The 67,124-nt window shown below is 59.8% G+C and overlaps 6 protein-coding genes across 10 annotated transcripts in view; 1 reads left to right on the forward strand and 5 right to left on the reverse strand.

Annotated features, from left to right (window-relative positions):
* The window catches only part of FSD1 (fibronectin type III and SPRY domain containing 1), a gene marked incomplete at both ends in the record, with an annotated part of 10,110 nt that extends 6,759 nt beyond the window's left edge, over window positions 1-3,351 (reverse strand). For 2 of the 4 annotated variants that reach the window (XM_080712873.1, XM_080712871.1), the window contains 6 exons: window positions 678-799; window positions 913-935; window positions 1,517-1,618; window positions 2,112-2,243; window positions 2,362-2,457; window positions 3,337-3,351. In XM_080712873.1, coding sequence (XP_080568999.1) covers window positions 678-799; window positions 913-935; window positions 1,517-1,618; window positions 2,112-2,243; window positions 2,362-2,457; window positions 3,337-3,351 — 490 coding nt within the window. Of the gene's footprint in view, window positions 1-677; window positions 800-912; window positions 936-1,487; window positions 1,619-2,111; window positions 2,244-2,361; window positions 2,458-3,336 lie in introns of all 4 variants that reach the window. The other 2 variants (XM_080712872.1, XM_080712870.1) reach the window with 2 other exon arrangements.
* A 4,976-nt stretch (window positions 3,352-8,327) lies between these two features.
* Window positions 8,328-14,444, reverse strand: SHD (Src homology 2 domain containing transforming protein D; the record flags this gene model as incomplete). Of its 2 annotated transcripts, none has more annotated exons than XM_080712886.1 (6): window positions 8,328-8,514; window positions 9,184-9,303; window positions 11,251-11,368; window positions 12,267-12,434; window positions 12,507-12,627; window positions 14,220-14,444. In XM_080712886.1, 6 exons carry the CDS (start codon window positions 14,442-14,444, stop codon window positions 8,328-8,330), a joined length of 939 nt encoding a protein of 312 aa, XP_080569012.1. The 2 variants fall into 2 exon arrangements, with proteins under 2 accessions (XP_080569012.1, XP_080569011.1); XM_080712885.1 differs by having other exon boundaries at window positions 14,163-14,444.
* Window positions 14,445-20,396: 5,952 nt separating this feature from the next.
* On the reverse strand, window positions 20,397-28,720 carry YJU2 (YJU2 splicing factor homolog; the record flags this gene model as incomplete). The annotated part of the gene is made up of 8 exons (XM_080713046.1): window positions 20,397-20,509; window positions 21,163-21,283; window positions 22,476-22,575; window positions 24,096-24,277; window positions 24,507-24,641; window positions 25,379-25,523; window positions 26,987-27,087; window positions 28,697-28,720. The coding sequence occupies 8 exons, from the start codon at window positions 28,718-28,720 to the stop codon at window positions 20,397-20,399; spliced, it is 921 nt and encodes a 306-aa protein (XP_080569172.1).
* Window positions 28,721-31,085: 2,365 nt separating this feature from the next.
* On the reverse strand, window positions 31,086-34,502 carry EBI3 (Epstein-Barr virus induced 3; the record flags this gene model as incomplete). Its single annotated transcript, XM_080713047.1, has 6 exons — window positions 31,086-31,223; window positions 31,973-32,130; window positions 32,786-32,961; window positions 33,230-33,353; window positions 33,629-33,769; window positions 34,445-34,502. 6 exons carry the CDS (start codon window positions 34,500-34,502, stop codon window positions 31,086-31,088), a joined length of 795 nt encoding a protein of 264 aa, XP_080569173.1.
* A 5,683-nt stretch (window positions 34,503-40,185) lies between these two features.
* Window positions 40,186-49,344, reverse strand: THOP1 (thimet oligopeptidase 1; the record flags this gene model as incomplete). The annotated part of the gene is made up of 12 exons (XM_080713048.1): window positions 40,186-40,341; window positions 40,454-40,590; window positions 40,859-40,987; window positions 41,061-41,247; window positions 41,730-41,931; window positions 42,068-42,434; window positions 42,542-42,677; window positions 43,145-43,305; window positions 44,409-44,511; window positions 46,664-46,771; window positions 47,316-47,464; window positions 49,110-49,344. The coding sequence occupies 12 exons, from the start codon at window positions 49,342-49,344 to the stop codon at window positions 40,186-40,188; spliced, it is 2,070 nt and encodes a 689-aa protein (XP_080569174.1).
* Window positions 49,345-65,047: 15,703 nt separating this feature from the next.
* SGTA (small glutamine rich tetratricopeptide repeat co-chaperone alpha) overlaps window positions 65,048-67,124 on the forward strand; it is a gene marked incomplete at both ends in the record, with an annotated part of 7,249 nt that continues 5,172 nt past the window's right edge. Inside the window, 4 exons of the mRNA XM_080712887.1 lie at window positions 65,048-65,147; window positions 65,807-65,913; window positions 65,998-66,082; window positions 67,113-67,124. The exon at window positions 67,113-67,124 is cut by the window's right edge and continues 88 nt beyond it. Coding sequence (XP_080569013.1) covers window positions 65,048-65,147; window positions 65,807-65,913; window positions 65,998-66,082; window positions 67,113-67,124 — 304 coding nt within the window. The remainder of the gene's footprint in view (window positions 65,148-65,806; window positions 65,914-65,997; window positions 66,083-67,112) is intronic.

Consider the following 67,124-nt stretch of genomic DNA (forward strand, 5'->3'; position numbering starts at 1 on the left):
CGGCTCTAGGGAGACCTTCTTAAGGGTGTCCAGCTTAATGGGGGTACAGCTCCCTAAGGCAGGCTTTCCTCAAGGCTGGACCTCCTGCCCCCACCCACATGTGGGCGTGGCTACACGAGGCCACACCCATGCTCTGGCCCAGAGCACTGATACCTACATTAAGTGGGAGGAGCTTGCTGAATGTCCCACCCACACATGGGTGACTCACTCTCAGAGCTCCACCCCCACATGGGCGTGGCTCGCCCAGGATCCACCCATTCAGGAGTCAGCTGCCAGAGCTCCACCTATGTGGGCGTGGCCCAGCAACGCTCCACCCACACATGGGCCAGAGCGGTCAGAGCTCCACCCATGTGGGCGTGGCGAACCAGCGCCCCATCCACACATGGGCCAGAGGATCGGAGCTCCGCCCTGTGGGCGTGGCCCGGTCAATGCCCCACCCACACCTGGTTGAAGCTCCACCCGTGTGGGCGTGGCCCCATCAGCACTCCACCCACACATGGGCCAGCGCTCTGCCGGAGCTCCGCCCATGGGGCGTGGCTCTGCCAGGGTCCCACCCACACCGAGGCCATCCCTGTCTGAGCCCCACCCTATATGGGCAGCCAAACAGAGATCCCCCGCCGGGCCTGACATTTTGAGGCGGGTCCTCCCGGGCTTTGACGGGCGTTCCCGGGGCTCACCGGGCAGGAACTTGAGCGCCTGCAGCATCTTGCGCTCCTGGGCGAAGTCCACCATGAGGTGGCTCATGTTGTCGCTGACCTTGGCCTTCAGTGACAGCCGGAAGGCGGGAGCCATGGTCACGCTGCGGAGGAGGGGCAGCAGTCTGCAGGCAGGGCCTGGGGTGTGGCGGGCCTCCCCGCGTCCGCCACGCGCCTGGGCGTCCCCACCTTTACACCAGGGCACGCGGCATCTTACCTATCTTTGATTTGCTTGGCAGCCTGGAGAGAGAGAGCACAGAATCCAAAGACTTGTCTTAACCAAACCCGAACGCCATTACACAGAGGGGAAGACTGAGGCACGGCGGGCCAGGAGGAGGAAACAGCGCAATTCGGCCCACAGGGGACACGTGGCCCCATGTGTCCCTGACCTCCCGCCCAGGTGGACTGGGCACAGTCCACAAGTGTCCAGCTTAATGGGTACTTCAGATAAATAGTAAATGATTTTCTTTTGTTTTGTTTTGTTTGCGGGTCTGGGGATGGAACCCAGGGGCGTTGGACCTCCGAGCTCCACCCCCAGCCCTATTTTTTTTAATTCTTTATTTGGAAACAGGGTCTCACTGAGTTGCAGAGGGCCTCACTAAGTAGCTCCGTGAACAGCGATCCTCCTGTCTCAGCCTCCCGAGTGCTGGGATTGCCAGCGTGCGCCACCACGCCCGGCTTGGCCTAGTCTAATTTTTTTTTTTAGTATAAGTATGTCCCGTGCAATCTTTGAGACATACTTAGCTGGGCCACGCTTACACTAACAGGCTTCCCGGCGGCCAGGCCGCGCACAGTCTCCTGGCGGCCTCGCAGGCACCCACCTGAGGGAAGTCGCCGCGCTCTGTGGCCTGCAGCGTCTGGTTGGCCGTTTCCAGAAGCTCCTCGGAGCTCTCCAGTGCGCGGGTGCAGGCGGCCAGCTGGTTCTGTGGGTGCCGTGCAATCGTGAGCCCGGCGCCAGGCACCAGACGGGGACAAAACTCACCCCAAGCCCTCCCCGGGGCTCCCCGCCATCTGCGAGATCCAGGGTCCCCGTGGCCTTGTCCAGTTCCTGGTGGGGGCCTCCAGAGCTCAGCCAGGTTGGCTAATCACTAGCACCCAGGGAATCTCTCTCTCGGGTACTCTGGCCACACCTGAGCCCCTGGGCTCCACACTCCCTGGGGATATGACTCTGCGGTGTCAGGAAGTTCTCCGGGAGGTTTGGCTGTAGCTTGAGGGATCCCAACCTGGGGGGGGGGGCAGCCCACGGGAGCCATGGGAGGCGTTTGAGCAGTAGTGATACCAGCAGGACCCCTCAGGAAGCGGCTGAGAGACTGGAGACCCCAGGTAAAGCCAGGAGGGGGAATAATGAGCCAGCGCCCGCATGTGGCCTGGGGGGGCCCATGGCAGGGGCCGGGCCCTGCTGCACCAGGCTCGCACCTGCAGCTCGTAGGTGCGGCTGGCGCGGTCCTGTTTTATCTTCATAAGCATCCCTTCCTTCAGCTCCTCCAGGACGGAGAGAAGGGACTGGAACTCCGTTTCCAGGTCCTCCTGCACCTTGGCCGAGTTCGCCTGGGTTGGAACGGCCGGGATCGGCCACAGCGCGTGTTGAAATGGGGAGGCCGAGGCCCCGGCCGGGCCTCCGCCGCTGCGGCGCGGCGGTCCCCCGCACGCCCCTGGCCCGGCTCACCTCCACGTTCAGCAGCATTTGCTTGAGAGAGTAGATAAAGCTCTGAATCTCCTCATTCTTCACCGCCAGAGTGGTGATGATTTTCCGCAGCGCCTCCTGAGCCCACCCCAGCCCCCAGCACGCTCATCAGGTAAGCTCCTCCACCTGGGCGCTCCCTGCCCCGCTCCCGGGGGCCCCGCCGCCAGATGCGGGGATCAGACTGAACCCAGAGTGCTGAGCCTGAGTCGGGAAGCGAGCCTAGCCTGGGCCGAGACACTCAGAGAGAAAAAAGGGGCTAGCCTGGGGAAAGGGCTGTCCCTGGAAAGGAAAACCCTAGGGGCGGTGGGATAGCCTGGGACAAGCGCTAGTGTAGAAACAGGTGAGTCAGGAAGGGGACACCTGGGCAAAGAAACTCCTGGAGGAAAAAGGACCTAGCCTGGATTTGAAAGGGCTATCCCTGGAAAGAAAAACTCGAGGGGAGATGGGATAGCCTGGGAAGCCGGGAGCCCGGGAGGGTGGGGCCTACCTGGGGAAAAGGATTACTAAGAGAAAGATTACCTGCACCGAGCAGGAATACGGGAGGGCGCCCCGGGGGCCAGGCGAGCGGGGAGGGGGAGGCCGGGAGGGCGCCCCCGGGGGCGGATCCGGCTCGGGCGGCTGCATGGGGGTGCGGGGTCGGGGGGTCGGCGTCCGCCAAGGGCAGGGCGGGCGCTGGGACACCTGGTCCGCAGCCGGGATGCGAGGCGTGGGGGAGGGGCTCGGGCTCGGTCCGGATTCGGGGCCAGGTGGGGGCCCTGCAGTGAACGCCGGTGGCCCCGGGCCAAAATGATGGGGCGCCGCGTCTCAGGTGGGGGCAGGGGGTCCCAGAGGGGGCCGCGGCGGGGGAGGGGCCGCGGCCGGCGAGCAGCTGGGGGGGAGGGGGTTGGGCGCTGCGGCATCACCTGGACCCGCCCGCGCCCACCGGCGGCCACCCCGCCTGGCCCCAGCCCGTCCTACCCTCTGGTCTTCCATGGCTGCAGCCCAGGTCGCCCCGGCCCGGCCCGCGGGCCCCGCTCGCTCCTCGATGCCCCGAGCTGCCCTCGCCGGTGCCCGGAGCCAATGGCCCGCCGAGCCCTCGCCGCCGCCGCCGCGCCCCCGGCCAGCGCTCCATCACTGCCCGCACTGCGCATGCGCGCGCGCCGCCGCAGCCTGGGAAATGTAGTCCCGCGCTGGGGGCCTCCGGAGGCCGGTCCTCCGGGCCGGGCTGGGCGCGGCGTCCGCGCTGGGGGGCCCCAGCCCCGCCCTGTGACCTCGAGAGTCCTGCGGGGCCTCAGTTTCCCCATTTGTCCACTCCCGCACTTTCCTTGCTGCTGGCACTGGCAGCTAAACCCTCCACCTGCCGGGCACGCTTGTCATCCCAGCATCCGGGAGGCTGAGACAGGAGGATCGCACAGGTTCGAAGCCAGCCCCAGCTACTTAGCGAGGCCCTCTGCAACTCAGTGAGACCCTGTCTCAAAGTAAAGAATAAAAAATAGGCCTGGGGGTGTAGAATGCCCCGGTTTCCATCTCCAGCACTGCAAAATAAATAATAAATAAATAAATAAATAAACTCTCCGCCTGGAGCTGGCCTGTTCACATGCCTGGCTTTTTTTTTTTTTTTTTTTTTTTTTTTTGGTATTGGCAATTGAACCCAGGGCCATTGGACTTCCAAGCTACACCCTCAGCCCTATTTTATTTTTCTTTATTTATTTTTGTGGTACTGGGGATGGAACCCGAGGGCCTTCTACTTCCATGCTACACCGCCAGACCTATTTTATATTTTATTTGGAAACAGGGTCTCACTAAGTTGCTGAGAGCCTCACTAAGTAGTTGAGGCTGGCTTCGAACCTGTGTGATCCTCCTGTCTCAGCCTCCCAAGCGCGGGGATTACAAGTGTGCGCCACCATGCCCGGCTCTTATTTATATTTTGAAACAGAGCCTCTCTGGGTTGATAAGAGTCTCACTACTTGCTGAGGCTGTCCTCAAACCTGGGATCCTCCTGTCTCAGCCTCCCAAGTACTGGGATTTCTCCCAGCTAGGTGCCTTGCATTTTACTGAAAAGCCAAAGCCTTTACGTAAGCAGATGTCTGGATAACGTCTCCAAGGCCTCTTGCCCTTCCCGCCCATCCTACAAAGCCCCAGGCTCTGTCTCCTCCAGAAACCGCTCCACCAGCTCAGAAGCCACGAGGCTCAGGATGCCCGGGTCCCGGTGGCTTGATCTATCCAGGGCCCTCAGTCTCCCCCCGCCAACCGAGGCCCGGGGAGGGGCAGCCTCTGAAAGTCTGAAGAGGAGAACCAGAGTGGGCGACGTAGAAGCGGGAAACTGCGTGTGTGTGTGTGTGTGTGTGCGCGCGCGCGCTGCCACCACAGGGCCTTCCTTGTGGTTGAGAACCCAATTCTGTGAAAGACACAGGTCTTCCCAGCTCTGAGTGAGAAAAGAGGTCAACAGAGGCCGTGACACCCCCAGACCTCAGCTGGGCTACCTCCTTGAGGGGCATTCCTGAATGCAGTGCAGGAAAACAGGGGGCCAAGGGCTTCAGCGCCCATGGACCCTTTTTTTTTTTAATTGGTGCATTATAGCCGGGCGTGGTGGGCACGCTTGTCATCCCAGCATTTGAGAGGCTGAGACAGGAGGATCACAGGTTCAAAGCCAGTTTTGGCTACTTAGTGAGGCCCTTTGCAACTCAGTGAGACCCTGTTTCCAAATAAAGAATAAAAAAATAGGGCTGGGGGTGTCGCTCGAAGGTAGCATACCCCTTGGTTCCATCCCAGTACCGCCAAAAAAAAAAAAAAAATCAATCAACTAGTGGCCCCCCTTGTACTCCCAGGGGTGGCGACCTTGGGAAGGTGGCCTAGGTCCCAGGCCTCCTGACAGGAGGGACGGAGCGCCAGTCACCAGCTTCCAGGCTGAGCCAGGTCCCGCCCATCTCTCTGGTCCCCCAGCTCTGCAGGGAGCCTGGAGCCTAAGGGTGCAGCAGCGCCCGGGTCCCTGCGGGTGTCGCCGGGCAGCGAGGTGGCCCTGGCTTGCCGGGTGAGCGGCTCCAGGCCTGGGAACAGCTCCGCGCCGAGTGGGCCAAAGATGGTGACGTCTTGTGCCAGGTGCTGGACACCAGCAGCCCCAGCTTGGGGCGCTGTGGCGCAGGGGGGCCGGCTTTCCTGGCGGGTGCCCGGGGACCTCACCCTGGGGCTGGGCCACGCGAGCGTCTGGGACGGCGGGAACTACACGTGCCGTCCCGTGGAGATTCCAGAGTTGGAGAAGGCAGAGGGCAACGGGACGCAGCTCCTGGCAAACGCAGGTGGGACGTCACGCACGGGCAGAGGAAGATGCTGGACCCGGAGCCTCCTCCTGATGGAACCCGGGCCAGTGTTCATCACCAAGCTACGTCCAGCGCTGTGTGTGTGTGTGTGTGTGTGTGTGTGTGTGTGTGGTGCTGGGGATGGAACCCAGGGGCATTCTACCCCCAAGCTACACCCCCAGCCCTCTTTTCTAATCTTTGAAACAATTTCACTGAGTTGCAAAGGGCCTCGCTAAGTAGCTGAGGTTGGACGTAAACTGAGACGCTCCTGGCTCAGCCTCCCGAATGCGCGCTGGGATCGGAAGCGTGCGTCCCCGCGCCCCGCTCCCTCGGGCTTCCTCATACTGGGGATGGAACCCGGGCTTTGCACGTGGGGGGCCAGCGTTCTATCACTGAGCTACGTCCCAGCCCTATTTATGTTTTAAATAAAAAGAAACATAGGGAGACCCTGTTTTTAAATAAAGAATAGGGCCGGGTGCGGGGGACGCACGTTTGTAATCCCAGCATTTGGGAGGCTGGGACAGGAGGATGACGGTTCGCGGCCAGCCTCAGCTACTTAGCGAGGCCCAGCTGCACCTTGTAGGATAGACACCCGGCTCCGGGTACCAAGCAGAGCCTGTTCGCCCGGCTGGCGAGGCGCCCGCCTGCGCGGGTGTGTGGCGGCTGTGGCAGGTCCCCGCCCTGCACTGTCATAGGGCCCAATTAGCAATTAGCAGAGGCGGCCAGCCGCGTGCCAGGCTTGGCTTTGACAGCTGCGGAGTGGAGGGAGCGGTGGGCGCCCGTCCAGCTCCACACAGCTGGTCCCTGCTTCCCAGCAGGGGGTGGGCAGCCTTGAGGGGCCACCTGCTGGGTGGAGGAGTGGGCGCTGCACCTCTGGAGCCCAGCTATTATTATTATCATTATTATTATTATTATTATTGGCTTGCTGTGTAACCTTGGAGGAGGCTGGGCTGGAAGGAGGTCACCCTCCGGAGACAGACACATGTTTTCTCCCTGCAGGTGGCCCCAGGCTAGATGCAAACCGCACCCCCAGCTTCCCAGGTGAGCCCCGCAATGACGGGTCCCTCCGGCAGCCCACCCCGGTGCTGGGTGCGCCTCCCCTTAGACCGCCTCCTCTCCCCCGAGGGCTCCTCCTGGCGCTGCTGGTGGCTGGGGTCGCAGGCCTGGCCGTGGCTGTGGCCGGCGCAGTGCTGGCCGCCGGGATCGGCAGCCGCTGTGGCCGCGGGCGGGAGGACTCAGGGGAGGACTCAGGGGAGGAGCACGCCTGGGGCTTGGCAATGACCTCTCCTCCCAACATAGGAAATCCGTGGGACCCCAGAGAAGAGCGGAGACTGGCCTGGAGAGGGGAAGACGCTGGACGCCCCCAGGGAGGACCAGAAAGGCCACAGGATCTACTCGACCGCCCTCCCCCTGCCCGCGCCCCGCCCGGCCCCCAACCTGGCCCCAGGCCCGCTCACCCCATCTCCACTCTCGGGGTCTTCCCTGGCCCCGGACCCTCTGGATAGTCCAGGCTGAGGGGCGTCCCGGAATCAGAAGAGGAATCGGGGACCGCAGGCCACGTGATCCAGGAGCTGGGGCCCAGGGGAGGGGCTGCAAGGCCTCTGTACCTCCCAGGGGCATCGTACCTCCGAGCTACCTCCCCCAGCCCTATTTTTATTTTATTTTTTATGGGTGGAACCCAGGGGCATTCGACCTCCAAGCTACACCCCCAGCCCTAATTTTTATTCTTTATTTGGAAACAGGGCCTCACTGAGTTGCAGAGACCCTCACTAAGCAGCCGAGGCTGTCCGTGAGCCGCGATCCTCCCGTCTCAGCCTCCCGAGTGCTGGGGTGACGAGCGTGCGCCCCACGCCCACGCCTGACTCCCCTTTTTTTACTTTTTAAATTTGGGAACAGGATCTTGCTGAGTTGCTGAGGCTGGCCTTACACCTGCAAGCCTCCTATCTCAGGCCGCAGACCTGTCATCCCAGTCCTTGGGAGGCTAAGACCCCTTAGGATGGGCGGGTTTCCCTCTTGGGCCCCAAGACCCTCCATAAAGGCTCTTGAAAGCAGAATCCGAATGGGTGATTTGAGGGTGCTAATGGCAGTGGAGAGGGCATCTGGGGGGTCCCCGCACCCCAGGAGGGGAGAGGGGCTCTTCACACCTCCTCTTTTACTTGTAGGGACTTGTCCCCAGATGGGGGCAGGCTCAGTGCTGGGCGCCCCCTCCCTCCATAGCTTGCATCCCCCTCCTCCCCACCCAGACCAGAAGGACTAGGAGGACGACCAGGAGCTCCTGGCTTCTAGGAGCTCAGGGGTCTTCATCCGGGTCACCTTGAAGCCACGGGGCTGGGGCTGGCTCCCCTCCCCCACGCCTGCTGTTTCCATGGGTACAGATGTCCTTCCTGCGATCAGCCCACACCGAGGCCCAGATTGGGGGGGGTGGGGGCAGCCTAGGCCGGCGAGAGCCCCACCCCACCGCCCCATCTTTCTATCCCGGGACTTTTAAGGGGCCTCCAGATACACCCCGGGATCCCCCGCCCAGCAGCCCAGAAAGAACCCCGGAGTCGGACAATAGCTGTTTTATTGGCCAGCCTGGGGCCCAGAGGGGGGAATGGGAGTGGCCGGCCGCCCATGCTCCCCACCAGGACCAGAGGGGCCGGCTCGGTCCAGGGCGGGCAGGCGCCCTAGGGCTCAGGGGCCCTGCGGGAGCACTGGGTAGAGCAGGGCCAGGTGCTCGGCGCCCTGCACGGGCAGCGGGCGCGCGCTGTAGTGCAGGACCAGCTCGGGCACGCTGGCGAAGGGGCCGCCGTGCTGCCCCAGCACCACCTGGGCCTCGCGGGTCCGGCCGAACTTCAGGTGCAGGAAGCCCTGGCTGCTCCTGGGGACGGGAGCAGGCCGCTCTGAGGGCCCAGGCCCCCGCCCATCGCACCCACCAGCCGCGGGGCCGCGCAGGGCTGAGCTGCACCCCCGGCCCTTCTTTTTTTTCCGGTGGTGCTGGGGTTCCTGGAAACCCTTTCACCTCCGGGCTGCACTCTCAGACCTATTTTATACTTTTTTATTTGGAAACAGGGTCTCCTAAGCCAGCGCGCGCGGCTGGCTTCGAACCTGCGCCATCCTCCTGCCTCCGCCTCCCAAGCGCGGGGATTGCAAGCGTGCGCCACCACCCCCGGCTCAGCCCTTCTTTTTTATTTTTTATCGGTGTATTATATTCATTCGGCCCTTCTTAACTATCATTATTTTTTAAAATTTGAAGCAGGAGCCGGGCAGGGTGGCGCACGCTTGTCATCCCAGCATCTGGGGGGCTGAGACCGGAGGGTCGTGGCTCGCGGCCGGCCTCGGCTGCTCCGTAGCAGCCTTTACTCATAGACGCCTTTGGAATCTCAGGGTAGCCGCCGAGCAGCAGGGCGCCCTGAGTTCGTGGTCTGAAACAGACGTAAAGGGGTGGACTTCAGCCCTCGGGCCAGGGGGCCGGTTTCCACAGAGCTGACTCCAGAGAGCGGTGCTGGGGTGGGGCCGGGACCCCCAGGGGCGTCGAGGCCGGTCTCACCTGAGCGACAGGGAGCAGTCCTGGGGGCTGGTCTCACTGAGCCGCACGAGGTAGCTGCCTTCTTTGCACAGTGACAGGAGGCTCTCCGCGTCCGCCCGGCTCAGGGGCCCGTGAAACCACCTGTGGGTGGGGGAGGCGGATGTCTCACGCAAGGTCACGCTCCCCCCACCACATCCCCCAAGGGTGGGCCAGCCCACAGCAGGTGCAAGGTCTCGTGACTTCCGGGAAACCAGGGTCTCAGTACCGGGGATGGAACCCAGGGGCGTTCTACCTCCGAGCTACACTCACAGCCTATTTTTTTAGTCTTTATTTATTTATTTATTATTATTTTTTTTTTTTTTTTTTTGGTGGTACTGGGGGTGGAACCCAGAGGCTTTCTACCTCCGGGCTATACTCCCAGACCTATTTTCTCTTTTATTTGGAAACAGGGTCTCACTAAGTTGCTGAGGCTGGCTTCGAACCTGCGCAATCCTCCTGTCTCAGCCTCCCAAGCGCGGGGATGACAAGCGTGCCCACCACGCCCGGCCTTAGTCTTTATTTTGAAACAGGGTCTCACTGAGTTGCAGAGGGCCTCACTAAGTAGCAGCCGAGGCTGGCCACAAGCCGCGATCCTCTTGTCTCAGCCTCCCGAATGCTGGGATGACAAGGATGTGCCGCCACGCCCGCCCGGCTTTTTTTTTTTTTAACAGGATCCTGCTACGTTGCTCAAGTCTTTCTAAATTGCGGAGGCTGGCCTCAAACCTGTAATCTTCCTTTTTCAGTCTCCCAAGTACTAGAATCACAGGCCTGCAATACCACATCCAGGACCCAGCTGGCTGGGGCCTTTAAATGTGAAACCAGACCTGGCATGGTGGGCACGCTTGTAACCCCAGCATTTGGGAGACAGAGACGGGAGGATTGTGATCGCGGTTTGCAGACAGCCTCAGCCCGGCTAAAGCCTCAGCCTCAGCCTCACTAAACTTAGTGAGGCCCTGTGCAGCTCAGTGAGGCCCTGTTTCAAAAAATAAAAAGACTAAAAAATAGGACTTGGAGCCGGGCGTGGTGGCGCATGCCTGTAATCCCCATGCTTGGGAGGTGGAGACAGGAGGATAGTGCAGGTCTGAAGCCAGCCTCGCTGGCTTAAGAGACGCTGTTTCCAAATTTAAAAAAAAAAAAAAAATGCCGGGCATGGTGGGCACGCTTGTAATCCCAGCATTTGGGAGGGTGAGATCAGAGGATCGCGGTTCACGCCGCCTCAGCTACTTAGTGAGGCCCTTAGCAACTCAGTGAGACCCTGTTTCAAAATAAAGAATAAAAAATAGGGCAGGGGGTGTAGTTCGGAGGATGAATGCCCCTGGGATCCATCCCCAGACCCGAAAAAAAAAAAGTACGTAAAAAAATAGGTCTGGGAGTGTAGCTCGGAGGTAGCTGGAGTGTAGCTCCAGGAACCCCAGTACCACACACACACACACACACACACACACACACACACACACACAAAAAGGACTGGTGTGTAGCTCGAAGATACAATGCCCCTGAGAGCTCCATCCCCAATACCTCAAATACATACATTCATACATACATACATACATACAAACATACATACATACTTGGGAGGCTGAGACAGGAGGAGGATCGCAGGTTCGCGGCCAGCCTCAGCAACTTAGCGAGCCCCCCTGCAACTTCGTGGTACCCTGTTTCAAAATTAAAAAGTAAATCAGAGCTGGGAGGTAGAACGCCCACTACATCCCCCACAGGACCCACGCAAGTAAAAGGCAGAAATTCTCCTTTTCCTGCCAGCCACGCGTTGTCTGGGAGTTGAGAGCCGGAGGTCAGAGAAGTTAAATCGCGGGCCTCGGGCCGCACAGTCTGAAACCTGAACCCAGAACCTGATGCCCGGGGCACCCGGACCTTATCTGATTCTGGCTGGGTCTGCAGCGATCGCTGGTGCCCAGTGATGAACTGAAAAGAATGCATGAAGTGAATGAATGAATTGACCCAAGCCGCCCCGCTCCCGAGGTCGGGGGCTCGGGCCAGTGCAGATGGCCGCAGGCTGCCGGGCTCTGCCACCCCGGACTCCCCACTCACGGCTGCTTCTCCAGCGGCAGGGCCGGGTCCACGCGCTCCGCGGGCTGGGGGCTCCTGGGGGGGGGTCTCCGGAGCTCCTTGGCTGAGCCCGGGGTCCATTCTGGACTGTCAAACTGCACTGGAAGGGAGGGTCAGGGAAGAGAGGGTCAAGTCCAGCCCACCTGGCGGGGGTGGCGCAGAGGTGAGCCAATGGAATTTGAGGAGGAGGCGGCGCCAGTTTCTAGCAGCCTATCAGAGCAGAGCGGGAGGGGCTAATTCTAAAGTGGGGCGGGATTGGCACAAGAGCAACCAGTTGGCCTTCAGAAAAGAGGGGTGTGGCCATTCGTAAAGCTGGTGGCATCGAGGGGGCGGGGCAGCGGTAGAAACGACCAATCACAAAACGGGGTGTGGCTACAGGGTGGATTGGCTATTTCCAACTTGGGACCCCCCAGCTCCCAATTCTGCTCTGGGGTACACACGTGAAAGCCCAGTACTTGGGAGGCTGAGACAGGAGGATCGCGGGTTCAAGGACAGCCTCAGCAAGTCTCAACGCCGTGAGACCCTTATCAATCTAGTGAGACCCTGTTTCCAGACAAGAAATAAAATCGTCTGGGGGGTGTAGCTTGAAGGTAGAATGCCTCTGAGTTCAAACTCCAGTAGCGCACACACACAAATATATTTATATCTTTTTTTCTTTTTTTCTTTTTTTGTGGTATTGGGGATGGAACCCTTCTACCTCCAGGCTACACTCCCAGTCCTATTTTATATTTTATTTTATTTTTGTTGTTGTTGTTTTGTGGTACTGGGGTGGAACCCAGAGGCTTTCTACCTCCAGGCTAGGTATACTCCCAGACCTATTTTCTATTTTATTTGGAAGCAGGGTCTCACTGAGTTACTGAGAGCCTCACTCAGCAGCTGAGGCTGGCTTCGAACCTGCGCGATCCTCCCGTCTCAGCCTCCCCCAAGGCCAGGTGCCGGCCCCGGGTCGTAAACTGAACCCCCGAGGGAGGGCCGGCCCTGGGTGCACTGACAGGCACCTGCGAACGCTCTGGAGATGTCCCGCTTCTTCCACTCCCAGGGCTGGTCGTACTCGTCGGCCGGCCGCTCGTCCTCCGGGGGCCTGCGGCTCGGCCCCTGCTCGGCCCCCAGCTCCGGGTCCTGCTCGTAGGGAGTGTCGTACAGCTGGACCGCCCTGCTCGGCAGCTCTGGGGGCGAGGGCACCGGTCAGCCCCGGCTCACGGGGTCCTGTCGCCCGCCCCCAGCGCCTGCCCACTCACCGCTGACCACGCGCTGGGCATCATAGGGCTCCATGTAGCCATCGTCTGGGGGTGAGGAGGGCCCCAAACCGGGGTGCGGCTGGGCGTCAAAGGGGTCCGAATACTCAGGGTCCACTTCGGGCTGGGAAAAGAGTGGAGGGAGAGGTCCAGGGGAGAGGTCCAGGGGGGAGTCCTGCTGGGGTGTTGCACCGGCCCGGCCCGCCTTTAATCTTCAATTCATTAATTTTGCAGTACTGGGGATTGAGATCAGGGGCATTCTACCTCCGAGCTACACCCTCAGCCCTATTTTTAATTCTTTATTTTATTTTTCTATGTTTTTTTTTTTTTTTTTTTTTTTTGCGGTACTGGGGATGAAACCCAGGGGCATCCTACCTCCAAGGTACACCCCCCAGACGCTATTTTTTATTCTTTATATATTTATATTTTTATGGTACTAGGGAGGAACCCAGGGGCATTCTACCTCTGAGCTATACCCCAGCCCTTTTTTTAAATTTTATTTATTTATTTATTTATTTATTTATTTATTTGGTGGTACTGGAGTTCCTGGAAGCCCTTCTACCTCCGGGCTACACTCCCAGACCTATTTTTATATTTTTTATTTAGAAACAGGGTCTCCTAAGCCAGCGTGCGCGCGCGGCTGGCTTTGAACCTGTGCGATCCTCCTGTCTCTGCCTCCCAAGCGCGGGGATTACAAGCGTGCGCCACCACGCCCGGCTAATTCTTTATTTTATATATTTATTTTTTACGGTACTGGAGAGGAACCCAGGGGGGATTCTACCTCTGAGCTACACCCCCCTGCCCTATTTTCTCTTCTTTATTTTGAAACAGGGTCTCACTGAGTTGCAAAGGGCCTCACTAAGGAGCTGAGGCTGGCCAAAAATCACGATCCTCTGGTCTCAGCCTCCCAGTGCTGGGGTCCAAGTTGAGCCACCACGCCGGCCTTGGGCTCCCATTCTAATTAATCTGCTGCTGCCCTGTTCCCTCGGGGTGGGGGTGGGGGCTAATCCCCTTCTGCGAGGCTCAGTTCCCACTTCTGTAAGCTGGAGATCCTCGCAGGGAGAAGGGCAGAGCCCAGGAGCGAGAAGGAGTAAACACTGTCCCCGGGGCTCCTTCCTCAGCTGGTGTATGAAGACCGGGCCAGCTGCCAAGTTGAAAGGGAGCTGAGAGGAGGGACCAGGGACAGCAGGCCCAAGGACAGCCCGCCCCAGGCCCTGAAAAGGAGACAGGATAGAGCCGGGCATGTAGTGCACACCTGGGATCCCAGCATTCGGGAGGCTGAGACTGGAGGATCATGGCTTCGCTACTTAGTGAGGTCCTCCGCAACTCAATGAGACCCTGTTTCAAATAAAGAATAAAAAATAGGGCAGGGGGTGTAGCTCGGAGGTCGAATGCCCCTGGGTTCCATCCCCAGACCCGCAAAAAAAAAGTAAAAAATAAATAAAATAAAAAATGAAAATGAAATAGGGCTCAGGAGTGTAGCTTTTTGGTAGATGCCCCTGGGTTCCAACCCTAGCGCGGCAAAAATAAAAATAAAGACAGATTACAAAGTCCGCCAGGCAGGTGGAGGACGGTTCGGCCCCCTGCCACCCTGGGGTCGTGCATAACCCGGTGCCCCTCTGGGCGCAGACCCTGACCCTCCCAGCCCCACCGGCGCACCTCCTCCCCGGGGCTGCCCAGCAGGGCTCTGGCCCCGGCCCTGCCGGCCGCCTCCACTTTGATCAGCCGGTGCTTGGGAGGGTCGTACTTGGCGTCGTCTCCGGGGCCCTCGGGCTCCGGCTCCAGGCGGCTGTCCGCGTCCTCATAGGGGTCCTCGAAGTCCAGGTCCTTCTGCAGCCGGTAGGCTGTGAGGATGTCGCTCTCGCTGTAGTCTGGGGTGGGCGGCTGGGGCGGGGGTCTCCGGCCGCCGAAGCTCAGGTAATCCCGAAGCCACTTGGCCATTTGGGCGGGGGTCGCCCCGAACCTGCCTCACATGCCCTGTGCTGGGTCCTGTTCTCGGGGAGGAGGGAGAGGAGGAGAGGAGGAGGAGGAAGGGGAGGAGGAGGAGGAGAGGAGGAGGAGGAAGGGGAGGAGGAGGAGAGGAGGAGGAGGAAGGGGAGGAGGAGGAGGAGAGGAGGAGGAGGAAGGGGAGGACGAGGATGGGGAGGAGGAGGAGGAGGATCAGGTGTGCGCTTTGGCTGGGTTCAGCGTGGATACGCGGGAAGGAGGAATCCAGAGAGGGAGACAGAGGTGGAGAAAGAGGAGACCAGGTGCGCGCTTTGGCTGGATAAGCGGGAAGGAGGAATCCAGAGAGGGAGAAAGGAGGAGCAGGAGGAGGAGGGGGAGGAGCAGGAGGAGGAGGAGGAGCAGGAGGAGGAGGAGCAGGAGGAGGAGGAGCAGGAGGAGGAGGGGGATCAGGTGTGCGCTCTGGCCGGGTTCAGCGTGGATACCGGGAAGGAGGAATCCAGAGAGGGAGACAGAGGTGGAGAAAGAGGCGGGTCGGGAAGGGCGTCTGGGGAGGGGGCGCCGAGCGCAGGTGGCGCGTCCGGCCGGGCGCAGACTCTGCGGCAGCCCGCCGCGGGGCGGGCGGGGGTCGGGCCGGGCCCCCCTGGGGTCGCGCCGGGTCCGGGGGGGGGCGCCACCCGCAAAGTTGCCGCGCGGGGGGTCGGGACCCCGGCGGGGCGCCCCCTTTGTTGCGCTGGCTGCGCCCCGGGGGCCCTGACCCGCGGCGCCCCCTCCCCAAGCCGCCGCCCGGCCGCCCGGCCGCACAAAGGGAAATCAAAGCCGGCTCGCGCGGTGGGCCGGGGAGGGGGCGCGGCGGGGCCGGGGAGGGGCGGGCGGCCAGTCCCCGCCGTCCGGGCCGCGTCCGGGCCCCGCCCCCGGGGAGGGCCGGGGAGGGGGGTGCGCGGAAGAGAGGCCGAGACCCCGGCGGCTTACTGGGGGGCTGCAGGAGGGGGGCGCCGGCAGCGAGGGGAGAGGGTATCTGGCCTGTCTGGCGGCCTTAGCATCTGTCCCTTTGTGGGGTCCCCTGCGGCCGCTTTGGCAGCTGCAGCCTGGGGGAGGGCGGGGGGGGGCTGGGGGGCGAGAGGAGGCAGGACTCCGATTCCGGAGAGAGACCCAGAGAGAGAGGGGTCTGTTCTCCCTTCGCCCACTCAGGTCTTACTCAGCCTACCCCCCTTTTATTTTTTTGGTACTAGGCATTGAACCCAGGATGTTCTACCTCCTAGGATACCCCAGCCCTTTTTATTAGGTTGCCATCTTTACTCTGAAGCAGGTGTCCCTGAGTTGCCAAGGCCTCGCTGAATTGCTGAGGCTGGCTCCCGACCTGCCATTCTCCTGCCTCGGCCTCCCAGGTGCTGGGATTGCAGGTGCAGGTGCGCCCCTGCTGCTCCGTGGCCCTTAAAGACTGGAACAAGAGGATGAGCGCCGTGGTGGCGCAGGCTCGCAATTTGGGAGGCTGAGACGGGAGGATAAAGGTTCAGCTACTTAGCGAGGCCCTCTGCAACTCAGTGAGACCCTGTTTCAAAATTACTAAAAACTAGGGCTGGGGGAGTAGCTCAGAGGTAAAATGCCTCTGGATTCCATCCTCCGGTAGTGAAAAGAAAAACAGAACCCCAATTCCCTTCTCCCGCCGCCGCCCCCCAGGAGAGGGACGACCGGGCGTGAACGGCCGCCCCCGTCCCGCAGAGCAGGGGCCCGGGCAGGTCCGTAGCGCTGCTGCCTGAGTTGATTTTCACAATTCACAAGCGAAGTTTCTCAAAGGAAAACCCAGAGGGCTTCAGGAAGAATCGCCAGAAGGGATGGAGAGATTGCCCAGGTTCCTCATTTGACAGATGGGGAAACCGAGGCGCGGGGCCGGGGCGGCTGTGATGGCGGCGGGTCTTGCCCCGGGCCGTGTGCCCCATGCAGACCTGTTGTGCTCCATCCTGAAGCCGCAGCCCCCCGGGATCCCTGACGGGGCCGGTGACGGCGGCTTCGGTGACGGCGGCTTCCCCCGGGGACGCCGAGCGCGGCGGGTAATTGTCCTGTTCTCTGCCAGCCGCTAAGACAGTTGCAGGCTCGCGACGAGCCGTTGACAGATCTCATCAAACCCGGTCCTCGCTGTGGGATAAACAGGCGGCGTTGGAGGTATAAATATTTGAAAGGGGCCTTCTAATTACAGTCCGTGTCGGGGATAGCAATTAGGGGCCCGCGGGCAGAATCAAACGGCGTTTGACTTCCCGGCGCTGTGAGCCGCTCTCTCCCGAGGACGCCCCCCCAGGAAGGGAGCGGGGTGGGGGTGTCGAGGCCGGTGCGGAGCTGGAGCCAGGCCACCAGGTGACCTTGGACGATGCTAGGGAGCGGGGCGTAGATGAACACAGGCCTGGGGTGGTCTGGCGGCCCGGGCAACTGGGCTCTAGCCAGCACCAGAGATGGGGGCTGGAGAGACAGGGAGAAATGAAATCCATTCCTGGGCTCTCAGGTGAGCAGAGGAGACAGGCCCTTGACCTTCAGGCTGTCAGCGTGATGGAGGAGGCTGAGCCTGCCTGCAGAGGCCCTCGTCTGAGGGGGAGACATGGCCGACCCTAGGCCCCGCCTGCGGGAGGTGCGGCGGGGCCCCAGGCAGGAGGGCAGCGCCTCAGATCTGGTCCCAGGTCCCCTGTCACTCACCAGGAAGCCTTGGCCGCCACCCCAGGGAGCTGACGGAGGAGATTCCCAGTGAGATCCGACAGCTCCTCGGAGGCCGGGCGGCAGCTGGGCGGGCAGCTGTCGCTCTGCAGCCCGGCGGGGAGGGCGAGGCGGCCGCTCCCAGGAGGTGAGGTCCCGGTGCTCGGGGAGCCTTCAAGGGCTTGCCGGCCCGGCTGCCGCTGGAGAGCGCACGCGCCCCTGCCGGGAAGCGAAGGGTGACGGGATCTTGGGCTCAGTTTCCACCTGAGTGGGCGACACTCTGTCCGCTTGTAGACACCTGCAGGTGCCAGGTGTCTCGGCCGCCCGCACAGCGCGGCCCTGTGGCCTGGCTGGAGACCCTCGGTGACCCCGGTCCCACGTTCACAGCCCCGGGCTTGAGCTGGGCTGAGCTGTGGCCGGCTCCTAACCAGAAGAATGCGGTGGTGTCCCATGGACGGACTGTCCTGTCTCCCTCCGAGCGACACCCCAGCCCTATTTTTTTTTATTTTTTATTTTTTGGTGGTACTGGGGTTCCTGGGACCCCTTCTACCTCCGGGCTACACTCCCAGACCTAGTTTTATATTTTCATTTTGGAAACAGGGTCTCCTAAGCCAGCGCGCGCAGCTGGCTTCGAACCTGCGCGATCCTCCTGTCTCCGCCTCCCAAGCTCGGGGATTACAAGCCCGGCCCTATTTTTTTTTTTTTTTAATTCTTTATTTGGAAACAGGGTCTCACTGAGTTGCACAGGGCCTAAGTAGCCAAGGCTGGCCGCGAACCATGATCCTCCTGTCTCAGCCTCCCGAATGCTGGGATGACATGTGTGCCACCATGCCCAAACGGGGTCTAAGTTGCTGAGACTGGCCTCAAACCCGTGATCCTCCCGTCTCGGCCTCTGGAGTACTGGGACTGCAGGTGTGTGCGACCGTGCCCGGGGACAGCGGTCCTCTCTCGCGGGCTGTGGCAAAGCTGTGCGCAACGTCTCTGTCGGGGGCACAAAGGGCACCGGCCGGAGCCTAGAGGAATGGAATTCTCTCTGCGCAAAGGCCTGAGCCCAGAGCTGGCCTTCGAAGGCGCCAGACACTCACCGCAAACGTTCCCATCCTCTCTCTCTGGGGCTGGGGCTGGAAGCTGGGGCCTTGGGCACGCCAGGTGGGCGCGGACCACTGAACCACCCGGCAACAACCTCATCACTATTTTGCGGTACAGGGATGTAACCCAGGGGCATCCTACCTCCGAGCTGCACCACCAGACCTATTCTTTATTTTGAAACAGGGTCTCACTGAGTTGTAAAGGGCCTAAGAAGTAGCTGAGGCTGGCCTCAAACTGCGGTCCTCCCGTCTCAGCCTCCCAAAGGCTGGGATGACAAGCGTGCGCCACCACGCCCGGCTACCTGTCATTATTATTATTATTTTATTATTATTTTTATTTTTTGGTGGTACTGGGGTTCCTGGAAGCCCTTCTACCTCTGGGCTACACTCCCAGACCTATTTTCTGTATTTTTGAAACAGGGTCTCTTAAACCAGCGCGGCTGGCCTCGATCCTCCTGCCTCTGCCTCCCAAGCGCAGGAATTACAAGCGTGCGCCACCACGCCCGGCTACCTCTGTCATTATTAACGTGGACCTGCCTTGAGCCAGCGCTTCATTCCTGTGTCCCGAGAGGCCTGTTCAGCAAACGTGGGAACACACCACGTGAAGCCGCTGACCACCAGGGATGTGTGGCGTCCCCAGGAGCGGGCGCTGTGGGCCGCAGGTGGCTGGAGGGTCCCCAGGAGCCCGTGTTGGGAGCCTGGTCCCCGTGTGGGGTGGCATGAGAGGCAGTGGGACTTGGTGGGGCCCAAGGGGAGGCGGTGTTTCCCCCCGGAAGGATGCCCTCTCTTCTCCTGGGACAAGTTTGGTCTCCCAAGCACGAGGCTGTGTGGAAGTTACAGCTGGACCCCCTCCCGCCTCCTTCGCGCGGCGCGGCCCTCCCTCCGGCACACGCTCCCATGACGTCATCTGTCCATGGCGTGGCAGGGCCGCCAGAGCCAGCCAGCACCACGCGCTGGGCAGAATGAACCACTTTCCTTCTCTTCTTTTCAGTACTGGGGATGGAGCCCAGGGGCATTTTACCTCCGAGCTACACTCCCAGCCCTATTTTTTAGTCTCTATTTTTGAAACAGGGTCTGCAATTAGTTGCAAAAGGCCTTGCTAAGTAGCTGAAGCTGTCCGCAAGGTGCAATCCTCCCGTCTCAGACTCCCAAGCACTGGGGTTACGGTGTGCACCACCACACCTGGCTTTATTCTTTCCTTTATTTATTTATTTATTTATTTATTTATTTATTTTTTTGGTGGTACTGGGGTTCCTGGAAGCCCTTCTACCTCCGGGATACACTCCCACGGGCTACACTCCCAGACCTATTTTATATTTTTTATTTGGAAACAGGGTCTCTTAAGCCAGCGGGGCTGGCTCCGAACCAGCGCGATCCTCCTGTCTCCGCCTCCCAAGCGCGGGGATGACAAGCGTGCGCCACCACGCCCAGCTTTATTCTTTCCTTTGAAACAGGGTTTCACTAAATTACAGAGGGCCTCACTAAGTGGCTGAGGCTGGCCGTGTATCTGTGATCCTGTCTCAGCCTCCCAAATGCTGGGATTACAAAAGTGCATCACCACGTCCGACTAAACCTCTTTTCTTTACAAAGAAATACCCAGCCCCGGGGATTTTGTTATAGCGACAGCAAACAGCCTACCCAGGAGGCTGAGCCAGGAGGATCGTGGTTCATGAACAGCCTCAGCTACTTAGTGAGGCCCTTGGCAACTCAGTGAGACCCTGTTTCAAAAAACCACGTTCCACGATGGTTCCAGAGCCCAACCCTCAGGTCGGAGAGCACAGAGACTCCACCACCGAGCTACACCCCTAGCCCTTTTATTTAAATTTTGAAACAGGCTCTAAGTCACTGGGCACCGGTCTCGAACCTGTGATCCTCCTGCCTTGGCCTCCTGGCCTTGTATTGGTTGTAGAACCATGGGGGAGAGTGGGCTCGCCCCAGGCTGCGGCCTCAGGACAGACAGGGCAGCCCAGGAGCCTGTGTGAGCTGAGCCCCACGGCACGGGCAGGAAGGAGGCCGGCCGGGTGCTCCGGGGCGCCGGTGCAGGGAAGCCGAGCCCGCCGCCCGCTGGACCCTCGGTGGTGCCGGCCTCCGTGTCCCGGCTCTGGCGGCCGCGCAGCGCTGCCTGACCTCCGGCCACTCTGGCCTCCACGTGGCTGCGGCTGGGCGGGGCCTGGGCGTCTCAGCTGCTGCCTTCGCTGTCCTCACTGTCTCCATACGCGCCCAGCTGGCTCAGGGAGGACGCGCCAGGCGTCTGGGCTGCAGGGCCAGCGGTCTTCCCGCTGTCTGGGGCGCCTGTGGGGAGGCGAGGTTGGCTGCTGTGATTCCGGGAGGGCTGGGCGGGGCCGTTTCTGCCCGCTGGCCAGGCCTCCTGTGCCTGCTGGGTGGCCGCGGGGGAGCGGCTGCCCTCTCCGAGCCTCGGTCTGCTCATCTGGCCAATGGAGTGGGGAGAGAGGGGCCCGGGTACACTGCCCTGCCTCAGTACTGTGGATTCTCCTCAAACAGGTGCTCCTTTAGAAATTATAAGGAGGCCGGGCGTGGGGGCACATGCTTGTCATCACAGCATTTGGGAGGCTGAGACAGGAGGATCTAGGTTGGAGGCCAGCCTCAGCTACTTAGCGAGGCCCTCTGCAACTCAGTGAGACCCTGTTTCAAAATAAAGAATAAAAAATTGGGCAGGGGGTGGAGCTCGGAGGTAGAATGCACCTGGATTCCACCCCCAGACCCACAAAATATACAAACGCACACACAAGCTGGGGATGCAGTCTGGAGGTAGAGTGATCCTGGGTTTAGTAGAAGAGACAGAGAGAGAGACAGAGACAGAGAGAGAAGGAGGGAAGGAGAGAAAGAAAAAGGAAGACCACCCTTTCCCAGAGCTTTAGCCAGCCCGGCACTGTGCCCCCTAGGGTCCGCTGGAGGCACTGCACTGCCGCCTGGGACTCACTGACCTGGCGCGGGGGCCGGGCTGGAAGTGCCATCAGCTTCCATCTTGGCCTTCTTCACCACGACCAAGCCGGCCAGCTGGGTCCTGCTGCCCCTACTCTCAGCCTTCTTCGTGGCCTTGGGGACCTGGAGTGACGGGGACACGTGAGCGTCTGCCCCGGGCGGGCCGGGCCTCCCTACTTCTGCGCACCGGCTCGGGGTCTCTGGCACCCGTGCGGCACCTGCTGCCCTCAGCCTCCTGCTCTGAAGGCCTCCATGGTCCCCACGGCTGGGCTTGCTGCCCCAGTCCTGCCCATCTCCCATCCCGCAGACCCTCTGGCACGGCCTGAGGCAGCTCGCAGGTAAAACTGGGTTCACAAAGCCAGGCCCGGCCTGCGCCCATACGCCCCCCACCGCTGCTGAAGCGGCTGCTGCCACGGGACGGGGCACACACGACAGTGCAGGGACAGCCCAGGACCTCCAGGCAGCTCCCTCCACTGAGCCACTTGGCCGGGGGCCAGCTGCACTGTTGGGCTGGAAGCCGGCCATGTTAGCGCACGCTCGTCATCCCAGCATTCGGGAGGCTGAGACCTGAGGATAGCAGTTCGCAGACAGCCTCAGCTACTTAGTGAGGCCCTCTGCAACTCAGTGAGACCCTGTTTAAAAATACAGAATAAGCCGGGCATGGTGGCGCACTCTTGTCATCCCAGCACTCGGGAGGCTGAGACCAGAGGATGGCGGTTCGCGAACAGCCTCAGCTACTTAGTGAGGCCCTCCGCAACTCAGTGAGACCCTGTTTCAAATTAAAGAATAAAAACTAGGGCAGGGGGTGTAGCCCAGAGGTGGAATGCCCCTGGGTTCCATCCCCAGACCCGCAAAAAATAAATAAAATAAAAAGTAAAGAATAAAAAATAGGGCTGGGATTGGGCGTGGGGGAGCACGCTTGTAATCCCAGTGCTTGGGAGGCTGAGACTGGAGGACCTCCATTCGCGGCCAGCCTCAGCTACTTAGTGAGGCCCTCTGCAACTTAGTGAGACCCTGTTTGAAGATAAAAAATAAAAAATAGGGCTGGGGGTGGAGCTCGGAGGTGCAGCGCCCCTGGGTTCCAATCCAAGTACCACAAAAAAATAAAAAAATAAGAAGAGTTGCTAAGTTACGCCCTCCTATGTCAGTGTACAGGGACTGGGCACACCAAAATCAGCTCCTGGGGCGGGGAGGGCAGACCCGCGGTCAGGGGCACCCTGGCACGCCTTCTCGTTTTCCAGGGCCGGGGCCACCGGCAGGAGCGGGCCTGACGCCGCCGCCCGTGCTCCGGGCAGGCCACGGGGCTCGGGCTCACCTGCAGGCTGGCGGCGCGGCGCGGCCGGGCGGAGGCTGAGTCGTCGTCGGAGTCCGAGTCCTCGGGCAGTCTGCGCCTGCGCGCCTCCTCCAGCAAGGCCCTGGGGGACAGGTGGCCTGGGCATGGGGTCTGCGGAGGCCGGCCGCCGGGGCCAGGAGCCCGCCGCCCTTTCCTGCCACGGCTGCGGAACCCGGGTGCCGTGCTTGTTGGGTTTTATTTATTTATTTATATTATTTTATTTTGGCGGTACTGGGGATGGAACACAGGGAAATCCGACCTCCGAGCTACGCCCCCAGTCTTGATTTTTATTCTTGATTTTTGAAACGGGGTCTCACTGAGTTGTAAAGGGCCTCACTCAGCAGCTGTGAACTGCAATCCTCCTGTCTCGGCCTCCCAGGCTCTGGATTATAAACGTGCGCCACCACGCCCGGCTACTATCAGTTTTTTTGTTTTTTTTTTATTGATGGTACTGGGATTGACCCCCCTGGGGTATTCTGTCTCTGAGTTACAACTCTGCCCTGTTTAATTTTATTTTTTATTTTGAGACAGGATCTCAGCTGGGCGTGGGGACACATACTTATAATCCCAATACTTAGGGGGCTGAGACAGGAGGATCCCAGGTTCCAGCGCAGCCTCAGCAACTAGTGAGACCCTCATCACCCTAGTGAGACCCTGTTTCAATATAAGAATTAAAAACAGGGCCAGGGAAGTACCTTGGAGGTAGAGTGCCTCTGAGTTCCTCCCCAGTACAGGAAGGAAGGAAGGAAAGAAGGAAACAAGAAAGAAGGGCAGTATCTGAGGCTGGCTGCCAGCCTGTAATCCTCGTCTCAACCTCCCAAAGACTGGGGTGACAAGCCTGCGCCACCATGCCCAGCTCCAGGTTGATTTTTAAAAGAGGAAACTTGTAGCCAGCACAATGGCACATGCCCAGTAAGTTTAAGGCCAGCCTCAGCAATTCTGCCAACACCCCCACCCCTGTTCAAAAGAAAAAGGACTGAGGATGTAGCTTAGAGGTATAGAGCCCCTTGGCTCAATTTCCTGTACCAAAAATTTCAAAAGCCCAGTGTGATGGTGCACGCCTGTAACCCAGCGCTTGGGAGGCTGAGACAGGAGGGTCACAGGTTCAAGGCCAACCTCAGCTACTTAGCGAGGCCCTCTGCATCTTAGACCTTGTTTCCAAACAAAGACTTTTTTTTTTTTTTGGTGGTCCTGGGGATGGAACTCAGGGGCCTTCTACCTCTGGGCAACACTCCCAGACCTACTTTATATTTTATTTGGAAACAGGGTCTCTTAAGCCACCTGAGGCTGGCTTCGAACCTGCGCGATCCTCCTGTCTCAGCCTCCCAAGTGCGGGGATGACAAGCGTGCGCCACCACGCCCGGCTCCAAACAAAGAATTTTTTTAAAAAGGGCTGGGGGGTGTTGCTCCGAGGTAGAATGCCCCTGAGTTCTATCCCCATTACCGTAAATAAATAAATAAATAAGTGAATGAATGACAGCCGTGTGTGGGCTCCGCATGGGGCCGGTCTGGCACAAGCAGAGAGGCCCGGGGTGGCACCCCAGGTGCCGGGGAAACTGCCCGACGCCCACCCTGGGCCCCGGGCCCCTGCCAGGCGCTCACGCCGTCTCCCGCTCGTCCTCCTCGCGCTCGCGCCGCCGCCGCTCCTGCTCGGCCAGGTGGTGCTGCCTGAGCATGGCCTCGAAGTCCACGTGCGCCTGGCGCTGGTTCAGGTCCTTGAGCTCCTGCAGGTTCTCCAGCACCTCCATCTCCAGCTTGGAGTCCTTCGTGCGGTTCTCCAGCACCTGCGGGCGCGGGAGGCGCGCTGTGAACCTGCGACCCTCCTGCCTCGGCCTCCCAGCACTGGGCTTGGAAGCGTGCGCCCCACGCCCGGCTAGTTTTTACTTTGAAACGGGTCTCCCTGAGCTGCGGAGGGCCACGTCTCTGAGTAGACTCGTACAGACTCCAGGCCAGATTAGGGGCCCGGCGACGGATGGCCCGGGGAGCAGGGGCCGCCCACCAGTCCCCGCGCACCTTCATGGGGTTGTTCAGCTCCTCGTCCTCCCGCTCCTTCTGCACGCGCTTCTCCTCCTCCTCCAGGAGCTTCTCGGCCTGGAAGTTGCGCGTGGCACCGTGTTCCATGCTGTAGTCCGTGTTCTCAGGGTCTGTCTGGGGGAAGGAGGGCCGCGTGAGCCCCTGCACCGCCACGCCCGCGGACGCCGCGCCGCCTGCAGCCCGGGCCCCTGGACAGTTTCTTCTTATTTTATTGTTTGATTTTTGTGGTGCTGGGCAGTGAACCCAGGGGTGTTCTACACTCAGGCACTTCCCCAGCTTGGTTTTTTTTTTTGGTAATGGGATTGAACCCAGGGGCATCCTACTTCCAAGCTACGCCCCCAGCCCTATTTTTCATTATTATTATTATTATTATTATTATTATTATTATACTAGGGATGGAACCCAGGGGCACTGTACCTCCGAACGACACCCCCCAGCTCTATTCTTTTTATTCTTTATTTTGTAACAGGGTCTCACTGAGTTGCAAATGATCTCGCTAAGTAGCTGAGGCTGGCCTTAAGCTGCGATCCTCCGGTCTCAGCCTCCTGAATACTGGGATGACAAGCCTGCTCCTCCTTTTTTTTTTTTTTTAATTTTGAAACAGGGTCTCACTGAGTTGCTGAGGGCCTCACTAAGTAGCTGAGGCTGACCAGGAACTGCGATCCTCCCGTCTCAGCCTCCCGGATGCCAGGATGACAAGCGGGCCCCGCGCCCGGCGTGCTGCCCCTTTGGCCTGGGTAAGCTGCGCTGCTCTGACCACCTCCCCAGGGCCCGTTTCCCGGGGATGGAGGGAGACGCGGCTCCCGGGAGGGGCCGAGGGTGGCACGGGGACCCGGGCCGGCTGGCTGTACCTTGAACGTGATCTCGGCCAGGCAGCGGGTGCACTTGATGTAGAAGCGGAAGATGGGCAGTCCCAGGTAGGCCTCGTTCTGCACCGTCTCCTTGCGGGCGTTGAACTTCTTCCCCTTGTAGATGTACTCCCCGCACGTCTTACACCTGGGCGGGCAGGGGCGCCTGCTGCCGCGGCTCCAAGCGCATGCAAGGCGCGACGGCTCGCCGCCCTCCGGGGTGGGCAGCTCCCTCCCTGCCAGGCAGTCTTGCACGGATGCCCGCCGCCTGGCACCCTCTCACTCGGGGCTCCTGGGTCTCCGCCTACCCCTGGGCTCACTGGGGGCACCCAGGCTGCCACGGGGAGGGAGACGGCGCCCGGCACCTGCACTCCAGCCTCCCCTGGGGCCTGCGCCCAGCCTGCCACCCGAGCGGGGCAGCTCCGCAGCCCGGGACTCGCTCAGATCTCAGCTCGGGTGCCGTTTCTTCTGACCTCTCCCCTCTCCTCGCCAAACGCTACTCACCAGCCCGCCTGCCCTGCCCTTGGGGGCTGTGCGAACCCACCCAGTACTCATACGTACTTTTTTTTTTTTTGGTGGTGATACTGGAGATGGAACCCAGGGGCATCTACCTCCGAGCAACACCCCCAGCCATATTTTTTATCCCTGTATTTTGAAACAGAGTCTTACTAAGTTGCACAGGGCCTCACTAAGTAGCGGAGGCTGTCCGCGAACTGCGATCCTCCCGTCTCAACCTCCCAAATACTGGGATTACAAGCGTGCGCCACCACGCCCGGCTACGTATGTTTTTTTGTGGTACTGGGGATGGAACCCAGGAGCATTCTGCCTCTGGGCAACCTGCCTAGCCCTGTTTTATTCTTTATTTTTATTTATTTATTTTTATTTAATTTTTTGGCAGGACTGGGGATGGAGCCCAAGGGTATTTGACCTCCAAGATACACCCCCTGCCCTATTCTTTATTCTTTATTTTGAAACAGGGTCTCACTAAGTTGTGGAGGGCCTAAGTGGCTGAGGCTGGCAGTAAACCGCGATCCTCTGGTCTCAGCTTCCTGGATGCTGGGATGACAAGCGTGTGCCACCATGCCTGGATTTTATTTATTTAACTTTTTTGTGGTATTGGGGATGAAACCTAGGGGCTTTCTACTTCCAGGCTATTTTACTCCCAGACCTATTTTACTTGGAAACAGGGTGTCACTAACTTGCTGAGAGCCTGAGTAGGTAAGACTGGCTTGGAACCTGTGCGATCCTCCTGTCTCAGCCTCCCGAGTACTGGAATTACAGGCGTGGGCCATGATGGCCAGCTTTTATTTTTTATTTTATTTCTTAGCCCACCCCTTCTGTGTTTTTATTTTGAAACACAATCTTGCCAAGTTACTGAAGGTCTCACCAAGATGCTGAGGTTGGCCTCCAACCTGTGCTCCTCCAGCCTCAGCCACCCAAGTACTGGGATGACCGGCCACCACACCAAGCTGGACATTTCCTCTTGAGACACAAGGAAAGTGAGGCTCGGGGTGGCCCCGGCGGCGCTGAGTGCCGCACCAGGGCTGGTCCCGGGCCTGAGCAGAGACGGGCGCCTCTGAGGCCGGGTCGCGGCCGCCTGCAGGCTCTCACCTCATGTTGAAGGGCGCCATCAGCCGCACCACATACTGCCGGTCCTTGGGCAGCTTCAGTTTGGGGATCTTGGACGGGTCGAAGTCCGGCGGGTAGTATTTCTGAGTGAGGGAAGGCATGTCAAGGTTGCCGTTTTCGGAGGCGGAGGCGGGCCCCGAGCACAGGGCAGGGTTCTCAGGGGGCTCCGCCAGGGACCCAAGAGCACCCCAGGTCCAGCGATTTGCAGTGAGTCCTCCCAGCCTCTGCCAACACAGGTCCTCCCCCAGGAGGGTCCCAAGCATCAGAGGCCGAGAGCACAGGCCCCAGGGGTGAGGGCAGGAGAGGGCGTGCAGGCAGGTGCCAGAATCTGCTCCCACTGGACTCCTAGCTGCAACCAGTTCCCCCAATGACGGATGCCAACGTGAAGGACATCGAGTCTGCCAGGGAAATTCCTGGCGAGCCAGGGGTTTTGCTGGGGGACCAGTCACAGAGCCCCTTCTCCGTGGCACAGACCAAGATCCCAGACTCCCGGGGGGCAAACCAGGCTTCAGGATTAATCACTGTGTCAACACAAACGGCGTAGGTACCAACATCATTCTTATAAGCGAACGGGGACCCATCTTGAAGTTCAAGTTGCAGAGGCCGGCCAAGACCAAGACCCAGGAGGCAGCCCGTTCAACTCTTTTCTGTGTCTTTCTTTCTTTCTTTCTATTTTTATTTACTTATTTATTTACTTACTTACTTATTTTTGGTAGTGGGGATTGTACCCATGAGGATTCTACCCCTGAGTCGCACTCTCAGCCCTATTTATTTATTTATTTATTTATTTTTGTGGTCCTGGGGATGGAACCCAGGCACATGCTACCTCTGAGCTAGACCCCCGGCCCTATTTTTTATTCTCTACTTTGAAACAGGGCCTCACTGAGTTGCAAAGGGCCTAAGTAGCTGAGGCTGGCCGCGAACTGCGATTCTCCAGTTTCAGCCTCCCAAACGCTGGGATAGCAAGCGTGCGCCACCTCCTGATTTCCTAATTTAATTTTTATTTTGAAACAGAGTCTAAGTTGCAGAGGCTGGTCTTGAACCTGCTTTTCGCCTTTCTCAGCCTCCCAAGGACTGGGACTACAGGCCCTGTCACAGCGCCTAGCTTTTCTTCCTTTTCCCTCCTTCCTTTCCCTTCCTTTCCTTTTCCTTCCTTCCTTCCCTTTTCTTCCTTCCTTCCTCCCTTCCTTCCTTCCTTCCGTGGTGTTGGGGATAGAACCCACGACCTCACGCAGGCTACACAAGAGCTCTATCAGTGAGCTACACTCCCAGCCCCTTTTTATTTTTTATTTTGATTCCGGGGGTTTCGCTAAATTGCCTAATCCCTCCGACGAACATGATTGGCTACAGGTTCCAGAAGGGCGTGGCTTCGGAGTCCCGCCCTTGGAGAGGAGGCTGCAGTACCGGATCGCCAAGGCCGAGCAAGCCACGCCCCCACAACGTGATTGGCTAGATCCCTTCAGACAACCCAACAGAGTGACGCGATTGGGTAATGATTCCAAGCACCGCCCCCACAGGTGACTGGCACCACTTCCGCCCAGAAAGGCGGCTCAGGGAAGACGCGTCCCCAACCCAAGGCCGCAGAGGGGGGGGAAAAAAAAGTTCCAGAAGGAAATGACCGAAAACCCGCCTCTCCCAGAGCTCCCGGATGCCCCGCTCCGGGCGGGGAGCCCCAGCTGGCTGGACACTTACGTTCAAAACTTTCCGCTCCGACATCTCTGCCTCCCACTCGGTTCACAAGCGCCACAGAACAGGCTAGGTTCCGTATTTACGGAGCGCCCGCGGCCGTGTCCTGCACTTCCGCCACGTCACTTCCGTCGGCCCGTCTTATTGGCTGCGGCGTTCGCAGCTTGCCTTTCTCATTGGCTGTCCCCACCGCCTATCAAGCGCCGAGTGCTAAGATCTTCCCTCCGGAGTTGAAACCGCGGTAGCGCGAAATAAAAGTTCCGGGTTCCTCGTGGGTTTGGAGAGTTGTCAGGAGCCGCTGTCCCTCCTAGATGTAAAATGGCCTCACGCGACGTGGGCACTAGGCGGGGCGCTGCCTGTTTGTTCTCTTTTTTCTCTTCTTTTCTCCCATTGCTTTAAATTTAAATTTAATTGATTTTTAAATTTAAATTTTATTTTATTTATTTATCCTTTTTTTTGTGGTACTACGGGTGGAACCCAGGGGCTTTTCCACCTCCCGTCTATACCCCCTAGACCTATTTTATACTTTATTTGGAAACAAGGTCTCACTAAGTTGCTGAGAGCCTCACTAAGTAGCTGAGGCTGGCTTCGAACCCGTGCAATTCTCTTGTCTCAGCCTCCCAAGCGCGGGGATTACAAGCGTGCGCCACCACGCCCGGCCTTTTATTTTTATTTTTGATACTGAGGATTGGATCCAGAGGCATTCTTCGTCTGAGCTGCACCCAGCCCCTCTTTTTCTGTGTTGGTTGGGATGAACCCAAGGGCATTCTACCTCTGAGCTACACTCCCAGTCCGATTTTTTATTCTTTTTTTTTTTTCAATACTGGAGATATTGAAATGGACATTCTACCTCCTACACCCCCAGCCCTATTTTTTGTCTTTATTTTGAAACAGGGTCTCACTGAGTTGCAAAGGTTGTCTAAATAGCTGAGGCTGCCCTCAGACCGTTTTATTCTTTATTTTGAAACAGGGTCTCACCAACTTATCAAAGGCCTCACTAAGTATCTGAGGCTGTCCTTGAACCTGCGATCCTCCTGTCTCAGCCTCCCAAGCGCTGAGATTACAAGTGTGTAACACCACACTGGGCTACCCACAGTCCTTTTACTAATTTTCTACAATTTTTTAGACAGGGTTACCCTAAGTTGCTGGTACCTGTGATCCTCCTGTCTCAGCCTGTCAAATCTGGGACTACAGGCACGCATCACCTCACCAAAGAGGAGGTGGCGCCCTTCGGAGGTGATTAGGTCACGAGGTCAGAGGTTATTAGGTCATTTTGGCCGGAGTGGGTTCACCCATTAATACCTTGGGCCATGTGGCAGCAAGAAGTCCTCCCTCACCCCATTCTGGGGTTTTCCAGCTCAGCCACATAAATTTCCGCTCATTAAAAGCAAAAAAGCCGGGCGCGGTGGCGCACACTCCTCATCCCAGCACTCGGGAGGCTGAGACCAGAGTATCCCGGTTCGAGGCCAGCCTCAGCTACTTAGCGAGGCCCTCTGCAACTCAGTGAGGCCCTGTTTCAAAAGAAAAAGATTACATAATAGGCCTGGGGGTGTAGCCTGGAGGGAGAATGCCCCTGGTTCCATCCCCGGCATCACATATGTTAATTAATAAATTAATTAGTAAGTTTCTGAGCCAAATAAATTTCCGTTCATTGTAAGAAGTACCCGGGTTGTGGGATTCTGTTTCAGCGGCACAAGATACACTGAGACGGCCTCGTGGAGACATCTGCTGGGGACGAGGCGTGAGGAGAAACTGGAAGGGCGGCGGCGGCCAGAAGGGAAGGGGCTGCGTAGACGGTGGGTGTGCCCCAAAACTGCTGCACCAAAGGGTCACGTACTCAGCATTAAAAACACTCACATTTATTAAAGTTCTGCAGCTCAGAGGTCAAAAGAGGATGAGCGCGGCTGGCTCCTGCTGGAGCCCACAGGCGAGAGGACCTGCTTCCTTGAATTCTCCAACTTCATTTTATTTATTCATTTATTTATTTATTTATTTATGTACTGGGGTGGAACCCAGGGGCTTTTCTACCTCCGGGCTACACTCCCAGACCTATTTTAAATTTTATTGGGAAACAGGGTCTCACTAAGTTGCTGAGGGTCTTGTTGACTGGCTGAGGCTGGCCTTGAACCTGTGGTCCTCCCGTCTCAGCCTCCCAAGTGCTGGGGTGGCAGGTGCGGCCAGGCCTGAGAACGTCCATTTCACAGGGCGGGAAGCCGAGGCTCAGACAGGCTCGGTCGGTCGCTCGCTCTTTCGAAGGCTGCCGGGCAGTGTGGCAGCCGGAGGCCGGGCTCTTGGACTGGACGGGCGCGTCTGTCCCTCGTCCAGCGGGCAGCGGCGGGGTGGCTGCAGCACCCGTCCCTCTCTGGGGCGCGGGGGGCCCACTCCTGGCCCAGGCTCACGGGGAGACGGCGGGGAGGCTCCACTCACTCGGCCGCCCGTGGTCCAGCAGGTCCTGGGCGGCCACCTGGACCCAGTACCGGGCTTGCGGCCGCCCAGCCCGGAAGGTGAAGGACGTGGCTTCAATGGGCCCCACCTGAGGGCAGAGGGAGGCTGGACGGAGGCCGGGGATGCTCTGTCCCCCCCGGGCGCTCAGGACCCGAGCCCCACACAGCAGGCAGGGTCGGGCCGGCTGAGGGCTCCCCAAGAGCTGATGGGTAATTTTTTTTTTTTTTTTTGCGGTACTTGGGGTGGAACCCAGAGGCCTTCTACCTCCAAGCCACCTACCCCAGACCTAATATATATATATTGTGGTACTGAGGGTGGAACCCAGGGGCTTACTACCTCTGGGCTAGACTCCCAGACCTTTTTTATATTTTATTTGGAAACAGGGTCTCACTAAGTAGCTGAGAGCCTCACTCAGTAGCTGAGGCTGGCTTCGAACCCGCGCCATCCTCCTGTCTCAGCCTCCCCAGCGCGGGGATCACAAGTGTGCGCCACCACGCCCGGCTCCTGTTTTATATTTTATTTGTAGCCAGGGTCCCACTAAGTAGCTTCGAACCTGCGTGATCCTCCTGTCTCAGTTCCCAAGGACTGGGATTACAGGCACGGGCCACCATGCCCAGTATTTATTTGTTAATTTATTTATATATTTGTGGAATTGGGGATTGAAGCCAGGGGCATTTTTACGTTGAGCACCTGGTATGTTTCCCTTTGGAAGCGCTCTAGCTGAGTTGCCGAGGCTGGCCTCTAACCCGAGATCCTCCTGCCTCGGCCCCCCCGGGCCCTGGGATGACAGGCCTGCACCTGCACCTCGGTGACCCCGCCCCGCCGCCTGCTCCTCACCTGGCGGGCGCGCGCGGCCCCGGGGCGGCCCAGGCGGAGCCGGTACTTGAGCGTGAAGAGCTCGGGGAAGGGCCAGGACGCGGGCGGCGCCCACCGCACCTGCAGCCGCCGTCCGGGCAGGGCTTGCACACGCACGGCCTGCGGGGGGTCCGGCTGGACTGCGGCGGGCGGGGCGCTGTGTTCACGCGTGCACCCACGCATGCATGCACGCGTGCATTCCTCCAACCCCCCCCCCAGAACTCTCCTTGGGAATCCATGGCTGCCCCGAGGCCGCAGCGGTGGCCAGCGCTGACCACCGCGTCCTGGGCCCCAGAGGAGGTGCAGACGGCTGAGCCGGTTGAGAGTTCAGGATTTTTTTGGGGGGTGGGAGGATATTGGGTGTGGAACCCAGGGCCATTCTACCTCTGAGCTACACCCCCAGCCCTATTTTTTATTCTTTATTTTGAAACCGGGTCTCACTGGGTTGCTGAGGGCCTCGCTAAATAGCCGAGGCTGGCCGCGAACCGCGCTCCTCCCGTCTCCGCCTCCCAAGTGCTGGGATGACAAGCGTGCGCCACCATGCCCGGCTCTGACTCACTGTTAAATAGCTTCTATGGTTATTATTTCAACTGAAAGCAGAGCCCAGGGCATCCCGCCTCAGAGCTCCACCCAGCCCTTTTATTGTTTAAGAATTGGGGGCGCGGGGGCTCCAGCCCAGGGCTCCTCCTCCAAGCTGTCTGGGGACAGGCCGTGGAGACCCAGGGAGAAGCGACCGTGACCCTAACACACACACGCACGCACACACACACGCACGCAGCGGGCGCAGCTACTCACCCACGCGCTCCACCACGAAGGCCAGGAAGCTGCTGCAGGGCCCCCAGGGGTGCAGGGCCGTGACGTTGAGCAGGAGCGGAGCCATGGAGAACAGCTGGAGGCCGGGGATGGCGCAGCGGGCGGCCGACGGCGTGGGCTGCAGGCAGGGCCGGCTCTCCTGGGCGCCCAGGCCGAGCCTGCCGGGGCAGCGTGAGGGCCCAGCGGAGCCCGGGGTCCCGCTCCCTGTCCCCCGCTGGACGCGGCTGAGCCCTGGGTGACCCGGTTCAGGGTGACGCCATCCTCGGGCCTCGGCCTCCCAAGCACAGGGCTCATAGGCGTGGGCCCCGCTCGGGCTCAGGGCCGTCTGCGATGGCCAAGGTCGGGTGTGGGGTGCTGGGCCTCATGCCGCCCCTGTTCTGGTCGCTCCCGGGAGCCCCCGGTGCCCAGGCCCCCCGGCCCCTCTACCTGTACGTGGCAATGAAGGACACGGCCCCGGTGCGGTTGGGGGCCGGCGGCAGGGTCCAGGAGCAGTCCACGGCCAGCGGGTACCTGGGTGCGCGGCACTGCACGCGGGGCTGGCCCGGAGCCGCTAAGCCAGAGGAAGGGGGGGTCCTTAGACTCCAGCCCCCCTTAAATGTTTTGCGGTATTGACGATGGATCCCAGGGGCATTCTTCCTTCCAGCTACACCCCCAGCCCTATTTTTTATTTTTAGTACAAGTACAGGTCACAGTACTTGCTAAGGATGGCCTCAAACCTGCCATCCTCCTGCCTCAGCCTCCCAAGGCCTGGCATCGGGCCCTGTGCCCTACCCCGGCTCTTCCAAGCCTGCCTGAGTCCGGCTGGTCACATCCTTGGCTGTGGACCTAGTGGACAGGAGGGTGACTCTGTGTCCAGGGGGCTCCGGGCCATGGCGGCCATTTCCCGGCTGTCGCCCTGGGACGGCGGCACCTTCCCTTGCCTCAGTTTCCCCGTGGGTACCATGTGATGGCGACCTGCTTCCACCGCTGGGGGAACAGTAGGCCTGTGAGTCCCCCACTCAGAACCTGGACCAAGCCGGGCGTGGTGGCCCAAACCTGCCGTCCCAGGAATTGGGAGGCTGAGAGGAGGATCGCAGGTTTGAGGCCAGCCTCAGCGAGTGGTGAGACTCTCGTCAGCCCAGCGAGACTCTGCTCCCAAATAGAGTAAAATAGGAAAGAGGGCCGGACTGGCCGTGCGGCTCAAAGGTGGAATGCCCCAGGCCCAGCTCCCAGCAACACACACACGCACACACAGAGATAAATCAATAAATCAATAAAACAGGGCTGGGGTGTAGCTCAGAAGTAGAAAGCCTCTGGGTTCAACTCTCAGTACCAAAAATACCTGATAATAATAATAATAAAAATAATAACCAACCAAGGCAGGAGGTCTAGGTCTCCTTCCTGAACAACCCCTGACCTGGGTGTGGTGGCGCACATACCCCTGTAAGCCCAGTACATGGGAGGCTGGAACAGGAGGTCGCAGGTTCCAGGCCAGCCTCAGTAACTCAGCAAGCCCCTCAGCTACCCAGTGAGACCTCCTTTGCACATAAATTAAAAGGGCTGGGTACGGCTTGGAGGTAGAGCCCCCTGGGTTCAGTCCCCACCAGCAAACGGTAATAGATAATAACCGTCCCCCTGCCCGAGCCCCACCCCGGCCCTTACCTTGCCTTCCGCGGCAGGCCGCCCAGAGGGCCAGGGCCAGGAGCAGCCTCGGGGCCATGGTCGGTGGCACTGCGGGGTCCAGGGCTGGGCAGAGAGGAGCACTGTGGGAGGAGTCCCCCGCTGCCGACTGGGAAGGGAACCGAAGGGGAGGCTGCTGGGCCTTTCCCAGCATGGGGCAGCTGTGCTCTCCTTCCTGAAACCGGAACCTCGAGGGCGATGGGGAACCCGAAACAGGGCTGGGACGGCGGAGGAGGGACTCACGCACGAAATAGGGCTGCGGTGTAGCTCCTGGGTTCAATCTTCTGTCTCTCTTTGTCTGTCTGTCTGTCTGTCCCTCCCTTACACACACACACTAGGGCTGGGGGTATAGCCCCTGGATTCAATCCTCTGTCTGTCTGTGTCTGTCTGACTGCTTCTTTCTCTCTCTCTGACACACACACACACACACACACACACACACACACACACACACACACACGGAGAACAGAGAGAGACACCCCCAGACCCAGAGCCACAGGTGGCGCTGTGCAGGGCCAGAGCCGGGTCCAGGGCGCCCAGCCGGCCGGAGCCCAGGCCCTGGGGAAGTAGCCCCCATCTTCATGCCTCGGGGACCCAGGGCCAGCCGAGCCCCTCTGTGCAACCCTGCGGAGGCTGCCCCAGACTCCAGGGAAACCCCGGACAGATGGCCGCCTTCTGGGGATTCCTGGCCACCCCTGGCTGGTCTCCCCTTAGCCGGAAAGTGCCATGGGGCCCTGGGGGCTTCGGGGGACTTGCCAAAGGGGCAGAAGGCGGCCAGGGCGGCCTCAATGCCCAGTACTGCAAAAAGAAAAGATAAAAGACCAACCTCAGTCCTGTGGGGGCTGCAGGGCGTGGTCCAGGAGGGGCGGGCCCACCCCCTGTTGTGAGACCACAGACTCCAAGTAGCTCTTTTTATTTTCTTATTTTGTGTTTGTTTGTTTGTTTTGTGGTACTGGGGGTGGAACCCAGGGGTTTTTCTACCTCCGGGCTATACTCCCAGACCTATTTTATACTTTATTTGGAAACAGGGTCTCACTAAGTCGCTGAGAGCCTCACTAAGTTGCTGAGGTTGGCTTTTTTTTTTTTAATTAAAAAAATTTTTTTTTTTTGCGGGTCTGGGGATGGAACCCAGGGGCCTTCGACTTCTGAGCTACAACCCCTGCCCTATTTTTTATTCTTTATTTTGAAACCAGATCTGAGTTGCAGAGGGCCTCGCTAAGTAGCTGAGGCTGTCTGAGAACCGTGATCCTCCTGTCTCAGCCTCCCAAGCACTGGGATGACAAGCGTGCGCCACCACACCCAGCTTTATCTTTTTTATTTTGAAACAGGGCCTCACCAAGCTGCTGAGGCTGGCCACAAACTTGCAGTCCTCCTGTCTCAGTCTCCCAAGTACTAGAATCAGAGGCCTGAGCTGCCACCCCGGCTTCCCCACCTTTATGTATTTATCTTTTTGGTCCTGGGGCTTGAACCTGAGGGTGTTCTACCCTTAAGCTACACCCCAGCCCTATTTTATTCTTTTACTTTGAAACAGGGTCATGCCAAGAAACAGCCATTCTCCTGTCTCGGCCTCCTAAGTACTGGAATGACCGTCCGGCCCAGCAGGCGGCTTCCTCCCGTCTCAGCTCGCAGGTGCTGGGATTGCAGGTGCCCCCAGCCCGGCTCCCATTCCTTAGCCAACTTTCCTACCATAAGCCTCAGCTGACGGCAGCAACGGAGCTGCGGCTGGGGCCGCCCTGGCTGCCTTCTGCCCCTTTGGCAAGTCCCCCGAAGCCCCCAGGGCCCCATGGCACTTTCCGGCTAAGGGGAGACCAGCCAGGGGTGGCCAGGAATCCCCAGAAGGCGGCCATCTGTCCGGGGTTTCCCTGGAGTCTGGGGCGGCCACCGCAGGGTTGCACAGAGGGGCTCGGCTGGCCCTGGGTCCCCGAGGCATGAAGATGGGGGCTACTTCCCCAGGGCCTGGGCTCCGGGATCTCTGTGGCCAGGACCCCAAGCTGGCTGGGCGCCCTGACCCGGCTCTGGGTCTCGGGGTGTCTTCTCTCTGCTCTACGTGTGCGTTTGTGTGTGTGTGAGAGAGACCAACAGACAGACCGACACACAGTGGACTGAACCCAGGAGCTACACCTTCAGACGTGTGTGTGTGTGTGTGTGTGTGTGTGTGTGTTTTACCGGGGATGGAACCCAGGGGCGATCTAGCCCTGAGCTACACCCCAGCCCTATTTTCTGTTTCATTTTGAAGCAAGGTCTCACTGAATTGCTGAGGCTGGTCTTGAACCTCGGTCTAAGCCTCCCAAGTACTGGATTCTAGGCAGCTCTGTCTCCATGGCCTCTTTTTCCCCCTCGGCCCGCTGCCCTCCCGCCCCTCTGTCTCTGCCATCCCCTTTCCTGCTCTTTCTCTCAGTCCCTCCAATGTCCCAGCCCTGTTTCGGGTTCCCCATCGCCCTCGCAGTTCCGGTTTCAGGAAGGAGGCCACAGCTGGCCCGTGCTGGGAAAGGCCCAGCAGCCTCCACTTCTGCTTGTCCTCCCTGCATTGGGGAGGCTGAGACAGGAGGATCAGGGTTCGCAGACAGCCTCAGCTACTTAGCGAGGCCCTTTGCAACTCAGTGAGACCCTGTTTCAAAATACAAAACAAAAATTAGCACTGGGGGGTGTGGCTTGGAGGCAGCATGCCCCTGGGCTCCAGCCCAGTGCCGGGCAAGCTTCAGGAGTGACAGGGGCTGTCTGAGCCTTTGCTTCCCGCCCTGTGAAATGGACGTTCTCCAGCCTGGCCACACCTGTCACCCCAGTACTTGGGAGGCTGAGACGGAGGATTCCCGGTGACACACGCCTCCCACCTCAGCTCAAGGGAGAACAATACAATAATTTCATAGGATTCTTGGCTTCCATGGAGAAATAAATTTCCACATGAGCCGGTCAGAGACAGAGGGCTTTTTGTGTGTGTGTGTGTGTGTGTGTGTATGTGTGTGTGTGTGTATCTGGGGATGGAACCCAGGGGCATTCTACCTCTGAGCTACATCCCCAGCTCCATTTTTTATTCCTTATTTTGAAACAGGGTCTGAGTTGCAGAGGGCCTAAGTAGCGCCTCATCTGGCTTGATTTCCCTATTCGTAAAATACCATAGAACGTGAACAAAATTCCATAGCTTAGTTGAAGGACCCAAGACTCTCAAACTTGAGGCCTTGACAAATTGGCATGTGGTAATCATGTTGCAGAGAATAAGACTGAGGCGGGCGCGGCGCTGTCCGGTGCTGAAACGCCGCGTAGGTGACTTGAGCGCGAGGAAGGTGTTTGTAGTCCTGAGGTCTGAAGCGAGGGGAACTCCACCTCGAAGCTACACCCCCAGCTCTGGTTTATTTTTTTGGTGCCACAGAGCATGGAACCCAGGGGCTTTTCTACCTCCCGGCTACCCTCCCAGACCCATTTTCTATTTTATTTGGAAACAGGGTCACACTAAGTTGTCGAGAGCCTCGCTAAGCAGCTGAGGCTGGCTTCGAACCTATGAAATCCTCCTGTCTCGGCCTCCCAAGTGCAAGGATTACAAGCGTGCGCCACCACGCCCGGCTCAGTCCTATTTTCTATTTGGAAATAGCACCTAAGTTGTGGAGGGCCTATGAGGCAGACTGAACCTGTGATCCTCCTGTCTCAGCCTCCCGAGTACTGGGATTACTGTAGGCTGTGTACCACTCTGCCCGACTTGAGGCCGTCTTTGAACATGTGATCCTCTTGTCTGTGTGTTCCATCACACCCAGCTTGGGGTCATTTTTTTCTTGCGGTACCGGGGATGGTACCCAGGGGTATTCTACCTCTGAGCAACACCTCCAGCCCTATTTTTTATCCTTTATTTTAAAACAGGGTCTGAGTCGCAAAGGGCCTAAGCAGCAGAGGCTGTCTGAACCACAACCCTCCCGTCTCAGCCTCCCAAGTGTTGGGATGACCAGCGCGTGCCCACGCCCAGCTCTGGGGTCATTTTTATGACCCGCGGTCACTACAGCTAACATCCTAAGGCAACTTAAAAGAGAAAGGGCAGCTCGGTCCGGGCGGTCCCTCAATCGGGCTCTCAATCGGGCCTTCCCCTGCCAAGCCTTTCTCCTGGCGCCCGTGGGGGACGGAAACCAGCACCCCAAGGCCGTGCCTCAGAAGCACCTCCACCCACGCCCCCACGCCGGGTCTGGAAAGGCTGTGGTCTTTCTTGGGGGGCCGGCCTCACCGTTTTCTGAGCTAGGCACCCAAGCCAACGACTTATGGGGGGCCGGGGAGGATGAGGCTCTGCGGCCGGGCGGGGCTGCTGCCCGAGCCTGTGGCCCTGGCTCAGCCCGGGCCCGGGCTGGGGCCAGTGCGGGCGCTCCGCGTTGGTTGCCTGCATCCTGGGCTGGGCCTGCCTAGCTGGCCGGAAGGCCCGAGGGAGGCCGGCGAGGTCGTCTTCCTTTTTCAAGCCCCAGGTATTTTAAGACTGGGCACCAGCAGCCAAGAATCCCGTATTAGCCTCGGCCTTGCGGGCTGGACGCCTGGTCTGCAGCAGGTGGCTCGGCCTCGGGCGCCCTTCCACAGTGGAGGCCAGCCAGCCCAGCAGTGCCTCACCGGCCCGTCTCCTCTGCCGAGGCCTTAAGGGGGAGGGCGGCCCAGGAAGCTCAGCCTCAGAGGGCACGGGTGGCTCGGGACAGGGATCCCACCGGAGAATCCCGCTCAGGGTGTGGCTGCCAGGCCTCCAGGCACCTTCCCTCTGAGCTGCCCCTCCAGCTGCGCTGACCAGCACTGAACCCGGCAGCCTGCCCGAGTTACACCCTCAGCCCCATCCTATTACTGCGAGACGGCCTCAGGGAGTCCCGACTTGTGGAGACTGGCCGGGAAGCTGGGTTCCTGTCTCAGCCTCCCACGTGCTAGGATGGAGGTACGCACCAGTGATATAATTTTGAGCAATTGCTGGGGGGATCCAGGGCCCCGGCCGCGTGTTTTTTTTTTTTTTTTTTTTTTTGGTGGTACTGGGGATGCAGGGGCCTTCTACCTCCGGCGACACTCCCAGACCTATTTAATATTTGGAAACTGGGTCTCTTAAGCCAGCTGAGGCCGGCTTCGAACCCGCGCATCCTCCTTTCTCAGCCTCCCCAGTGCGGGGATTACAGGCGTGCGCCACCACGCCCGGCTGAGGCGCAGTTCCTAAGCTGGCGGGAGGGCAGGCCAGGCCTCTGGACGAGGCCGCAGCCGGCTTCCACACGTTACCCACAGCTGGCATGCGCAGACCCGCATCACGAGGCCAGAGCAGCACGGTGGCGAGGGGATGGCAGGCCGTGAGGCCGCGGCGGCACCCAAGGGCCCGCTCTCCCGGGAGCCCGTGCCCACGCGGCTCTTCAGAGTGCAGAGGGAGGAGCTTTCTAGAAGCTCGCTAAGGAGATGTTATCAGGAAGCAGAAATCCCGCCATGGGTGACCCCCAGTGGCTGTGCTGTCCCAGAGGTCCAGGCACATGGAGAGCAGGCGGGCGGCCCAGAAAGCAGGCGGGGCGCTCGTGCCAAAGTGTTTAATGGCTGCGTCTCACAGAACCATCGTGAAAAAGCGGAACGCAGCCGAGGAAGGGCGTTAGTGCAACAGAGACGGCCGTGGGGCCGAGCCCTGGAGCCCGGCGGCGAGTTCGCTGGCCGGCCTGGGCGGCTCTGGGGACGGGGGGAGCCGCCCCTGCCCACCGTCCCGGGTGGGGCTAAGGCACAGGGCTGGGCCCGGGCTGGGGGCACCGTCAGCAGGCAGCCGGCTCGGCCCCCTCCACCGGCAGCCCCTTGCTCAGGAGGAAGGCGTCCTGCTTGGGGTCGCGGCCCAGGAAGCGCTTCAGCATGGCGCTGGCGTCCTGGGAGCCGCCGGGCCTGAGGACGCTGCTCCGGTAGTCCATGCCGACCTGCGGGCGGAGGGAGCTGCTGGGCGGGCGGAGGGCCGCATGGCCCCGGGGCCCCGCGGTCTGCGGACCCTGCCGCCCGCCCCACGAGGTGCGAGGCCCGGCCCGGCCTCACCTTGCAGTTGAGGATGCCCTCCTGCTTGAAGCGCGTGTGGAACATGTCCATGGAGTACACCTCGCTCCACAGGTAGCCGTAGTACTGCGCGTCGTAGCCCCCGGCCAGGTGGCCGAAGGTGGCGGGCATGTTGGTCCCTGCAGACACAGCGAGGCTCAGGCCGCAGCCTGCCTGCGCGCCCCCAGCCGCCATGTCTGGGACGGGTGCCCGCGGCATACAGATGTGCTTAAGGTGATGGCATGCAGGTGACTCAGACACACCCCAGGCGGCTTAAGATACTGTGAGGCCAGGCGGTGGCCCACCCGTGACCCCAGTGCTCGGGAAACAGACAGGAGGATCACGGGTCTGAGGACAGCCTCAGCAAGTGGCGAGGCCGATCGACCTGGGGCCGCCCACGGGTGATACCTGGCGTGGCCGGGACGCCGAGGATGTCCTGGCAGAGGCGGGCGTACTCCTCAGCCGGGTCCGCAGCGGTCTGTGTGTGCAAGGCCTGGTCCACCTTGGCGAGCACGATCTGGCGCAGGTTGAAGAGCCCTGGAGGGGCTGGGAGGTGAGAGCCCACCCAGCTGCCCAGCCTGACGCCCCCCGCCCCCGGAGCGGGCCGCACCTGTGTTGGCCTGCCGGGACTTGATGAGCGTGTCCAGCAGCTCCTGTGGCACGGGGCCACCCGTCCGGTAGTGCTGGGACATGCGCAGCAGGGGCTCCTTCTCCCACACCCAGTTCTCCAGCATCTGCGACGGCGCCTCCACGAAGTCCCGCTCCACGTGGGTCCCGCTGAACATGGCAAACTCAGCCTGCGGGCATGTGGTGGCCTCAGGGGCTGGCCGGCGAGCTGCCCCCACGAGCACCGGGAAGGACAGCCGGACACCGGGCGTCCACCCTGCTGCCCCACCCCAGCCGCCTCTCCAGGCACAGAACCCGCATGTACAACACTGTGCTCGGGGACCACGAGCCGGCCTGGCCCGAGACAGCTTCCTGGACCTCGCCATCCCCGGCTCCGATCCCTGCGCGCTGGGATCGTAGGGTCTTTAAGGAGGAAACTCGGGCGAGAAGGGCAGAGGCGGGCCGGCCGGGTGGGCGCAGAGGCGGCTGGTGTGGGGGAGGCCGCCCACAGCGCAGTGGGGCCTGGGAGTGGCCACCCGCCACACCTTCACCTGCGCCATGTTTCTGGAACCGGGAAGGAGGCGGTGAAGCCCCGCACTGCGGCCAGGACACCAGCGCCGGAGGTGGCGCGGCGGCGGCAGGGGAACTGCCCCAGGCAGAGGAGCCCGCGCACCTGCGAGCAAAGCTGGTGCATGACGTGCCCGAACTCGTGGAAGTAGGTCTCCACCTCGTCGTGCTGCAGCAGGGACGGCGCGTCCGGCGTGGGCTTGGTGAAGTTGGCCACCATGGCCGCGATGGCGATCTGGCGGGTCCCGTCCTGCCGCAGGCAGCCCGGCTGCAGACCGAAGCAGGCCGCGTGCCCGTACTTTCCTTCCCTGGAGAGAATGGCGGCGTCAGGCCGGGCGCAGGCGGCCTGCCCACGCGGCCCCGGGCTCTGCACAGGCCCGGTCGACGGGGCAGCCACGACACCGCCGGCCCGAGAGGGCGGCCCCGTGGGGCCCCGGCGCCCACCTGGGGTAGAGGTCCAGGTAGAACTTGCCGATGAGCTCGCCCGAGGCGGCGTCGCGCACCGCGTACAGCCGCACGTCCTCGTGCCACACGGGGGCGCCCTCCTCCAGCTCGAAGGCCAGCCCCAGCAGCTCCTGGTAGATGGCCAGCAGCCCGCTGGTGACCACGTGCGTGGGGAAGTACTCCTTGAGCAGGTTCTGGTCCACGCGGTAGCGCGTCTCCTCCACCTGGTTCATGTAGTAACGCATGTCCCAGGCGTGGATGCGGCCGTCGAAGGGCAGGCCCCGCTTCTCACACTCCGCCTTCTTCAGCTCCAGGATCACCGCCCGCTCCTGCTCCCCGAGGGGCTTCAGCTTCTGCGCCAGCTCGTCTGCGGAGGCCGGGCCCGTCAGGCCGGCGCAGGCGCAGAGGCCGCCCGCCGCCACCGCGCGCTCACAGGGCCCCCACGACCCTCCAGGCCGGCGCTGGCGCACTTACCCAGGAAGGTGGCCACGGTCTGGCTGGTCTTGGCCATGTTCATCTCCAGCACGTAGTCGGCGTGCGTGGGGAAGCCCAGCAGGCTGGACTTCTGTGCCCGCAGGGTCACCAGCTCCTTGAGGATGGCGCAGTTCTCCTGCAACCCGCAGGGCAGGGCCGCTGTTGGCTGCCGGGCTGCGCTGCCCTCCCCCGCCTCCCCCTAGGCCGGGGCCTCTCTGTGCTCTGTCCTGCCACACGGCAGGCGTCCCCTGCAGGCAGAGGGCAGGACCTGCAGGGCCTCCAAGCCGGGAGCCCAGGCGCACTGCTGCCCTGCCTGGCTCTCAGGCTCCGCCCGCCTGCACACCAAGGGGACCCACGTCCCGGACTAGCCGGCCAGGGGACTGGCGGGCGCCCACGTGGCTCCTAGCTCCCCGCGGGCAGCGCAGCACACGCAGAGCGCTGGGCCAGGCTGGGGTCCTCAGGGGAACCTCAAACGCGAAATGTGGCCCCTCCACACAGAGCCGCCGGCCACCGCAGGGCGGGCGCGCACAGGGCGCCTCGGGCTCCCCCACGCGGCTGGCAGCCGGGAGCCGGGCAGAGGCTGCGGAAGGAGGCTGGGCACACCTCCTTGCAGCGGCAGTTGAAGGCGGCCTCCACCTTCCTCCGGGTCTCGGGCACGTGACACTTCTTCAGCAGGGGGAAGTAGTGCGGGTACTTGAGGGTGACCTTCAGCCTGCCGTCCTCCGTCTTCTCCAGCGAGTTCAGGAAGTCCTCGGGGAGCCCTCCTGGGGACACAGCGGGTGGCCGTCAGGCAGGAGGGACCCGAGTCCCCTTGGGCGCGGGAGCCCGGTATCCCCCCTCCGCACCAGGCAACCGGGAGGCATTCTGTGCAGGAAACCCGCAGGAAGGGAAAAGCCGGGTTGGGCTCGGCACAGACGGCAAGGCCCGGCGTGGAGATGCCAGGGCACCTCTAAGGCTCAGAATAAAACTGGCGCGTACTGGAGAGCCCCTGGAAAGCAAGTGCCACCCAGGAGCCTCCCGGTTAGCTTTTCCTGGAGATGGGCCAGCTAGCTCCCCTCCAAGCTGCGCCCACCCTGCTGTCTTGAGCCCAACGGGCAGCCAGCTCCCAACCTCCCCGACACCCACCCATGTGACCCCAAACACCTGTGCGGTCACCTCACTACGAGAAGAGCCAGGGCCCCAGGGAGGGGAGCGGGGCAGGGCGAGCGCAGCGCGAGGCCGGCTCAACAAAGTCGGGAAGCAGGAGCCGGCGCGCGGGGCGCTGGCACCCAGGACCCGGGAGGTCGGACAGGAGGGCCGCGGGTCAAGGGCACTCCCGGCAACGTAGGAAGACGAAGTTTCAAAAGAGAAAAGGAGCCGGGCGTGGTGGCGCATGCCCGTAACCCCAGTACTGGGGAGCCTGAGACAGGAGGGTGGCAGTCTCAGAAGTAGTGAGACTCGCCAACCCAGCGAGAACCCCGCTTCAAAATGGAAACAGGGCTGGGGGTTGAGACTGGAGGCAGAACGATCCTGGGTTCGATCCCCAGTACCAAAAGCTGAAACTAAGCCGGGCGCGGTGGCGCACGCTCGTCATCCCAGCATTCGGGAGGCTGAGGCAGGAGGACTGTGCTTCGCGGCCAGCCTCAGCTACTAGTGAGGCCCTCTGCAACTCAGTGAGACCCTGCCTCAAAGAAAGAAAAAATAGGGCAGGGGCTGTGGCTCGCAGGTAGAATGCCCGGGTTCCATCTCCAGACCCACAAAACAAACAAAAAACAAACTAAAACTGAACTTAATATCCCATGGCAGGGGACGCGGGCAGGGCAGGGACCTGATCTGGGGCACGGCTGAGCCTGGCGCCCGGGCCCTGGCCGCGGCGCTCCCCGCCTACCCAGCTCCTCGCGCGTGAAGGGCAGGAAGGTGGTGTCCTCGTTCAGGTTCTTGTTGAAGTCGATGCAGAGGAGGCTCAGCTTCTTCTTAATGGCCTTGATTTTCTGAAGGGAGAGAGACGACGTCGGGGGGAAGGAGAGGAGAGCGCGGTCGCTCCTGCCTGGCACGGGCCCCCAGCGGCGCCCACACCCTCGCCCCCTTTTTATCTGTACCCTGAAGCAGGGTCTCCCTAAGTTACCAAGGGTCTTGCTTGCTAAGTTGCGGGGTGACTCTGAACCTCCTGTCCCAGCCTCCAAGTACCGGGGTCACTGGCGCTCCACTGCACCCAGCTAATCTAAATCCTTTACATATATATTTTTTGGTACTGGGGATTGAACCTCAGAGCCACATCCCCAGCCCTATTTTCTCTTTTGAGCCAGGATCAGTGTTGCCGAGTCTTGCTAAATCGCTGAGCCCGCGATCCTCCTGGACCAGCCTCCCACATACAAGCGTTACGGCGTTTGCCGCCATACACAGCTGGAACCGAGGCCTGGACCCAGGGGTGCTCTACCTTCCAGCTACCTCCAGTCCTTCTCAGTTTTATTTTAAAACAGGAGCTTGCTAAGTAACTGCGGGACTAAGGTGCCAAGTCTGCCCTCAAACCTACGCCCCTCTGGTCTCAGCTTCTCAAATACTTAGTCACAGGTGTGCGTCACGGTGTCTGGCTAATCTACACCATGTAATGTCAAAAGGCAGGTTGTTTCTTTTCCTTTCTTTCTTTTTTTTTTTTTTTTTGTAGTACTGGAGATGGAACCCAGGGGCATTCTACCTCCAAGCTACACCCCCAGCCCTATTTTTTCTTTATTTTGAAACAGGGTCTCACTGAGTTGCTGAGGCCTCACTAGCGGTTGAGGCTGGTCCTGAACTGTGATCCTCTGGTCTCAGCCTCCCAAGTACGGTCTCGCTGGGTTGCTGATGAGTTCACCACGTTGCTGAAACTGGCCTCAAACCTGCTATCCTCCTGCCTCGGCCTCCCAAGTACTGAGCCGAGAGGCCTGTACCGCTGCGCCTGGCCAAGCCCTATTTTCACTACACCTCTCCTTCCGAGGTTTGGTTTGCTGGACCACAAGAGGGGACACCTGTGCAGCCAGGATGAGTCCGCGCTAGGCAGCGGTCAGGGCTCTGGCTGCAGGCCTGTGCCCAAACTGACCATGCCGGCTACTTCTTGGGTTCGGATGCTCTGGAGTCGGGCTAAACCCAGAGAGATGGCCCTTCCGGGGAAAGCAGTTCCTACAGACGCCAGCACCCCCCGGGTCTCTCAGAGCGTCCATGGCCAGACGTGGTGGCGCACGCTTGCAATCCCGGTATTTGGGGGGCTGAGACAGGAGGACGGCAGGTTCAAAGTTGGTCTCGGAAACTTAGCGAGGCCCTCTGAAACTTAGTGCACCCTGTTTTTTTTTTTTTGCGGGTCTGGGGATGGAACCCAGGGGCATTCAACCTCCAAGCTACACCCCCTGCCCTATTTTTTATTCTTTATTTTGAAACCAGGTCTCACTGAGTTGCAGAGGACCTAAGTAGCTGAGGCTGTCCGCGAACCGTGATCCTCCAGTCTCAGCCTCCCAAATGCTGGGATTACAAGCATGCGCCACCACGCCCGGCTTGCGCCGTTTTAAATTAATAAAAAATAGGGCAGAGGGTGTAGCCTGGAGGTTGAATATACCTGGGTTCCACTCTCAGACCTAACACACACACACACACGCACGCACGCACGCACGCACACAGTTTCTGGGTTCAATCCCCAATACAAAAAGCAAACCTATCAACTATCAACACAGGGCCCCGACCCTCCGCCCCCAGGCCCGTCTGCAGACTCATCTGGAGCCGTCTCTGCCACACTGGAACCAGGCCACAGATGGCTCCTGCCTGGCCCGCCCTGTCCCTGTATCCTCACCACCCTGCGCCGCCCCAGGCTCCCGGCCGCTCTCGGGAGCCGGAGCAAACCCTTACCCTTGGCCGAAAGCCTCCTGCAAACCTTCATTCCCACCCACGGCCGGCTCTCGGCTGCCACGCTCTGGTCCACGCACCTGAGCGCTGGCTCCGGAGGTGGCCTGGGGAAGGCGGATCTCAGAGCAGCCCACCCGCCAGCACACAGCCGGAAACACCGGGCTGAGGCCCCTCTGCTCCCCCAACGGACACCTGGCACTACGTCCAGCATGGCCCGAACCTCGGTCCCGGAGGCGCTGGCTCTGCAGAGCCCGGAGCCCACGCCACGCTCACCTCCTGCGTTTCCTTGGGGAGGTGGAGCCCGTTCCTCCGGCCCAGCTTGATCAGCCGCTCCAGGTACCGCGCCGCCTCCGGCCTCAGCGAATCCTTCTGAACCTTCTCCTGCGAGCAGCAAATGGAAAGGGTTTCCGTAGAAACTGGGGTGCCAGGAATGCTGGCTGGGGAGGGACCCCATCGCCCTGGCCTGGCCACTGGGAGTGCACAGCAGCGCACCCCTGGCCCGATTTTCTCCCCCCCACCTTTTACAGCCCTGGGGACGGAGCCCAGGGCACTCTACCTCCAAGCTGCACCCCCAGCCCTACTTTTTATTCTTTATTTTGAAACAGGGCCTCACTGAGTTGCAAAGGGCCTCACTGAGAGCTGAGGCTGGCCGCGAACCTCGATCCTCCGGTCTCAGCCTCCAGAATGCTGAGATTACAAGCGTGCGCCACCGCGCCCGGCTTATTTCTTCATTTTGAAATGGTCACATAAGTTGCGAGGGCCTAAGTAGCTGAGGCTGGCCTTGAACCTGCGACCCTCTGTCCCAGCCTCTCGAGTGCTGGGGCCAGAGCGTGCGCCCCACGCCGGCTTCCTTATGCTCTGAAGACAGAGCACGGCTCTCCAGGGCCGAGGACGGCGCCGCGGCCCGCCCGCCCCACGTCCTCACCTGCAGCCAGACCACCCTCTGGTACACGTCCTGCCGCATGCTCATCTCCACGTCAAACTCGGAGAGCTTCTTGTCCGCCTCGGTGCTGGCCGTCCGGATGTCCTTGCACGGAGAAACGTGCTGGGGGAAGTCGAGGGTATTCCTCTGCACTGCGGCAGGAGAGAGGCCAGACATGGGTGAGCGCGGCCGAGGCAGCCAGCCGTGGGGCCCTCCTCGGCGGGCACGGTGCACCGGGCCGGGAGAGAGTGTGGCTGCCGGGTGTGTGTGTGTGTGTGGCCGGGAGAGAGTGTGGCTGCCGGGTGTGTGTGTTTGTGTGTGTGTGGCCGGGAGAGAGTGTGGCTGCCGGGTGTGTGTGTGTGTGTGTGTGTGTGTGTGGCCGGGAGAGAGTGTGGCTGCCGGGTGTGTGTGTGTGTGGCTGGCCCAGGGATGCGATCGTCACAGCCCAGCTGGCTGGGCCTACGCTCCCAAAGAGCAAGACACATCCTGCCTCCAGGGCACGTGCCATCTGCTGAAGATCATGGCACGCCGCAGTCCTGATCCGCCCTTTTTCCTTTACGATTGCTTTGCTCGGGCCACGTGAGACGGGCGTGTACGGCTACAGGAGGAGGAGGTGGGGAGACGGAAAAGCCGGGCCCCCGCTGGACCCATGATAGGGAGACCAAGGCCCGGGCAGGGCGGTGGCCCCCGTCTGAAGCCCAAGCCAGGGCGAGGAGAGGCGGTGCTGGGATCAGGCTGTGGCCCCGCCTCCAGCCCCTGGTCGCCCCAGAGTGCCTCGGGAGCCCCCAAGCCAGCGCGGGGATTCTCAAGGTCCCCAGGGACGTGGGGAAGGGTCTCCTTGCCCAGAGCGCCCACTGCGGTCTCTCACGGCATCTATTCATTTACTTACTGGTGCTGGGGATGGAACCCAGGGCTTCCTACCTCCCAGCCTACCGCCAGCCGCATCTTAGTCTTTAACTTGAGGCAGGGCCTCACCAAGTTCCCGAGGCTGGCCTTAAACCCGCGATCCTTCAGTCTCGGCCTCCCACGCGCTGGGAAGGCAGGTGTGTGCCGACGTGCCCGGCTCTCTGGCTCCTCTGTACAGGCCTCCAGGAAGGAGCCCTGGGACTCGGCGGCCCAATCCCTACACAGGTATGCCGGCCCGCACAAGGCAGCAGCACCGGGCGGCGAAGGGTCACACAGGCCGGGGTGGAGGCCGGAGACAGCTGGGCGGGCGGAGGGGCCCCAGGCGTGATGGCGCGGCCGTGGCTCGTGACCTGCCTGTACACCACGAGCCCAAGGCGCAGGGCTGTCACCGGACGCCCCCCAGTCTTATGAACCCAAACAAACTTCCGTTCTTTATGAACGGCCCAGTCTCAGGTATTCTGTTGCAGAAATAGAAAAGGGCCTGGGGGCGGGCATGGCGGCGCACGCTCGTCGTCCCAGCACCCGGGAGGCCGAGGCAGGAGCATGGCTAATTAGGGAGGCTCTTTCCACCTCAGTGACACCCTGCTTTGAAATAAACTTAAGAAAGGGCTCGGGGTGCCCTCGGAGGTAGGGTGCCTCTGGTTCCATCCCCAGTACTGAAAAAAGAAAAAGAAAAAAAAGCAAAGGGCCTGAGGAGCCGGGGTGGCGGCGTGCACGGCTCGTCCTGGCGACTGGGGAGACAGGTCTGAGCCCCGAGTTTGAGACCAGCCTGGGCAGCCTAGTGAGGTCTTGTCTCAACACAAATCCCAAACGAAGCCAACGCGAGGGTCAAGCGCGCTAGCCAGACAGCAAACGAACGCCCCCGGGGCCGGGGAGGAGGCTCGGGCGCACCTGTGTAGGTCACCTCCACGTCGGCCAGCGCCTTGAGCGTGCTCTCGTAGGACACGTCCTCCTGCCGCTGGGCGCCCACCTGGTCGTACACGTGCTTGGTGCGGTCGATGAGCGCTTTGGTGAGCGCCTCGATCTGCGGCGCGCTCAGGTCCCACCTCAGCAGGTTCACGGCCGAGCAGGGCGACGCCGTGTCCAGCACGTCGCCGGCGCACGCTGCGGGCAGAGCCAGCGCCATGGTGACGGCCGGCCCCGGAGCAGGGCCGTTCTGTCCCCACCCGCCCGCCCTCCAGCGGCGCGGGGCAGAACCCCGGGACGTCCGTGGCTGTCAGGACTCGGGGAGGGGGTCACTAGTAACGGCGAAGGTGGCGCCCGGGGTTGCCACTCGACGTCCACAGTGCCTAGGGCGGCTGCCCACGCGAACACCGCCTGAACGCCAGGAACGATGCTCTTAAGAACCCTGTGCTGGCCGGGCGTGGGGGCGCTCGCCTGCCACCCCAGCACTCGGGAGGCTGAGACAGGAGGATCTGGGTTCGCGGCCAGCCTCAGCTACTTAGTGAGGCCCTCTGCAACTCAGTGAGACCCTGTTTCCAAATAAAGAAGAAAAAATAGGGCTGGGGGTGTAAATAGGAAGTAGAATGCTCCTGGGTTCCATCCCTAGTACCACAAAAAAAAAAAAAAAAAAAAAAACCAAAACCCTGTTCTAACCAGACGTGGTGGCGCACGCTTGTCATCCCGGCATTTGGGAGGCTGAGACAAGAGGACCACGGTTCGCGGACAGCCTCAGCTACTTAGCAAGGCCCTTTGCAACTCCGTGAGACCTCGTTTCAACCCGGCGTGGTGGCGCGCACTTGTAATCTCAGTACATGCGAGGCTGAGACAGGAGGAGCGCAGGTTCAAGGCCAGCCTCAGCAAGGTGAGGCCCTTGTAATTTAGTGAGACCCTATTTCAGAATAAAAATACAACAGGACTGGGGTGTATCTCAGAGGTAGACTGTCCCTGAGTTCGAGTCCCAATACCAAATAAATAAGCAACTATGTTTTTATGGTACTGGATAGTAAACCCAGGGGCATTCTACCTGAGTCACACGCCCGGCCCTATTCTTTATTTTGAAACAGGGTGTAAGTTGCAGAGGACTCACTGCGTATCCGAGGCTGGCCGCACACCTGCACTCCTTGTCTCAGCTTCCCAAATACTAGTATTACAAGCAAGTGCCACCACACCTGGCAGTAACAAAGTTTTTTTAAAAAAACCTGTCCTGCCGGGCGTGGTGGCGCACGCGTGTCATCCCCGCGCTTGGGAGGCTGAGACAGGAGGATCGCATGGGCTCGAAACCAGCCTCAGCTACTTAGTGAGGCTCTCAGCAACTCAGTGAGACCCTGTTTCTAATAAAAGATAAATGGGTTTGGGAGTCTAGCCCGGAGGTAGAAAGCCCCTGGGTTCCACCCCCAGTACCACCAAAAAATAAAATAAAATAAAATAAAAATAAAAACCACACACACTTGCAATCCTAGTACTTGGGAGGCTGAGACAGGAGGATCATGGGTCCACAGCCAGTCTCAGCAACTTGTGAGGCCCTCCAAAACTGAGATTCTGGTTCAAAATAAAGAATAAAATAGGACCGGGGTATAGCTTAGAGGTAGAATACCCCTGGCTTCCACCCCCAGTACCACAAAAAAATAAAAATAAAAATAAAGTCAGGCCAGGGGTAGAATTCGGAGGTGGAATAGCCTTAGGTTCAACCCCCGGAGCTGAGGACCAAAATCATAACAAAATAAATGAAATGGGCTAGGTGTATAGCTTGAAAGTAGAACGCCCCTGGGCTTAATCCCCACTAACCCCCCCCCAAAAAACACAAAACCCTGCCCAACAGACAGCAAGCACAGGTCCTAGCCAGCAGCACCCCAGACGCCAGTTATTCACGTAGAGGGAGTCCTGGGCCACCACGGCGCTCAACGCCTGCCAAGCCAATCGGGAAAAAGGGAGGCCTGGTGGGGGTTCCTGGAGAAGCCCCTTCTTTGTGTGTGTGTGTATGTGCGTGCGCACGGTCCTGGGAAATGCACCCAGGGACATTCTACCGCTAAGCCACACCCCAAGCCCTATTTTAATTTTTATTTTGGAACAAGGTCTAAGATGCAGAGGGCCTTGCTACCTTGCTGAGGCTGGCCTCAAACCCACGATCCTCTTGCCTCGGCCTCCCAAATACCGCCACCACACCCAGCCGGGAAGCCCCTCCCTGCACTGGCTGCCTTCTGGGCCCACACAAGCTATCAATCCAGGATGAGGGTGTGGCCGTCCGGACCACAGGTGCTGTGAGTGTAACCCCAGCACCTGCGAGCCGGGGCGCCCTGGCAGGCTGTCGACGCTCCGAACCCCAAGACCCCACCTATGAAGTGTAGGTAATTAGGACGGAGACCTCAGCGAGGGATCCCTGCGACATACCTTGCCTTTGGGGTACGAGAGGGGTTTCTTTTTCCTCTTTCCAGTACTGGGGAGGGAACCCAGGGCATTCTACCTCCGAGCTTCACCCCCAGCCCTATTTTGTATGTTTTTATTTTGAAAGACGGTCTCACTGAGTTGCAAAGGGCCTCACCAAGTAGCCGAGGCTGGCCGGGAACCGTATCCTCCTGTCTCAGCCTCCCGAGTGCTGAAATTATACCATACCAACTCAAGGTTTTTGTGTGTGTGGGTCTGGGGGTGAAATACAGGGGCATTCGACCTCTGAGCTACATTCCCCTGCCCTATTTTTATTCTTTACTTTGAAACAGGGCCTCACTAAGTAGCTGAGGCTGGCCGAAAAACCTTGATCCTCGGGTCTTAGCTTCCCAAATGCTGGGATTACAAGCGTGCACCACCACACCTGGTTTACAAGAAATTTTTTTTTTTTTTAGTGGCACTGGGGGTGGAACCCAGAGGCTTTCTACCTTCGGGCTATACTTCCTGACCTTTTTTCTATTTTATTTGGAAACAGGGTCTCACTAAGTTGCTGAGAGCCTCACTAAGTAGGTGAGGCTGGCTTCAAACCCGTGCGATCCTCCTGTCTCAGCCTCCCAAGTGCGGGGATGACAAGCGTGCACCACCACGCCCGGCTACAAGAGTTTTTAAATGGCAGCGTCCACCGCACACCAGAGTCTTGTCCAAAAACTCCTGGGGCCAGAGACGTCTGGAAAATCAAGATTTTCCTGTTTTAGCAAGGTAATATACAGTGAACACAGAGGCAACATATTACACATAGCACCTAGGGAGGTCAGAGAAACACCCTATAATCAAATTCTTTTTTTGTTTTTCCGATTTTGGGGGGTGGAACCCAGGGGCATTCTACCTCTGTGCTACACCTCCAGCCCTAGTTTTTATCCTTTATTTTGAAACAGGGTCTCACTGAGTTGCAGAGGGCCTCACTAAGTAGCTGAGGCTGGCCGCGAACCTCCTGTCTCAGCCTCCTGAAGGCTGGGATGACAAGCGTGCCCACCGCGCCCGGCTTGTCCGCATTTCATAGATGCACAACGCCGCCCAAACAATGATTTACCTGAGACGTTTCCGGCAAAGTCATTTGACCAGAAAATCTGACTAAGGTAGACCCTTTCTCTTCCTGCTTCCCGTGTCAGCACTGCTAAGCTGGGACAGGCGAGCCGCCTGTGGGGACACCGCGGTTGTCGTGACTGGGTGTGCTCCTGGCAAGGAGTGGGTGCAGGCTACGGCTGCTGCTTCACACCCTGCAGTGCCCAGGACAGGACCCCGGGATGCGATCTGACCCCGCAGCTCATCAGTCCCCACAGGGAGAAACCCTGGTATATATATTTTCATTCTTCTGAAGAGATACTATTTTGAGAGAAGGACGTGGTGGCACATGCTTGTGATTCCAGCATTCGGGAGGCTGAGACAGGAGGACTGCAGTTCTCGGTCAGCCTCGGCTACTTAGCGAAGCCCTCTGCATATAAGTGAGACCCTGTTTCAAATTAAAAAGAATAAGTGGAAGCCGGGCATGGTGGGCACGCTTGTCATCCCTGCGCTTGGGAAGCGGAGACAGGAGGATCGCGCAGGTTCGAAGCCAGCCGCGCTGGCGTAAGAGACCCTGTTTCAAAAAATATAAAATAGGTCTGGGAGTGTAGCCTGGAGGAAGAAGGGCTTCCAGGAACCCCAGTACCACCAAAAAAAAAAAAAAAAAAAAGAATAAGCGGGGCGTGGTGGGCACGCTTGAAATCCTGGCATTCGGGAGGCTGAGACGGGAGGATCGCGGTTCATGGACAGCCTCAGCTACTTAGCGAGGCCCTCTGCAACTTAGTGAGACCCTGTTTCAAAAATAAAAAAATAGGGCAGGGGGTGTGGCTCGGAGGTCAAATACCCCTGGGTTCCATCCTCAGCGCTGCAAAATAATTAAAGAAAATGCAGACATGGAAACACGTGGTTTATAGGGGCTGCAGAGGGATAGGAAAGACGGAGGCCAACGGACACTGGTACCGCCAGAAAATACTCGCGGAGAAGATAGGATTTGAAGGGGTCGTGGACATTCGCTCATTTCTAGTATTTTGCCGGCCTCTGCGCTCACAATCCAGCCGCAAACAAAGCAGACAACATTCCTGCCTCCCCTGAAGCCCGAATAAGCCTAATTGTTATTATCATCATCACTACAACTGACATCCTTCTTTGCAATTCGCTGGCGGAAAAACTAGGGGCGGGCCTGAGAAAAAACTCCAGGCTGACGAGCCCGGAGGTGCTGAACCACAGAAACCGGATCACCTGGCTCTCCTTGGCCCTTAGAGTTAAAAGGGCCACCTGGGTTGCAGCCAGGGGAAAGGCTCGCGCCCCCCCACCGCGCCCCTCCACGTGGGAGGCCCCTGGTCCAGCTCCGGGCAGGACGCCTGCGAGGCCCCTGGCCTGGGGGACCCTCTAAGGAGCACCCGTGGCCAGCCCCCGTCTACCCCCCTCGCGTTCGCGGGCTCCGGACCACCCACTCCCAGCTGCAGTCTACTTTTTCAGCTCGCGTCTCTAGCTGCCCGTCTCCAGGAGGGCGGCGAGCACGGGGTCCTGAATTCAGAGTCCACCCCGGGAAGTCTGCTGCAGGGACGAGGCGCTGCACAGCTGGCTCATTCATCGGGCAGAGGAGGGGGCAGGGGCTCCCGACACCCCCTCCCCAGCCCGGCCGCGGGGCCCGAGCCCAGATCCCGGAGGGGCGCGGGCACCGGGGCGGCCGGGCCTCGGGAGGGCGGCCCGTACCTGCCGGGGGCTTCATGGCGGCCGCGTCTGCACCGGCGGCACCCTCGCTGCACCTGGTCCGCGTCCAGCCGCCCTGGGCACCGCGCTCCCTCCGGCTCCCGCCGCCGCCGCCGCCGCCGCCCGCGCGCTCAGAGCACGCTGGGAGGGCGCATGCGCGCGGAGGGCACGGCGCACGCGCGCCGGAGCTCCGCCCACAGCCCCTGTCGGCCGCGGATTTGCTGACGCGCCGCCCTCGGCCAGTGATTGGCTCGCCGCGGTAGATGGGCGGGACTAGGGGGCTCCACCCCCCTAGAGCGGCCCGGAAATCTGGGAAGGCTGTTTCCAAGGAAACCGCACACACCTGTGCCGCCGCTGCCCGCAACCCCGGGGCTCCGCGGGGACTCGGACCCCTGTATTCGTTTTGTACTCGACTGCTTCCTTGTACTCGTGCTTGGGGCTAGTTGTACGGCTTTTCTCCCTCGCTGAAGGCCCTCCCGTTGTTGATGGCTTGTTTCCCAAGTCGCGCGCGCGTGTGTTTATAGGGATTGAACCCAGGGGACAGTGTACCTCGTTGCTAAACCCCCAGCCCTTTTTTTTTTTTTTTTTCGGTACTGAGAATGGAACCCAGGGCCATTTTACCACCAAGCTGCACCCCCAGCCCTATTTCTTATTCTTTATTCTGAAACCGGGTCTCACTGAGCTGCAGAGGGCCTCACTAAGTAGCCGAGGCTGTCCTTGAACCGTGATCCTCCTGTCTCAGCCTCCCGAGTGCTGGGATGACGAGCGTGCGCCCCCACAAAGGCTCCCTTTTTTGTTCTGTTTTGTTTTGAAACCGTGTCTCATTAGTTTGCCGCGAGTCTCGGTAAGTTGCTGAAGCTGTTCTCAAACCTGCGATCCTCCATTCTCAGACTTATAAATACTGGGATTATTTCCTTCCCGGCAGCATCCTGTATCTAATTAATAAGAGTAGGTGCCCCACGTGTGTCAGCTATTAAAGACAACAATTAAAGCAGGCATCAATTACAGTAAGCAAATTATTGTGTATGTGGTACTGGGGTGTAACCCTGGGGCTTTCTAATCAGGACCACACCCTCAGCCCTATTTTATTTTTTATTTGGAAACAGGGTTTCTCGCTAAGTTACTGAGGCCCTCACTAAGTCGCAGAGGCTGGCCTTGAATCTGCAATCTTTCTGTCTCAGCCTTCCAAGTACTGAGATTGCAGGCTTGCACCACCACAGGTGGCTAAGTAAGCATATTAAAACAAACAAACACGCTGGGCTGGGTATGGGGGAACATGCTTGTAATTCCAGTACCTGGGAGGAGGCTGTGACAGGAGGATCACAAGTTCGTGGCCAGCCTTAGATACTTAGTAAGGCCCTCTGTAACTTAGTGAGAGGCTGTTTCAAAATAAAGAATGAAAAATAGGGCTGGGAGCTGGGTGTGGTGGCGCACACTTGTAATCCCAGCATTCGGGAGGCTGAGACCGGAGGATCACGGTTCGTGGACAGTCTTAGCTACTTAGCGAGGCCGTCTGCAACTCAGGGAGACCCGGTTTCAAAATAAAGAATAAAAAATTAGTCAGGGGATGTAGTTCGGAGGTCAACTGCCCCTGAGTTCCATCCTCAGACCCACACACACACAGAATAGGGCTGTGGGTGTAGCTCGAAGGTACAGTGCCCCTGGGTTCAGTCCCCAGTACTGCAAAATCAAACAAAAAACAAAAGAGAATGGAGTGTGGTGGTATATTCTCTTAATCCCAGTACTTGGGAGGCTGAGTCAAGATGATAACAGGTTCCCAGCCAGCCTCAGCAGCTGAGTGAGGCCCTTTGTAATTTAGTGACACCCTGTTACCAAACACAAAATAAAACAGGGCAGGGAGTACAGCTCAGATGTAAAATACACCTGAGTTTTAATCCCAGCACCAAAAATAAATAAATAAATAGGACTGGGGATGTAGCTGTGAGGTAGAATGCCTTTGGGTTCCATCGCTAGTACCATAAAGAAAAAAGAAAAAAAAGCCCAGAAACATAAGTAAATAAGTATAATCAAGAAAGCTTCAGTGGACTAAACATATCACTGGCTTCAATTCACTTTCGGAACAGCGCAGGAACGCGACCTATATCCAGTGCTGTCGGAAAAAAAAATAAAATAAAAAAAACTTGAACCATTTAAACAGGCATCAGGGGAAATAAAGTATTTTAAAGCCTCACCGTTTTTATTTCTGTAAAAAAAAAGTAATCTGGGGCATTGATTGCACAATGTGTGTGTGTGTGTGTTTCTGTGGATAGAATCCAGGAGCATTCTATCTCTGAGCCACACCCTCCGCCCTATTTTATTCTTCATTTTGAAACAGGGTCTAAGTTGTGAGGGCCTCACAAGTTGCGGAAGCTGGCTGCAAATCTGCAATCCTCCTGTCCCCGCCTCTCAAGAACTGAGTTTACAAGCGTGCGCCACCACACCTGGCTTAAGGGTCTCTCAGAATTCCTGAGGCTGACCTCGAACCTGCCATCCTCCTGTCTCAGCCTCCCGACTACACGATCACAGAGATATGCCACCATGTCTGGATTATGCGTAGTTTCAATAGGATGAAAATGAGTTCGGAAAACAGTTCTGGGAACTTTAATCCTGATACTTGTCAATCCCTCCATCATCCTAGGGAACTTCAATAGGGTTTTTTTCTATCTCTTGAAAATATCACACTTAATCCTAGGTCAACTCTCCACTTCCGCTGTGCCCTGTGCTTGGAGCTCTTTCCATCCCTTACAGACACATCTAAAGGTCTTCCCTGATCACCCCCACTAACCTTAGCTCCAACTGCGATCACACCACGCCGTTTTTTCTTCATACTATCTGTCCCTAAGTGAAATCTCTTGCTTACTTATATACTAGACTACAAGGTTATAGATCATGTACCCCCAAAAGCACCCCTGGCTGCTTTTGCCAGGTATGGTGGCGCACCCTTCCTATCCCAGGACTTGGGAGGCTGAGACAGGAGGAGCACAGGTTCGAGGACAGACTCAGCAGGTAGTGAGCTCGTCAACCTAGTGAGACTGTTTCAAAATTAAAAAAAAAAGAGCCCGGGCGTGGTGGCGCACACTTGTCATCCCCGCGCTTGGGAGGCTGAGACAGGAGGATCGAACAGGTTCGAAGCCAGCCTCAGCTACTTAGTGAGGCTCTCAGCAACTTAGTGAGACCCTGTTTCCAAATAAAGTATAAAACAGGTGAGGGAGGATAGCCTGGAGGTAGAAGAGCCCCTGGATTCCATAGTTTACAATAAGTATTCGTTTAGTGAATATTAGACACTGGCTGTGCCCAGACAGCATGTTGGTATCTCACAGGCTGAATGCGTAAAAGAATGTATTTATGAATAAACGAACAAAGATAGTGAATACCAATTAATTCCATTCACAGGGCGCCCGCGCAGCAGGTGCCCAAGTGCAGCCGGATCCCGGGGCGGACCAGCATCACGTGGCCCGCGGGTTCCTCCACCGTCCCACCATGCACCGCTCCATCCCCGCTCTGGAGGACCTCGCAGCCTGACTTCCGGCCTCCAGGAGGTCGCAGAGGTCAGTTACCCTAACGACCAGCTAGGCCCCGCCTCCGCGTTGCGTCACTTCCTTCCCAATCGCGCTCAGGCCCAGATGCGCCTGCGCAGTACAAAAACGAACCGGAGCTGGCCTTCTGCGCAGGCGCGGCGCCCGGGGGGCGGGGTCGGGCGGCGCCACGGTGCGCAGGCGCAGCCGTCGGTGGGTCGGGGCTCGGTCGTCTGAAAGGTGCGTGGGGGGCTCGGCGGGCCGCCGGGTGGTCCGGGGGCTCTGCAGGTCGGGGTTCATGGGGCGCTGGACCCCGTAAGGGGCGGCGGATCTGGGGCTGGGGTCGCTGCGCCCCGCGGGGTTCTGGGAGTGGGCCACGCGGAGGGGAAACTGAGGCCAGGCGGGGTCGGGCAGGCCCTTGCAGATCCTCGGGCCCTCCCGCGGGGTCCAGGCCCTGGACATGCCGGCGGGTGGCGAGGACCCCCGGGGAGGGTGGTCCCGTGCTCGCCGCTGCCCCGGTTCTTGGAGGTCCCGCAGACCCGGGGACCCCTTCGTCCCAGCGCCGCCTCTGCTAGCCTGTGACCTTGGCCAGCCTCTTGGCTGTTCAGAGACTCAGTTTCCCTTTCTGTCAAATGGGTGTTGTCGCAGCCACTTTCTGGGCGGAAGGGAGCCACCGGGCCCAGCACACAGGGGGACCCCCAAAGGGCCAGCGGGTGTTACTCCTGCCTCTCGTTTAGAGCTTTTTCAAACGTGTCAAGAGGAGAGAGGGACCTGGGCTTGAGAGCCAGCCTGCCACCTGTCGCCGGCTGTGACAACTTAGGCAGGTCGTTTTTCCTCTTGTGAGCAGCCGGTGTCTTGTCACTGAGATAGAAGTTATCAAGGTACATGCCTTGCTAGGTCACCGCGAAGTTAAACGCTTCTAAGACGTCGAATCAGGTACCTGGAACTTGACACGCACTTATCCAGGCTGGCTGTTTCTGTCTACCTTGTGTCAGAAAACGCAACAGGTCCCAGTCCCATATGCTGAACGGCCTTCCCTTGTTTCTGATTATTTTTCTTCTTTTTGGACCAGTAGGTCTCAACAAAGGCGATTTTTGTCCCCCAGGATACAGCGAGTGATGCCCGGGGACACTTGTGGTTGTTAAACTGGGGGTGCTCCTGGCCTGATGCGGTGGCCAGGGGTGCTGCTCCGTACCCGGAAGCGCCCAGGATGCCTGACCCCAGAGGGTGGGCCCCATTCCGGTGTCCGCATCGCAGAGGTCAAGGAACTCTGCGCACCTGTTAAGGAAAAATTGTCGGGCCTCTGCTCACACCAGATGCCAGAATAAAGTCCCAGTGGGCAGACGATATAAGCCAGGGGCCCCCCAACTTCAGGGGCTCACTGCCTCTCTCCCCGCTCAGAGTGTAAGTTTCAGGGTGGGCAGTATCTGAGGACCTCAGGAGCAGCAGATGGTTATGGAGAGTGTTTTGGAAGCCATGAACCCCCCTCGCCTGCCACTTATAGTAGTCACGACTGGGGTGCTCCCGGCCTAAGGTGGGTAGAGGTCAGGGACACAGCGGTGCCCAGTACACCTGCCCAGAGAATTATTCAGCCTCTGTGTTAATTATGCAGCTGTTAAAAAGTCTACCCCAGGCTGGGCGTGGTGGCGCACGCTTGTCATCCCCGAGCCTGGGAGGCTGAGACAGGAGGATCGCGCAGGTTCGAAGCCAGCCTCAGCTACTTAGTGAGGCTCTCAGCAACTTAGACCCCGTTTCCAAATAAAATATAAAATAGGTCTGGGAGTGTAACCTGGAGGTAGAAAGCCCCTGGGTTCCATCCCTGGTACCCCACACACGCACACAAAAGTCCACCCCAGGTGGGGCATGGTGGTGCACGCTTGGAGTCCCAGTACTTGGGAGGCTGAAACAGTAGGATCATGGTTCATGGCCAGCCTCAGCTACTTAGTGAGGCCTTTGCAACTCAGTGAGACCCTGTTTCAAAATAAAGAATAAAAAATAGGGCTGGAGGTGTAGCTTGTAGGCTGAAAGCCCCTGGATTTAACCCCCAGTACCATTAAAAAAAAAAGTCAACCCCACACCAGTGATTCTTTGCCATTGTGCCCTCCACATGGGACATATGGGCCCCAAGAAAGTATAGAGGGTGTGTGTGGGGGGGGCAAGGACAGATCCTGGAGTATAGGCACTGACCCCAGACAGCCTGGGTGAGAGGTTTGGAAGTGTGTCTGCATAGCTGTGGTCTTGGGGGCCCCAAGGATCTTTGTAGCCTTCGTTAACTTCTGTGAAATGGAAATGGAAGGGTAGCCACCTTGGCTGTCTGGGGGTTACATGGGCCTATGTCTCATGTGTGGCTTGAGAAACAAATGCCGCCGGAGCCTGTGTTTGTGAATGAAGGTCCGTGGCACTCAGCCAGGCCTCGCAGAAGGTTCTTTCTGGATTGGAGCCGTGGTGGCCATGCGCACCGATTGCCCCGAGCCCTCCCGGCCCGCAGAGCAGAAGGTGTTTCCTACCGCCCCTTCGGTGCTGTCCGCGGCCACCTGCGGCGTGACCTCGTGTGTACAGCTGGGGCCGGGAAGGTGCTGAGCCTGCCCAGGACAAGAGCCAGGGTTTGTCCTTTAGGCTTTCCAGATGGGCGGCCCTTGATGGGGCCCAGCTCCGCTCCAGATGGGAGTCCCCATCTCCATCCCCATCCCCATCTCAGGACTCGCCATGCTGGGCTCCTTCACTCCTTTGTGTGCGATTTTGTCAGGACTCGGTGCTGGCCCCAGCAGGACAGACGGACTCAGCGAGGGTTAAAGACATACTTGGACCCGAGGGCAGGCGGGCGAGTTCGTTCCCTCTTACTGAGGATACCAGCAGCTGACGAGAGGCGGCCTCCCCAAGGCTCTGAATTCTCCAACAGCCTAAGATCCTCACACATCAGCCGCTGGTACCCAAAGGGAAGACAGTCCAGGAGCTCAGGGCCAGCGTGGGGGAAGGCAGGCCTTGGGAAGCCGGGCACAATGGCGCAGCCTGTGATCCCAGTGTTTGGGAGGCCAAGACAGGTGGATCGGGCTCAAGGCCAGGCTTGGCAACTTAGCAAGAGCCGCACCAACTCAGTGAGGCCCTGTTCAAAAAAAAAAAATTGAGATGGGGTGGAGCTCAGAGGTACAATGTCCCTGGTTCTGTTCCCTGTGCCAAAAAGAAGGGTGGAGGAGACTCGGGCTGAATGGGGTTCCAAAGCCCCCAAGAGGAACCGGCCCTGGGAGCCCAGCTGTAACTTTGGGCCAGCCACCACCCACCTTGCCTCTCGCCGGTGGACCAGGCCTCTCAGTGGGCTCCCGCGCTCATAAAGCCCTCGCTGTCCCAGGATAGTGGGCCTTCTTTGAGAATTTTGTCCCACGGCCAACACCCTACAAGCGACGATTGTTGGGAAGAGGCATGCGCCTGCTGGCCACGGACAGGGCTCATGGGATGAGGGGGGAGCTGTGGGCTGGGAAGCCGGTGCCGAATTGGGGGCCGTGTCACGCCCCCCACAGGCAGGGGAGGGAAGTAACGTCCCAGGCTCCAGCCGCAGCCCCGTGGTCCTGAGACCCCGCACGGGGCCGGTGGGCGGAGGGTTTGGGGAAGTTCCCATCTGAAAGGCAGCGGACAGCAGGACCTGCTTCTGGCTGGGCAGGAACCTTCCCACTTTGATGAGTGTCGACCGTTTTCAGCTGGGGCAGCGCATCTGTACCTGGGGACATCGGTGGCGGTCGTGACTCAGGAGGCCTGGCGTGTCGCAGGTGGAAGCTAGGGGCGCTGCTTGGCAACTTAGCGAGACTGCTTCAAAGTAAAAAATAAAAAGATCCGGGGGCTGGACGGGTGGCGCACGTTTGAAATGCCAGCATTCGGGAGGCTGAGACAGGAGGATCGGGGTTGGCGGCCAGCCTCAGCTGCTAAGTGAGGCCCTTTGCAACTTACTGAGACCTGGTTTTAAAATAAAGAAGTTGAGCCATGGTGGCGCACGCTTGTAATCCCCATGCTTGGGAGGTGGAGACAGGAGGATCGCACGGGTTCGAAGCCAGCCTCAGCTACTGAGTGAGGCTCTCAACAATTTAGAGAGACCCTGTTTCCAAAAAAAAACCCAAACATATATATATGTAGTGCTGGGGGTGTAGCTCGGAGGTGGAATGCCCCTGGGTTCACCCTGGGGTGACTGTCCCCAGGCAGCCCCGGCTGGAGGCCAGAGATTCTGGGGGTGCCGGGACCTCCCACACGGCCGCGGTCCGCCTGCAGGTGGAGAGGCTGCCGCGGGTCGCTGACGTGTGGCCCGGCCCCGTGGACGCGTGTGGGTCAGGGCGCCGCGTGCTCAGCCTGTTCTCGCGGCCCCGGTGCGTCAGGCAGGGGTGGGGTTGCATCCGGCAGCCCCCGGGGGGACACCTCCGTCCACCTCCCCAGGCCTGTTCCCACTCACAGGGCGATGGGGTTACCTCGCCCGCCGTCCTGCGGCAGGAATGAGGTCAGGGTTGGCTGCAGCGTTGCCAGGTCCGTGGCCCCCTCGGGCATTGTGTGTTCAGGCCCAAGGGCTTTGCCGTACTAGGGCCGTGGGGGGCTGGGGCGTCTGGGGGCACCCCTCGCCTCCGCCCGCTCCAGGCCAGGAGCTCCCCCAGGTGTGACAACCACAGAAGTGCCCGGGCCTGGCCCCGTGTCCCTGGGGGTCGTGTCATCACCCACTGGGAGCCACTGGGCAGAACAGCGTCTAGACGCGAGCGGGCAGACCTTTGTGTGCAAAGACAACCCACTGGGCCCTTAGTTTTCTATTTCATTAATTTACTTTGGGCCCGGCGTGGTGGCGCACACTTGTCATCCCGGCATTCCGGAGGCTGAGACGGGAGGATCGCGGTTCGCGGCCAGCCTCAGCCACTTAGTGAGGCCCTGTGCAGCTCAGTGAGACCCTGTTTCAAAATAAAGAATAAAAAAATAGGCCTGGGGGTGTAACTTGGAGGCAGAATGCCCCTGGATTCCATCCCCAGTACAACAAAAAAAATTTACTATTTGGTACTGGAGATTGAACCCAGACAGGGGCATTCTACCTCCAAGCTACACTGCCAGCCTTTTTTTTTTTTTTTTTTTTTTTTTTTGAAAAAGGGTCTTACTAAATTGCTGAGGCTGGCCTCAAACCTGCTTTCCTCCTGCCTCGGCCTCCCAAGTACTTGGACCACAGGGCTGTGCCGCTGCACCTGGTTCCAGCATGTTCCTTTAGAATTTGCCTCCCAGAACACAAAGGCTGTTTTTAGGGGAGATCATTTTGTTCTCTACAAATTCCCTGGTACCAAGGTGCCCTGGCGCACGCTTGTCACCCCAGTACTTGGGAGGCTGAAACGGGGGGATCGCAGGTTCGTAGCCAGCCTCAGCAACTTCCGAGGCCCTCCACAACTTAATAAGAACCTGTTTCAAAATAGAGTAAAATAGGGCCGGGGAAAGCCAGACACGGGGGCGCGCACTTGTACTCCCAACATTCGGGAGGCTGAGACTGGAGGATCGCGGTTCGCGGCCAGCCTCAGCTACTTAGTGAGGCCTTCTGCAACTCAGTGAGACCCTGTTTAAAAAGAAAGAATAAAAAATAGGGCAGGGGGTGTAGCACAGAGGTTGAATGCCCTGGGTTCCATCCCCAGTACTGCCAAAAAAAATAGGGTTGGGGGTGTAGCTCCGGGGTGTCAAATGCCCTTGGATTCCATCCCCGGTACTGGGGGGAAAAACCCACAAAATCCCTGGCAAGCTGGATCCGTGGCTCGTGCCTGACATCGCAGCTCTCCCAGAGGCTGGAGCCCAGGGCTCAGGTCAGCTGGGACAGCAAGAAAAAGCTGGGTCTGAGTAAGAGCAGCGCTGCGAGCCGGGCGCGCTGGCGCTGTCATCCCAGCCTTCGGGAGGCTGAGACCGGAGGATCGCGGTTCACGGCCAGCCTCAGCTACTTAGTGAGGCCCTCCGCAACTCAGTGAGGCCCTGTTTTAGAATAAAGAATAAGAAATAGAGCAGGGGGTGTAGCTGGGAGGTAGAATGCCCCTGGGTTCCATCCCCAGATCCCCCAAAATAGAGCAGAGCCTGGGCGCGGCTGCCCTCCCCTCGTGCCCCTGCACAGCGAGTGCTGGACTGTGTTTCCAGTTGTGGTTGATCAGCTGGCGGCGGGGCGGGTGCTCGGTGTTTAGTAGTTGCACCCGCATGGGGCCTGGGGCCCTGGTTGTGCCCGGGAGACGTGCGTGTGTGCGTGGACACACGCGCCAGCCTAGCGTCTTGGGCCACAGGACACGCGGGCACTTGGGACGACCGGACATTTGCATGGAGACGCCCTGACGCCTGTTGTCCGTGCCGTGTCCCCGGCCGTGCGGCGATCCCGGCCGTCGGTGCGGCTGCTTTGGTAGCCGAGCGTCCTGATGGCGCGATCTGGGCGCGCCACCCGGCTCCTCTGCCTTAGATAGGGTCGGCCGGCTCCTCGCGCTGGCCTGGCAGGGCCGCCGTGCCAGGCCCCAGGCTCGCCTTCGCCCCGCTGCCCGCCTCCTCCGTGTACCTGTCCGGGCCACGCTGGGGACTTTTGTGTGTGTGTGGAACTGGGGGTGAAACCCAGGGGTATTTCTGCCTCTGAGCTCCACCCATAGCCCTATTTTTTATTCTTTATTTTGAAACGGTCTCACTGAGTTGCAGAGGGCCTCGCTAAGTAGCTGAGGCTGTCCGCGAACCGCGATCCTCCGGCCTCAGCCTCCAATGCTGGGATGACAAGCGTGACTTGATTTTAACCTGAAAACCCCGTCTCCAAATGCAGTCACCTCTGGGCCCCAGGGCCCCATCCTGGGGGCTGAGATAGGAGGATCACAGTTCAAGGTCAGCCTCAGCTACTTCGGCCCTTTGCAACTCAGTGAGACCCTGTTTCCAAAAAAGGATAAAAAATAGGGCTGGGGGTGTCACCCGGGGATAGAATGCCGCTGGGTTCCATCCCCAGAACTGCAAAAAAATAAAAATAAAAAATGGCGTGGAGCCACAGGTCACCACAGCAGCTCTGCTCCAGGGCTCCAGGCGTCACTGTCAGGGCCCCCCCAGAGCTCTGTGGGGAGCTGGGATTTGTTGCCATGAAGCTGAGCGGGGTGGTGGTGGGAAGCGGCTTTCGGGAGCGGGGCTGGGGGACGCTCACAGCCCAGCCTTCGCCACCTCTCACCTTGGACCCGCAGATCCTGGAAACCCCCAGGTGTCGCCTTGCGTCTCAGGATGGAGAACAAGAAGCGCCTGGCCTATGCCATCGTCCGGTTCCTGCACGACCAGCTCCGGCATGGCGGGCTCTCATCCGATGCCCAAGAGAGCCTGGAGGGTAGGCGCCTGGCTCCTGCCCGCCCACCTGCAGGATGGCGGGCAGCCCGGGATGCTCACGGTCCCCTCGCTGGCCGTGTCCCCGCCCGGCCTGGTCCACGCCCCAGCAGGGCCTGGGAGCGGGGAGGAGCTCTGGGAGGCCGCCATGGTGGCTGGGGTCCTTGCCAGCAAGTGCGGCCCCGCCACTGTCCTGTCCAGGTCCTGCGTGCTCCAGTGGCCAGCTGAGGGGGCCGGCCGGTGGGTGGGCCACAGCCAGGGTGCTGTGGGGGAGGTGGCCGCGGCGCCGTCCCCTCGCAGTTGCGGTTGGGGTCAGGACGTGGGTGCGCAGCCCCTGGGGCTCCACCAGGTGGGCAGGTGGGCGAGGGCACCTGTCCTGCCTGCGGCGGTGCCTCCTTCTGCTTAGTACCCCTCCGCTGCCGTCCTTGACATCCTGGGTCCCCGGGCCAGGCTGAGCCCCCCACCCCAGCCCGGGTCCCCAGCATTGTGACCCCACAGAGTGCCCGAGGCTTCAGGCTGACAGGACCCCCGGGTGGGCAGGGCTCTGGGGACCCTTGTTGTTAGGCATGGCGGGGGGAGACTCGTGACCCCCAGGCCGCAGGAGCATCCTCGGGGCCACTGGGGGAGCGGGAGGCGCGGAGGAAACGCCCGTCCTCCCTGCAGTGGCCATCCAGTGCCTGGAGACCGCCTTCGGGGTGACGGTGGAGGACAGTAGCCTGGCGATCCCGCACACTCTGCCGGAGATATTTGAAGCCGCTGCCACAGGCGAGGTGAGCTGTGGGGAGCGCGGGCCTCCTCCAGCGCCTCGCAGCCCTGCGGCCGCGCGGGCACAGCCGGTGTCTCCCTCTGCGCAGGACATGCCCCGGGACTGGAGGAGCCCCGAGCGGACCCCGCCCTCCGAGGAGGACTCGGCGGAGGCAGAGCGCCTTAAGACCGAAGGTGAGGGGCCCAGGGCCGCCGGGGCCGGGCGGGTCCGTAAGAGTGCAGAGAGCCGGCGTGGCGGTGCCCCCGGGACCCCAGTCTTAGGAGGCCGAGACAGGAGGCTCGCAGGTTCAGCGACAGCCTCCGCAAGTGCTGAGACCCTCCGCAGCCTGGAAGACCCTGCTTCAGGATGGAGATGCGATTGGGCTAGAGCTGGAGCTCGGGCGCGGGGTGCCCCTGGGCTCAAGCCCGGGCACCCAAGGGGAAAAACGGTAGCTCATGGGCGCACGGTCCCTCCGCGTCCCTGAACCCCACACCTGCAGTCAGCCAACCACGGCCCACGCTCCAGAGCGGGTCGTTAGGGCGGGTGTGGGCTCACGCCTGCAGTCTGCAGTGCTGGAGTGAGCCTGGGGGAGCGCAGGATCAGAGTCCCCCAGCAGCCAGCAGACCGCTTTCACAGAAACGCCAAAGAGGGCTGAGGCGTAGCCCGAGGTGGAGGCCTCTGGATCCCACCCAAGTGCACACAGCACTGCGTTGGTACTAAGCACTCAACACTGCGTCGGTACTAAGCACCCAGGGACCTAGACTTCGCTTGTCGTTATTCTAAGTGACAGGATGCAAGTTACTCAGGGAGCGTGCGCGCCCGTAACCCAGGGAGCGTGTGTGCCTGTAACCCAGGGAGCGTGTGCGCCCCGTAACCCAGGGAGCGTGTGCGCCCGTAACCCAGGGAGCGCGTACGCCCCGTAACCCAGGGAGCGCGTGTGCCTGTAACCCAGGGAGCGCGTACGCCCGTAACCCAGGGAGCGTGTGCGCCCTGTAACTCGGGAAGCGTGTACATCACACGCGGCGTCTGGAGACTTGCGGGCCCCGCTGCAGGGTGAGAGCGGGCTCCTGCAGGGGCTGCCTGCTGTGTGGCCCGTGGGGCAGAGACAGCTGGTGTCTGGAGGAAGCCGGGCGGCCCCAGGTCTCCTGAGACGTCCGAGCGTCGCACCCTCCAGCCCCGGCCCCCGCTGCCGCAGCCACCTGCCACACGTCTCCCTTCCTCCAGGGAACGAGCAGA

Source organism: Muscardinus avellanarius (genome assembly GCF_963383645.1).
Source record: "Muscardinus avellanarius genome assembly, chromosome: 16".
Taxonomy (NCBI): Eukaryota; Metazoa; Chordata; class Mammalia; order Rodentia; family Gliridae; genus Muscardinus; species Muscardinus avellanarius.